The sequence below is a fragment of the Lissotriton vulgaris genome, chromosome 8, assembly GCF_964263255.1.
Source record: "Lissotriton vulgaris chromosome 8, aLisVul1.2, whole genome shotgun sequence".
NCBI classification, from domain to species: domain Eukaryota; kingdom Metazoa; phylum Chordata; class Amphibia; order Caudata; family Salamandridae; genus Lissotriton; species Lissotriton vulgaris.
Genome location: NC_141696.1, coordinates 21,976,652 through 22,048,740, shown reverse-complemented (window position 1 = coordinate 22,048,740; position 72,089 = coordinate 21,976,652). Strand labels below are relative to the sequence as shown.

At 42.4% G+C, this 72,089-nt stretch overlaps 1 protein-coding gene across 1 annotated transcript; it reads left to right on the top strand.

Moving 5' to 3' along the window:
• The first annotated feature begins 27,954 nt into the window (after positions 1 to 27,954).
• On the top strand, positions 27,955 to 65,539 carry LOC147693264 (pepsin A-5-like). Its single transcript, XM_086933206.1, has 9 exons — positions 27,955 to 28,081; positions 28,534 to 28,687; positions 35,794 to 35,911; positions 43,555 to 43,673; positions 47,020 to 47,216; positions 53,259 to 53,375; positions 57,326 to 57,470; positions 60,786 to 60,884; positions 65,286 to 65,539. The coding sequence occupies exons 1-9, from the start codon at positions 28,029 to 28,031 to the stop codon at positions 65,421 to 65,423; spliced, it is 1,140 nt and encodes a 379-aa protein (XP_086789332.1). The 5' UTR covers positions 27,955 to 28,028; the 3' UTR covers positions 65,424 to 65,539.
• Positions 65,540 to 72,089: the final 6,550 nt, after the last annotated feature.

Below are 72,089 nucleotides of genomic sequence, written 5' to 3'. Positions count from 1 at the left end.
CATATGTTGACTCTAGTATATCAGTGCCTGTATTTTACTATGGATTCTCTATATGCCAAGGTTTGTCCCTAGTATGTCAGTGACAGTACTTTACTATGGTGCCATTTATGCCAGGTGTTGACCCTTGTATGTCCATGCCAGTATTTTACTATGAGCGCACTTCGTGCCAGGTGTCACCTTCAGTATGGCAGTGCCAGTATTTTACTATGAGCGCCGTTCATTCCAGGTGTCACCTCTAGTATGCCAGTGCCAGTATTTTACTATGTTTGACCTTTATGCCATATGTTGCCCCTAGTATGCCACTGCCAGTATTTTACTAAGGTGCCCTTTATGCCAGGTGTTGACTCTAGTATGTCCATGCCTTTATTTTACTATGGGTGTCCTTTATATCAGGTGTCCCCTCTAGAATGCAGATACTATTATTTTATGCGATGTGTAGACCCTTGTGTTCCAGTGCCAGGATTTTACTTTGAGTTTCCATTATGCCAGACGTTGAAAATAGTATGTTAGTGCCAGTATTTTACCATGGGTGCCCAGTATACTAGGTGTCGCCTCTAGTATGCCAGCACCAGTCTTTTATGCCATGGGTTGACCCTAGTATGCCTGTGCCAGTATTTTACTATGTGTGACCTTTATGCTATGTGTTGACCACTAGGGTGAGTATTTTACTATGGGTGCCCTGTATGCCAGGTGTTGCCTCTAGCATGCCAGAGCCAGTATTTTACTATGGGTGTCTTTTATGCAAGATGTCATCTCTAGTATGCAGGTGCTAGCATGTTATGCCATGTGTAGACCCTATTGCTTCAGTACCAATATGTTACTGGGGGTGTTCTTTATGTCGATGTTTCCCCCAGTATGCCAGTGCCAGTATTTTAGTATGGCTGCCCTTTATGCCAGGTGTTGATCCTAGTATGCCTGTGCCAGTATTTGATGCCATGTGTTCAGCATAGTTTGCCAGGGTGAGTATTTTACTATGGGTGTTATTTCTGCGATGTTTTGACCCTAGTACACGAGTGCCAGTTTTTTACTATGGGTGCAATTTCTGCCATGTGTTGACCCTAGTACGCTAGTGCCAATATTTTACTATGGGTCCCCGTATGTCACGTGGTGACCCTAGTATTTCACTGCAAGTATTTTAATGAGGGAGCCCTTTATGCCGGGTGTTGCCCCTAGTATGTCAGTGCCACTATTTTACTATGGGTGCCCTTTGTGCTAGATGTCGCCTCTAGTATGCCAGGGCCAGTATTGTATGCCATGTGTTGACCCTAGTATACCAGGGTGAGTATTTTACTGTGGCTGCCCTGTTTGCCAGGTGTTCCCTCTAATTTGCCAGTGCCAGTATTTTATGTCATTTGTTGACCCTAGTATACCAGGCTGAGTATTTTACTTCGGGTGCCCTGTATGCCAGGTGCTCCCTCTAGTATGCCAGTGCCAGTATTTTATGCCATGTGTTGACCTTAGTATGCCAGTGCCAGTATTTTATGCTATGTGTAGACCCTTGTGTTCCAGTGCCAGTATTTTTCTATGGGTGCCCTTTATGCCGGGTGTTGCCCATAGTATGTAACTGCCAGTATTTTACTATGGGTGCCCTTTATGCCATGTTTCGAGCACTAGTGTGTCAGTGCCGGTATTTGATTACAGGTGCCCTTTATGCCAGGTGTTGAGCCTGGTATGCCAGTATTTTACTATGGGTGCCCTTTATGCCAGGTGTTGCCCATAGTATGTAACTGCCAGCATTTTACTATGGGTGCCCTTTATGCCATGTTTCGAGCACTAGTGTTCCAGTGCCAGTATTTGATTACAGGTGCCCTTTATGCCAGGTGTTGACCCTGGTATGCCAGTATTTTACTATGGGTGCCCTTTATGCCAGGTGTTGCCCATAGTATGTAACTGCCAGTATTGTACTATGGGTGCCCTTTATGCCATGTGTTGAGCACTAGTGTGTCAGTGTCAGTATTTGATTACAGGTGCACTTTATGCCAGGTGTTGACCCTGGTATGCCAGTGCCAGTACTTTACTGGGGGTGCCCTTTTTGCCATGTGTTGAAAGTAGGGCCAGTTTTCAAGTCAAAGAACTTTAACTGTCTTTGCTATAAACACACATTTCTCCCTTTGCTCTTGCCTCAGATGTTTGAATCAACTTCCCAATTGAATCAAAATCCTGTTTGTCTCTTGAATCAATTTAATGGGGAAACAAATACAGCAGCCTCACTTCTGAAGGGGCCAACGACATGCTGCAAGGGCCCGGGGTGTCACAGAGAGAGGTTGGCATGACCAGGGGTGTCATTACAATATACAAAACACAAGATTAACATTATAACACTTCCCATTACTGAGGACGAGGCACCAAATTGCACATGCTTGCATCCACTCCTGTGTGTGACGAATGGGAGAGAGTGAGATCTCTGCCTGTGAATAACAGACGCCTGACCTTATGCAGTCATGGTGATTTCGCTGCCCAAAACCATGTTGCTGACAACTTCACTGGCCTACAGTGGGTGCTACCATGGACAGCAATTTTTATTATTTATTTATTTTTTATTTGAAATGTTTTATATAGCGCTACTGTACCCGAGAGTATCAGAGCGCTTTACAGGGTACATAACACATCATGAAAAAGAAAGTCAATAACCGGCAATTGTTAACATAGTCTAGGCAATAAAGTCCTCCAAGTGTAAGAGGAAAAGAAAGAGTAAATTCAGAGAGCAAGTAAAGGAGAAGAGGGCTGTTGAAAAAGTAAACAGGGGGTGCTTTTATTCGGTTTGTGCAACACAACCATACAAGCAGACATTTTTAAATAATACAGGATGCAATTTTGTCTACATGAATACATTAATCCAAACAATTAAATAAAATCTTATTTTTCTTGCGCAAGGTTACATAAAGTGCAAAATCCTGCATAAAGTGCTATATGCAGCATATGCAAATTACTCAATAAAGTGCCATATTTCAACAGCATACATTTGTACAAAACTTGCAAAAGTGCAAGTGCAATTAACTAAGTAACTAAAATATCATAAAAGTTCATCTTTGATGAGCTTAGGAGGTATCATGTGCAAAGTCAGAGAATAATAGATTTCCAAGCTGCTATACATTTTAAAATATATGATGCGACATAAAAACAAACATCTGGACCTCCCAGAGATGATATTACCTTCATAGCATTTATAGTGCTACGAACATTATATTTTAAAAAGATAGGTTTCAGATAAAATGTCCTTAAAAAATATAAAACTTACAAAACAATAAAAAATGGCAACAGCTCTGCATAGATAAACCATCACATGGGCATGCGGAATTAGAACTCTTTTTCATATCAGGGAAAGCTACGATGTGACAGACAATTCCCAGCCAAAGGCATGCCAACACAAAGCGATGGGAGTTTCTTGTTACCTCAGTTAAATATAACTGGAAGCCACTTCTAAGATTTAATTCCAGATAAATTGTAACAATTGGTAGTTTCGCAATTAAACTCTCCCTGGATACCCTACTATGAGCCAAAAAAGTTGCTTTAAGATCTTTTTTTAGAAATTGAGGTTGCATATTCTGGTTCCAGAAAAATGTTACAATTGAACAGGAGTTTATACCAATGATAAATGGATTTGAGCCATGGGTTGCGGGAGCTATGTTTCAACTTCATACAGTCTCTTATAATAGACTGCGTAAACAGAGTTTCATCTTTTGCCCAAATCGAACGCCATAATAACAAAGGGCGTAGGGCAGCTAAATCTGCAATATAATTCAGTCCCACTTCTTGGTGTTGTATCTTGGCCTTCCGGATTTTCTCCTAACGCGCTTGCAAATTGTCCAAAACTCTGCCGCGCGTGCCATTTTTGGCCTCAATCGGAGAGCCAGTGCTAGTGACCTTCTTAAAACCCTCCACTGGCTCCCAATTAGAAAGCACGTTGTGTTCAAAGCGCTCACTGTGGCCTTTAAAGCACTTCATGGCACTGGAGCTGTGTACATCCGAAAGCGGATGGCGTTTTATCAGCCATCGAGATCACTTAGGTCTTCCACCTTGGCCTTGGCAGCTGTTCCAGTGATTCGGCATTCCCGGTGTGGGGGATGTTCGTTTAGACGTCTGTCTCCACAGCTGTGGAACACCCTGCCTCTGTCTTTGAGATCCAATTGTAATTTGCTAGCTTTCAGGAAGGACCTTAAAACTCTGCTCTTTGTTCAGTAGATGCCCTGCTCTGCCTCCACTGTCTGTACCGCCAAGGGTTTTGAAAGCGCCGGGACACTCCTAGGAGTAGCTGAGCGCTATATAAAACTCCCCCTAACTTTAACAACATTAACATTATTATTTGTGTTGAGGCCGAGGTTGGTACACATAATAATTGTTTGAGGAATATATTCTCATCTATCTGGAGTTGCTTTCCTTTTTGGTAGCCCCAAACTCCCGCCCCATATAGAGCAGATGACACGCACCTTGCATTATAAATCGCTACCATGTCTTTTATTCTTCGCTCTCCCAGTTTAGTAGAAAACCTAAAAATACTATTGATGCTCCTGTTCATTCTAAAATGTACATTTTCTTGTTCATGGAACCACTTCCCATTGCTTGCAAAAGTTATACCAAGGTAACAGAACATTTTAATTGATGCACTTTCGAATTATCTATGTAAAAGATTCTAGTTGATTTGATCTTCTTACCGCATGTCATAGTAAAAGTCTTAGTTTTATTAATTAAAAGTTTCCTCCCATTAATAAAAGCTGAAAAATTATCGATAAGTAACTGAAGGCCATTTTGTGTACGTGAGAGTAAAACAGCATCATCTGCATGAAGCAGAATTGGACCTGATTTCCGATTTACTAATGGGGCATCGGCAGGGATTTCTTTTAGTATTGCATCAATTTGGTTAATAAATAATGAAAATAAAAGTGGGGCCAAAACACAACCCTGGCGAATGCCTCTTTTCACAGTTAAAAACAGGGTGCATTCACCAGCCGGTCCATAACGTACTTTGCAGGATAACCTCTCGTATAATCTAGCTAAAAAATATATAATTTCCTTGGGGGCCCCACAATCAAGTAGTGTGGGCCATAAAATAGAGTGGTCTACAAGATCAAAAGCACTACTCAGATCTGCAAAACATAAAAACAAGTTCCCCCTTTTCGCAGTTGTGTATTTGTTAATGAGAAGATCCAAGTTGACACATTGCTCCAATGTCCCTATGCCCTTTCTGAACCCATATTGGGCTTGCAATAATATGTCATTTTCAGAAGCCCAAGTTTCTAGACGTTTTAATAAAAATCTGCTCATGATTTTAATCGATGAGTCCAGCAATGAAATCGGGCGATAGTTACGTGCCTCGGATCTTGAGCCTTTCTTGAACCTGGGGATCATGATTGATTGGCCCCAGGCAAGGGGAGGTCATTTTCTGTAGCTGCGTTAAAAATCCTTGATAAAATTGGAGCCCACAAATTCATTTCACATTTGTAGAAATCTACAGGTACGCCGCCAGGGCCCGGTGCTTTGCCTCCTTTGCTGCTTACTATCCCTTCATAAACTTCATCTAAATTTATTTGTAGAGGTAAAATGGGCCATATTGACTTATTATTCAAGGGAAGGAAATCTAAATCTAAAACCAACCTATCTGGATTAAAAATACCCGAAAAATGTTCGATCCAAGCACTACAGTTTACATGCGAAGTTAACTCAGGTACGCAATCATATTTTTAAGAGGGGCTATTTATAGTCTCCCAGAATAATTTACTATCTTTTGTATCTGCTGCTTGATTGAGTTTATTCCAAGCCTCTGTCTGTAGTTCTCTTTTCCGTGCTAATAACGTCATTTTATAGTTGTGACGCTGTTCTTGAATATGTCAAATATTTCGTGGTTTGATAAAAAGTGCCTGTTTTAATTTATGCAAAGCTTCGGAACATTGTTTATCAAACCATCCAGTAGTAGCTGGCTTGGTTTTCCCCTTATTCTTGGTTAGAAGACCCTCTACGTGTTTCATTTATTTTTACAAGCCTGGAGAGCAGTATACTAGGGTGGACCTCATTACTTAAGCAATAGTCTATCTCTTTACTGCATCTTATTGCCACATCCCTTTGTATCTTTTGGGGGTCCACACCAGCCCATTTAATTCTCACGCCATTGGATCTTACAGCGGCTATATCGGGGATACATGGGTTGGTGGGAAGATATTTGTTACCCCAACATAACATCATTATCGGGATACTGTTATGGTCGCTTAACGGCTCTTCCGTTATCCGGCACTAGACACATCAAGATAAGTGCACATTTGTCTCACACTTCTGTTAGTTGTGTGCTCTCTCACTACGTACAACTCACGCCTCCTGATTGCTGCAGTGGTGAAGGTGCATTGAGTTAAACATTGTACTTCATATTTGACCGTTCTGATGTCCAATCAAAGTCTTTCCCGAGTCCTACAGCTTTTGAAGGACTTATCTTTATTTGTGTTTGATGTAGTTGGCAAGGTGGGAATAATGTCAGCTCAAGCATCTTATCTCTATTTCCACATCTTGTTTTGTTTGTTTTGTATTTGTACAAGATATTAAGGATTATTGTAGTCTTTTCTTGGATCACCTAATTATTTTATCAGAAATGATAAAAGACACAAACAAGTGATTGCTCTTTTTGTATTCGAGCCCCTTTGAAGTAAAAAGACCAATGTGGTATCTTCTGTTTAGGGGGACCGAGATCCTCTGGCTGCACCCCTCCCCTCGGAACAGAGGGGCAGATTTACAATAACTGCTGATATGCAGGGATGCGCCAGTTATTGTGCGCCGCAGCTCCACCACCCTGGATGCGCCGCATTTACAATGCTGCACACCATGGGGCAAAAACGGCACAGATGCGTCACGAATCTGTGCCGTAAAAACGATCATTGTTGGAGTTGCATCGCAAGCGCGACACCCCCAGCAATGCTCTGGGGGCCCTATCTCCACAATTCTGTGTCAATCCTCAAAACCAGGTGCAGGGTTTTGATGCAGCATGGGCCCAGAAGTGACTGAGTGAAATCTTGTAGATTTCACTCAGCCACTTTTGGGAGGCGTTCCTGTGCTGGAACGCCCCCCCCCCCCCCTGCGATGGACGCTTCATCTGGTGCAGGGCTTTACAACGTGATGCATCTGGGAGATGTGCCACATTGTAAATACCCCACACCATGGCACATCTTTTGCGTCGCCGCTCCATCCTAAAAGTGACGCAACAGCAGTGTAAAAGAGGCGCAGGGGCTTGTAAATCTGCCCCAGAGTGTTCTCGCCCTTAGCGCAATCCTGTGGAATGTTGCCGCACTGAAGGTTCGATGTCAAGCTCCCTGCGTGGAGACGGCAGGCACCAGCGGTGTGAGCTGTGCCTGAGGTCCTCTTCTGTATTTACCTGAATAAAGTTCTCCTTTTAAGTAAACAATGTCTACCTGTGAATTACATGCCCTGGTGAATTCTACACTGGTGACTAAGGACAGGCACAGGAGCGGTGATGTGAAGGAGGAATTTGACCTCAACACGGGAGGAATTTATATCACTGGAGTATGGGAGCTTCGGTACTGTGAGCAATTATGGAGGACCAATGGTGGGGTTCATCTACGAGAGGCCGCCCCTGGGGGAGGCCCAGGGGATCAAGAACTCGGCTTTGGAACAGGGGAGCAGGCCGGGGGAGAAAACAAACTCACTTCCAACAGAACTCCCATGGGGATATCAATACGAGACTCCAGCAATACAAATGGTGAGAAATGTACCGGACAACCCCATAATCAATATATCTGATTATCAACTGTCCCCGATAGAACAACAGGTCCTGTCTAAGGGACTGTCTTTTGTCCCGACCACTATACCAAATGATTTCAACATCAGAATTGAATTACAACAATTTTTTCGAAAAATTCGTCTTAAACATTATTTTCAAAAGATCCCTTACAATCCAGTGTTTTCGGGTAGTGGCTTACGACCACCTTCTAGGTTTAACCCCCCGACACACTCAATTGATAGTAAGATATTGGCCTATGAACAAGTGGTTTTAAGGGATGTTGATGAGACACTGACTACCAGACAATATGTTCCATACAACATAAGTCGTGATGAAAAGACTGCCTTATAATCTTTATAGAATAACAGTAATATCGTTATAAAGCCCGCTGATAAAGGCGGAGCTATTGTTGTACAAAATCTGGAGAAATACAAATCTGAAATCCTTTCTCAATTGGAAAAACCAGGTAACTATGTACACCTGAAAAAAGATCCCACAAAAACCATCAGTGAATCAATTCAGAAATTGACTAAAGGAGCTTTAGAACAGGGAATCATCAATAAGCAGGAGTATGACTTTCTAAATAACAAGAACCCAAAAACACCGATAATATACACCCTCCCCAAGGTGCACAAAAGATTAGAAGACCCCCCGGGAAGACCAATAATTTCAGGGTGTGGGTCATTATTGGAACCCTTGTGTAAATATGTGGATGTATTTTTAAAGCCTATAGCCATTGCCACTCCAACATATGTACGAGACACCACACACACAATCCAATTAGTCAAAGGTTTCGAATATGATTGCGATACGTGTATATTAGCCGCGATGGACATCGCATCTTTATACACTAATATTCCTCAAAATGAGGCATTGATCTGCATAGAATGTGTACTCAAAATGAGAACTGCACCACATAGAGTACCGACAGAATTTATTATCCAACTTTTAAAAATTGCTATGACAAAAAAAATGTTGTATTCCAAAATGTATATTATATTCAAACAAATGGAGTAGCCATGGGGAAAAAGTTTTGCCCCAAATCTTGCTATAATTTACATGAGTGAATATGAGGACACGTATATTCTAAATCAATATAATCCCTACCGCAATAATATTTTATTGTGGGTAAGGTATATTGACGATGTTCTCTTGATTTGGCAAGGTACGCAGTCAGAACTCACAGACTTTCATACCTGGATTAATACCTGTTCTAATAATATACAATTTACTCTGGAATCAGACTCGATGTCCATTAATTTTTTGGATTTACAAATCAAGACAGAGGAAGGAAAACTATACACTACTTTGTACAGAAAGAGGAGCGAAAGAAACACCCTCCTCAGGTATACCAGCCATCATCCACGCAACCTCAGGGATAATTTGCCCTTTGGGCAATTCCTGAGGTTGCGACGGAACTGTTTTAAGAAGGAGGATTACATAGAGGAATCGGCAACTCTGATGTTGAGATTGGGTGAACGTGGGTACCCCATTCGACTTCTCAAAAAAGCTAGAAAACGGGCATGGCATAACCACCGGGAGCACTTACTTTGCATTAACCAAAAACCAAATGAAGAAAGGTTGGTTTGTGTGACGACATTTAATACAAAAAGCAATGCTATTAAAAAATGTGTGAACCGTCATTGGCATCTGATCAGTGGTGAGCTGGGGGGGATTTCACCACCATTACATGCATTCCGAAAAGGGATGAATATCCGTGATCATCTAGTCAAATCATTGTTGCCCAAAAAACAGTCTTTAAGTCAACCAACGTTGTGGGGTGCATCAACTGTGGACCGCCACAGAAAATGTGGATCTTGTAAAGCTTGTCCCCTCACAATAGAGGGCAATATGTTCAATCACAATGAGCAGACATATAAACTCACACAACATACCAACTGCAACACCTCATGGGTAATTTATGCAGTCTCATGCCCTTGTGGTTTTCTGTATGTGGGTCAGACCACACAGAAAATAAAATGCCGGATCTTGCAACACATGAGCCGTATACAGTGTAAAGTCCAAGGGGCCCCATTGGTAGATCATTTCAGTAGATTCGAAAACCCAGAAAACAGCTTGAGGTGGTGGGTCATCGAAAAAATAACAGCAAATCCACGAGGAGGTGATCTACATAACACCCTTAATAGAAGGGAGTGTAAATGGATATATACTCTAAATACGGTCAATAAGGGGCTCAATGAACTTGAGGAAATTAATAAACAAGTGGCACTGTTGGGAATATAAATATTCTGGATTAAACATATCAGTAATTCTCTGTGGTTAAGCTACTTGAAAAGAATTGTATTTTGTGATCATAACAATGCAATGAAAATTATATATCGAGCAATGTTTGTATTTATGGAAATTGATGCAATTGTATTACTGCGATGTGTATGCATGAAAGGATCAGTTGTATATAAGCAATTTTAAGCTAATTGCCATCATATTTATATTTGCGTATTTGTAGGACCATCCTAATGCATCTATACGTAATTTGTCTAAAATGTATATGAAAATACAATACATTATTGATGAGAATTATTCCTAACGTTTGTACAAGTATAACTGTGCTCCTTGTTTCACCCCATAATGAGATAACCCTAGATAAGTAGCTGATCACAATAACATGAGCTTTAAGTTTAGGGTGACCACTGTGTTAAGTTACACCAATTGGTAAACCCCAGACTTGGTTCATTGCGACTTTTAGAAGAGCTGGCACACTGATATAGTGTGAATGAATAAGCTTCAGAATTGTCCCTTGTTTATTTCTATTACGAAGTTATACATCGAACCCTTAGACAATCAATTTGCCATTAATCTAGGGCTTCGTTATCGAAGACAGTATTGAACGGATAATGTGTGAGACTCGGGAATTTGATCATCCTTATTTTTCTCCCCTTTTTTAATAAAATCGCCGAAATCCTATGTCGCGAAGAAATTCTTCAAATATAATAATAAATAGAACACGATCATTAACATGAGATAATTAAAGGAATTTGCACGTTTGTGTGTTTTTACACACTCCGTTACGCTATTCCAGAACCAGTCCTCTCTCTATGTCCATTGGAAGAGGGGTGCTGGGTACATTTGAATGCGGAAATGCGGGAGCGGGTACGGCGGCGTCCTAGTACACACTGAGGCTTGGCTGTTTACACGGGCAGAACTATTGGCATGACATGGTGTGTGGTTAATTGTAACACACAAGAATTTCGCGAATTGCATTTAAAAACGAGTAACACGCCTCGAATGAAATTTAGTGAAACTCCATTATCTTGTGTCTCCCTAACTACAGCCACTCGAATTCACGAGTAGGAGCCCATATTAAATCAAGGCCTGTTTTTCGGGCAGGATATTGGAAATAAGGTAAGCCCCGTTAAACAGTATGTGTGATTAATTGTAACACACAAGCTCCGGAAAATATCTTTTGCTTTTAATAATGAGCTACATGCATCAAGTGAGACCTTATCGATTTGTGTCTCCCTTAAAACAGCTACCGGTTTCACGATTTGGAGCCCATATAAAATCAAGGCCTGTCTACATATGTGCATCGTAATCACCTCAAGAAGGTAATTGTGATTAATTTTAACACGCAAATTTTGGCTAAAAATAGTTTCTAATGTATATTCTAAGTGAGACCTCATTGTGTCTCCTTATACAGCTACCTGATATTATCAACAGGAGCACCTCATACCAGAAATTGATAATAAGACAATTAGACCAAGGTAAATTCTTTGGAAATTATCCTTAACCTTTATGCCTTCCAGGGTGTGCGGTACACTGATACTATCAAAATTACTTGTAGGTATTAATTCGCCATGATGCATATATGAAGTATTGCCCTCCCAACATGTGTGAGGAGAGAATCTTACATTGAGGTAAATAATTCTTCCTTAAATAATGGTAATGGTTAGAGTATTGCCAATTATCAGACCTAGATAAATTCTAGGTATCATTTGTTCTTACAGGATAATTGATGGGAAGTTGTAACTTTGGACCACCTCCTATTGCTCTCTCATTATTTGAAGGGTAAGAAAAAAGACCATACCCATTCATGGGTTAAGGTTTCTTAACTTATTTCATCCACCACGGTTAGTAATGTCCTACTCTATTTTTTGTAGGGTTAATATTATTCCTTGGTTGCCCCGTCTGTTTTTCCAGTCCTGATGAAGACTCGCAATCCCCAGGTTCAAATCACCGTTTGGGCATAAGACGAGTCGAAACGTTGACGCTATTTTCATATAACCTTGGACCAATTATTAAAAAACCTGTGTATATAGTGCAAAAAATCTTAAGACATATGCTTGTATGTAATAACGTTTTGATTGCAATAAGTTTGAAAAAAGGTTTGGCCAGGTACTCAATACGGAAAATCATATGTCCGATATTGTTTGTCAAATAATGTGAATAATCTCTGTCCACTACTGTGAATTTTTCCTCTCTGTTCACTTGTTTCACACTTCTAATCACCCTTTTCCTTTGCAGGCTCTTTTTTGGGCAACCATCCTGTTTTTATCTATTTTGAAATGATATATTGTGTATAAAATGAACTATTAACAAAAAGAAAAAACAAGTCAAAAATAAAACAAAAAGTACTTTTCTTTAACCGTGGTGTAGGTTTATCTCATGGTACTAAGCAACTTGAGTACTATAGAGTAGACTGGGTGGGGTTGCTCTACATGAAAGAATTGACTAAGAATTGATTAAGTCAAGCATCACAATCAATAGGTTTAGGACCATTGTTTTTCTATATCAATTATGGAGGAGCACCTGCCGCTTGTGGTACTGCATGAGGCGGACATACTGTGAATAGCGACATACTCACTGCGGTGGAAGGCTGGCAGCGAGCATGTAGTACCTGAGGCTTTTGGGAAGTGCATTGTACCATTCCGCTGGCTGTCTGTGAGCTGAGGGGCTGTGGTTTTACATCACACTGCCTCTTGTTTGGTGAGACTGAACGTGTACTTTGTAGATCTGTAGAGAATGAAGGGACACAGATGAAAACACATTTCTAAATTGTTTCTCAGGAAGAAAAGTCCCTCTCTTACACATGCAGAAGGTTACTCCTCCACCATTCTTTTTGGGCACACAGGGGAGCCTCCTCTAAAATGGAACAAGTGGGGAAAAAGTGTTCCAAAACTATGCTGTGGTATGTGGTCCTAATCTAGGGTGGAAAGAAAAGTAGCTTTGTTGTTACACTTCTTAGGAGCTGAAGGGCAAAAGATCCTAGAACATCTAGCTGATTTGAATGCCAATGACGCCAGAGGTTTAACGAATATGAAATAAGCTTGAAAAAACTAGACATACATTTCTTGCGTAAGAGAAGCATCATCATGGAACGGTACCACTTTGGGAAAAGAGGACAAAAAAGGGAGAGACAGTGGAAGAATTTGTGTCTGAGGTTTTTTTTTTTTTTTCCAAAACCTTTATTGTCAGATTCAGCATAATCAAAATACACTTGTGCATCAGATCAAAGCCATTTGCGGAATACAATAGAAATAGTGAAATCTCAACCAAGCATAAGCATTATTCTGTACAACGCGACTATAGCACCATGAGCAACACATTGCAAAAAGAGGAGGTGACAGCATTGTAGGGATAGGAGCAGGCACGGATGGAGAGAGAGATGGGGACAGGGAGGAAGACGACTACTGACCAGTGCCGGCGACCGCTGCAGGCGGAGTGCCGGCAGGGAGCGCAGGAGAGGCAGTTCGCTCAGATGTGGTCGGGTTGTAAGTATGTCACTAAGAGGCACCATATGTCAGGTGGGCAGGGCCTCGTGGGAAGAAGGTCCCAGAATTCAGATCACAAGGTCTGGTATCTCGAAGCATCTTCAAGCCAGTGAGTGAACTTATGCGCTGGTCTGCAACCCCAACACATAGCCACCCTGCGCCGAGCGAGGATAAGCAGCATTGCAATCAGGTGGCGAGAAGCATCAGGGCAAAATTTAACAAAGCCAAGCGGGCACAATGGAGGATCGGGCTGAACCTGTGCGGAGTTAATCTCAGAGATGGGAGCACAAACCAACAGTCAGAAATCTGATACCTTAGGGCACAACCACACAAGATGAGTGAAATGTGCAACAGAGCAACGTATTAATCTATCGTTAGGAATGAATCCCAGTTTATGTAGCTGAACAGGAGTTTGATATTGCCTGTTTAGATTTTTGAAATGTATGAGACGAAGACGGTAGTTGGGAGATAGTTTCAACGTCTGGTTACAGCAATAGAGCCAGTCAGCTTGAGCAATGTCCATGCCCAAATCTTCGCCCCATGCAACATGTGCGCGGTCCGAGGAGATGGAGGTGGCCGATAGCGTAAGGGCATATTGTTTAGTTACCAACTTGCAGGGAGTAGAAGATGTATATATAAAGTCAAGAGCAGGCATTGAGGGTGGAGGTTGGGGGAACGTTGGATTCAGCTCCTTGCAGATAGCCCGCAGATGATAAAAGAGCAGTGTGTCCATCGGACTAGAAGAAACAGGAAGAGAATAAACGTATTTCCGGGGTACAGATCCACCAAGGTTGTCAGTCCCAAGCAAGCAGCATGTTTAGCCATGCCAGTTGGTTGGAGAGGAGGGAAAGCAGGATGATGTACAATCGGCATGGTATTAGCCGATAACGTCGGGACATTGAAAAGACGGCACAGTCACAACCCGGCCCAGCGCAGGGTATCGACCGTGTCCACCTCAGCACGTGGGTGACTCTCCGGGGCAAACAAGGCGGTGGTCAGCAGCCAAGGAGTTGCAATGTCGGCTTTGACTGCAACATGCGGCTTATAAGGAGTGGGGTGAATCCAGAAAGGTAAAAAACTGGCTTGGGCACTTAAGGCATAAAGTTTAAAATTGTGAGCCCCCATACCCCCAACCGACATAAGGAGAGTGAGGATGTCATATGCTATCCTGGGCTGTTTGCCAGCCCAGACCAGAGAAATGATAAGAAAATGAAGTTTATAAAAGAAATGGGCAGTGAGAGGAATCGGTAATGCAAGAAGAGATAAAGGAATTTTGGGAGGACCACCATCATGGTAATGGCTATGCTACCCACCAGGGACAGAGGGAGTCGGTTCCAGTGGGGTATTCTAGACTCGAGCCAGTCCACTGCGCGCCTAAAGTTGGTCCTCCAGAGGTCATCCAAGTCTCTGCTCAGCCAAATACCTAGGTAACGGGTGGGGCCAAAGGCCAATACAAAGGGAAAATCCGGTGTGAAAGGCTTGGTGGCATTAGTAAGAGGGAACAACACTGACTTGCTCCAGTTCACTTGTATGCCAGACAATCCACCAAATCATATTAACTCACGCACAAGGGGGCTGAGGTTGTCTTGGGGGTAGGGACATACAACATAATATCATCGGCATACATGGAGACCAGGAGAGCGCAGGCCGCGAAGCCGTCACCCCTCTGAGTATGGTGTTGCCGGAGCCTGGCCGCGAGAGGTTCCATCGCAATGGCGAAGAGCATAGGGGAGAGCGGGCACCCAAGTTCAATCAGAATGGGATCAGATACCTGACATAGATTGGTGCATTGTGAGTGATTTTCAAGTTCATCGATCTTGTTTTCCAGTAGTTGCTAAATCTTCTTGCTTCTGTAGTACGATCATCTGATCCTCGAGCTGCCATATCTTGTCCTCTGCCTCCTGCATTCTTGCCAGAAAGATGGCAACTGCTACCTCAATTTTCATCTGGCAATGGATGCAGAGATGCGTTCACAGAGGCTTGCGATGCTCTTAGAGCTCTTATTTCTTATAGTATAAGATTTAGCATAGTTTTTAGATCCCATTTTGCAATCATTGTCCAGTACTTGATTCGAAGGATCGATCTTAGAGGTATTTTCCATGATTGCGTGAGGTTGCTCTTGTGTAGTCTCCAGCCTCATTGCATCAATTATAAGGGGCTGAGATGGCAACTGCGAAAGCGTAGGAGTATCCTTTGAGAGAAGGACGACTGCATATTGGTTTCTTCTATACGAACAGCATGTACTACAGAGGAAGCAGCGAACGCCAAATTTGAAGATTGCTCGTTGATGGGCAGTCCCAACCACATAGCTACTGTCAGTTTAAGTTTAGTAAAAAGAGAGTAATCTTTCACCTTCTCTAGAGATGAGGACATGGAACCTTCAAATCATGTCTCAGATGAAGAGATCTCCTTTTTCCACCATGTTTTAAGTGCTTTTAATACCGCTTCCTTTTCTTCCCCAGGCCCTATGTCCCCATTGGATAAATTGACACAGTTCATCTTGTGCCAGGTTCTGCGAGATATTCAAGATTAGCGACATGGTTTTCCCAGCCGCCTGTCCCTGATCCAATGAATCTTCCTCGGAGCTTAAAGGGCTCGTTACTGCTGCTGAACCACGGCACGTTTTTTGACTGCACTGTGCTCTTGCAGCTGCCAATGCCATCTTCATTTGAGTAGTTTTCAAGCCAGAGGCTGTGTCTACATTCATCATAGGTTTGAGAACTTGAGATGTTTTCCCTTTATAGTAAATGGAGGAAGTCTTTTAATCCATCAGGCCAGTGCTAAGAGTTTTTTAAATTGGATGGGGACCTGCCACCGACCCGCTACCAAGGTGCCCTTCTAACTATGACACCCTTAGGAGGCTACCACTGGTGTGAAACCAGGTTGTTCCTTGAAGCAGACCTGGAAATCCTTAACTGAAGCCCAAAACAATAGAAAAGAAAGCCACCTTCAAGGTGCTTAATGAAATGACAGCCGTTAGGATAGAGACTGGCCGGCCGACTTCCTCAAGCCAGGAGCGGAAGGTGCCTAAAGACCTATTTCATTTTAGTCAGAAGTCGGGGGAGATTTAAGGACCAGGTCAGGGCAGGTTCCACTGAGGCACACATACAAGATAGAGAAAGCTAAGACGTTTGACCAGAATTAGGAGTGACTTTGCCCTGTTAGTGTGTTAGTGTATAATCTCGAGACCTCCCTGTAAAGGGACAACATTCTCATCACTCATAGAGCCAAGTCTTATGGGTTCATCAAATAAAGGATGATATCATCCCAGTAAGGCAGTATTCTGTCCTCCACTCCCCCTCACTAACGCCAGCCCTGTATCATAAAGGTGAAGAGCAACGATGATAAGGGGCAGCCCTGCCGAGTTCCTTTGCGGATGGGAAGAGTATAAAAGTTTAACTTATTGTGTGAACCTCGGCCTGAAATCAATGCATGGCAGTTCTTGATCTAGAAATCCCCAGTCAACAGAATTGAAGGCCTTCTCAAAATCGATAAGCAAGAGGGCGTGCAACTCTTTGATCTCGGTGTGTCCGTCCAGCACCATAGACAGCCGTCTAATGCAATGCCTCATGCTGCACTGTCGCATAAAGTTGCGCTGATCAGGGTGGATGAGGTCCATGAGAGCACTTTGGAGTCTGCAGGCAAGCAACTTTGCAAACATTTTACAGTTGTTATTAATAAGAGAAATCGGGCTACAGGAGGAACTGTGTTCTGGGGTACACATGGGTTTGTGTAAAACTACTATGGTGCCTAGACCCAATTCCTGAGGGATCCTGCTCTAGTCCTCTAACTCCAAATAGAGATCTAACAGCCGGGGCATGAGGACATCTCGCTGTTTACAAAAAAATTCCAACGGGAAGCTATCTAGAGTGGAGGTGTTATCAGGATTCAGCTTGACCATAGCTTTTCCTACCTCCTCCAGCATCAGAGTGGTGTCCAATTCCGCCCGCTGGAGCAGAGAAATCAAAGGACAGAGGATATCCGCCAACATTGAGGAAGCAGTTGGGAAGCATAGAAGGTCTGATAGTAGTCTGCAAAGGCCTTTGCAATGGCTACTAAAGTGTTGTGCTTCTCACACCTATTGTCCATGACTGCGCACACTATCCTAAAGGGCATATCACGGGTGCCAGGCCAATGACGTAATTTACTGGACATATCTCGAACTTCATAGACCTGATAGAGGGAGGCGTGCCAACATTGGTGAGCCTTTACCAAAACTAGGTGTCAAAGAAAAGACCTGGCTACCTACAACTGTCGAGAGTTGTGCATCCCTTCACAAGTTGTAGGATTTGTATTTCTAGAGCAATTATTTGGCAACATTTTTCATGTTCCTGATTACGGATAAGAGATTTCGCCCACCCCCGTATTGTGGCTTTGCCCACAGCTCATAGTATGCCTGCAGAGGAGATAGAACCCTGGTTGGATTCTAAATATGCCGTAACCTTCTCTCCAAGGCATTCAGAGTACTGGTTATCAGCTATAAACTAGGCATTGGCTGCCTAATTGGTCTTTGGTTTACTGATGGGTTGCCTATGTGAAGATGGACTTAAGAATGATCAGATATACCTCGCAGAAGACTCTCCACCACAGTGGTAAGAAGGACATTCACCACTGGAAGCAGCACCAGATCAGTACGAGTGAGGGTTTTGTCAGTTGCAGACATATATATACATTTCCTCTCCACTCCACATATCGAAGAGGCCAAATGAGGCCATCGAGGACACCAATAAATTTGAGCCTCTTATCCGCTGCACTGACAAACCGGTAGCGGAATCGTGCTCAGGATTCAGAACCACAAGTAAGTCACCCCTATGATGGTCACCTAGGGGAGAAGCCCCAGGAACAGTGCACAGCAGTCATCCAAACATCACTTGGGAGACTGTGGTGGGATAAACATACTGAGGAGATTTTAGTGGGATCCTATCAGGATCCCCTCCTGTCCAGATTAAGGCCCCACCTCTGGAGATGCGCCATGTTGCAAAGCCCTGCGTCTCATTATACCTGCGTCAGGTATAATCTATGCCAGGTAGGTATTTCAACGCAGGAAGGCTTCATAAAAGTGATGCGGTGAAATCTATAAGATTCCACTGCGTCACTTCTAGGATGCCACTGCGTCAAAACCTTAAGCCTGCTTGAAGCAGGCATATGGAGTGACACAGTGTAGTGGGAATATGCCTCAAAATGCCTTGCTGGAGTTGTGTTGTCCTTGCGACACAACTTCAGCAATGTGTGACTTTCTCCCCAACAGATGTATCAGAACTTCTGACGTATCGATCAATCCTTGCGCCATGGTGCGCCGTATTGTTATTACGGCCCATCCATAGTGGCACAAGGGGTTCTTAGGGTGGCGCATGGAAAGGGACGCATCTCTACAGATGCGCCACTTTCTTGTAAGTCAGCCCCCTATTTTGTAAATGCGGTGAGGGCAGGGGTCGAGGGTGCATCAGAGTGGATTGAGTTCACGATGGATGTGATGTCTTGAATCCACAGCTGTTTCCATACAGATAGCCGGTGGTGTCGGTGTGTGAGTGGAGGTGGTTGAGGTTGGTTGGGGGTCAAAGATCCTGTAGATGTCAGTGAGCTTTTGATTAAACTAGTCCGCTAGGGTGTTGCAAAGAGCTTGGGAGGGGTGAATCAATGTTTAGGTGGCAGATGGGCAGGAGAACTCTCTGACAATGGAGACGAGCTCTTTGGTGTGATTAGTGCTTACCTCATGCGGCTGGAGAGGGCATCCTTCTTGGCCTCCCTGAGGTGGCGGTGGTGATTGTTGAGGGCTTCTTGCTAGATCGCCAATGTCTCTTTAGATTCTTATTGTATATGTATGGTCTGTAGCTTGGGTGTAAACCAGCGACTGTGTTTCGCTGTTCTGATGCCTCTGGTGTCTTTCACTGGGGCAATGGTATCTGCTGCTGTGGCGATCCACTTCAAGAAGTTCTCGGCTTTGAGTTTGAGGTTGTCTGATGGGTCAAGCCTGGTTGCTTTGAGAGCAGAGATCCAGAACGGTTCTGTGACTCCATTTCATTTCTGGCAGGGTCGAGTGGGTGGGCTGGTTGGAGATTTTGAAAAGCCGGTGAGTGTGAAGTAAACAATGCTGTGGTCAGTCCAGGTCAGTTCTGTTGTGTGGGAGAACTTGATTCTGTTGCTGAGAAGAAGATAGTGGCCATGGGTGCCCTGTGACGTGTGTGGGGGCAGAGACCACCTGTGAGAGACAGAGGTTGCTCAAGCTCTCCAGAAGGATGGTGGATTTGGTGTTGATGGGGTCTTCGAGGTGGAAATTCAGGTCTCCAAGGAAGATGTAGTGTTCGGAGTCGGTAGCCAGGGTGGGGAGATGAAGTCAAGGATGGTGTTGCTGAAGCTTGGACGGAGGCCCGAGAGTCTGTAGGCGAGGGTTTCTTAGTTGTCCGTCTTTGCATCGAAACTGATCCGAAAGTTGAGGTGTTCCATGATCGGCATGGTGTTGTCTTCTGAGGGGGTGCATTGATGGGTGTCTTTGTGCATGATGGCGATGCCCCAGCCGTGTCTGCCAGTACGGTGTAGCAGCTTGTAGCTGGAGGTGACGATGTTGGATGCCTATGCAGGGCTGAGACAGGTTTTAGTGATGAACATAACATTGGGGGCGATGGTGGTTATGGTATCCCAAACATCTGTGGTGTGCTTGCCCAGGGATTGCACATTGAGTAGCGTGCAGTGGAGCTTCAGGTCAGCAGGATAGGCATCACTGGAGAGTTGGTTTTGCACATAAAGCTGCAGTTCTGGCATGTGAAGGGGCCTTCTGTGGTTCTGTGTGTTATGATGCAGCAGTTGGTGTCTTTCTTGGGGCTGAGGGACTGAAGTGCATTGGAGGTATATCGGAGGGAGAATCAGGGATACTGGCACTAGGTGCAGTCCAGCCATGGATGGGCACAGAAGGGTTTGCACCTGCTACCCGACCAAGTTGCGGACTCCATTAAGTAGTTCCTGGGGTGGGAGGGGCACTGGGAGGCAGCAAATAGGGAAAGGAAAACAGCGTGAGTGCCGGTGGTGAAATGGGGCACACTAACTATGCAGGAACAACAAAGCTGACTTGCTAGAGGGAGCAGGGGTCACACAAACTATTAAGAATAAAGGGCTGACTAGCGGGGAACGGGGGACACAACTATCCAAAAAGCAACTAACTGATGGGGTGATGGTGGTACACAAACAAAACAAAATAAGATAGACTCGGGGGCACTGACACACAGGGCAACATAACACAGATCAAGGCAGCAGGCAGAGAGCAACAGCGATGAGAGGGGTAGCTGGCACAGTTGAAACAGAGCAAGTGATCCTCTGCAGAGGAGGTTCAGCTGTGAAATCTGTGTGCGTGGTTATCTATGCTTTCATGTACAGGCAAAGCCATTCACGAATCCTCAGAAATCTTGGGTAGCACAGCCATGAAGGAGCAGCCTCCTCCTTCAGAGATGGAGATGGACTCTCAAGATCTGCCTCAGGGAAAGGGCTCAGGCCACTTTCTGAAGACTCAATCTGTGCCCACCATTTGTGCTAGTAAGGGGAACATATTAACCAATTCATTGCTATCACAATTGATGATATTGGCATCTGAATGTGGTCTGAGAAAGAGCCAAATATCCTTTCAAACCTGCCAAAGCACTTATCACAAGGTAAAGCTCTGCAAGAATCTCTTTCTCCATCAACTGCTGGACACGGGACTGGGACCATATCTCAATGGCTTTCTCCTTTCGGAAATGTTCCACATTTTGTAACAAAGCTGTGATTGCTGGAACACTAGCAGTGGAGCTATTGCCAAATCCTTTGGCAGAGGAAGAGATTTGGCCAGTGGCATGGAGTCCCAAGGGCTCTTGGGGCTCTCAGGTGCACCAGAGGAAGCTGGAGGATAAAAGAGCCATACCAGCCTGGGTGAAGACACCAAACTGAGCATTGTCATTGGCGTGCATGAAGCTGCACTTCTCACGTGACCCTGAGTTATGTTTGGGTACCAGAGGCAGATGTAACCTCATCTAGTGGCGTTCAGCGTCCTGCAGACCTAGCTCATCCAATCCTTGTTTTCACTTTGCGTTCTACCGCTTGTAGTCTTGTTGTATCACCATGACAGGATCAGCTAATCAGAATTACATGGGAAAATCTAAGCGCTCCGTTTAATGCTCTCTCGCACTATTCAAATAAAATGTACTCAATGATACCCACATTCGAGTTCTGGCATTTCTGTACCTGTCAGGAGGAACTGGTATGATCATGTTAGTGCCTGACTTAAATATGAATATTAAATGCAACTAAGATTTAGTTTAAATGCACCATTTCACAATTAATTTGCAGTGGCTGAAAATACTGACTTTGGTAGTTCATGCACTGTGATTGCTTGCATAATGAGTCTTTGCATGCCTTCGATGCATGCAGTCCTGGCTGCTGTGCCCAGAGAACCTTTTTTGCCAGACACAAAAGAAAAGATTTAGAGGGAATATTGATTCCTATTCGGTGAGCAAATTACAACCACTTCTACAGAATTCATTCTTCTGCAACACATTTAAAAAATCACAAACTCTAAAAAAATATATGTTTAAGTGATATAAAATTATCGCCGCTTTTGTGTCTGTTTTCGGCCAAAAATTGGTGATAATTTTATCGCCTTATCAGCAAAGACACGATATCGCGTGTTTTGCTGATTTTGCTCCCGTTTCCATCACGCCTTACTTCGCATCGCTAATGAGATGCAAAGTAGGCGTGTCTGTGGAAATAACATGGGTAAATATTGCAAAGGCAGCTTCGCGATATTTACAACGCGGGGAAGTGATTATTTTAATGGCGCTAAGTATGCCTTAAGGCAGGAATTTAACATCTGTTAAATTTCTGACTAATGCATACCTAACATGAGTGGTGGATTCATGTGATACGACCACAGGGTCATATTTTCAAGCATATCGCCGTTTTACATGGAACATTGCTGAAAAACCTGCAATGTTCCATGGAAAACGGCAATATCGCTGGAATATTCATCGCTATGGCGCTAAACGTTGTTAATAGTACGGTAGCCTGGTGAAATGTTCCAGCAATAGAAAATAATTCGGTATCCAAGGTCAGCGATAGTTATCGCTGCCTGTTGCAAATATGACCCTTAGTTTTCAATTTTTGAAATGAAATCTTTGTACATGAAGGCCCTGGCCCTTTGCCTGGTCTGGCAGCAGAAACCACGTACTCTGCACTTTGGAAGAAGTGTTGTGTGTAAGCACACAGCATTCGTAAACCTGGTGTTGACACCGCTCACTTGCCTCCACAGAGTACACCTTTTCTGAGTGCGTCTGTCCTCGTGGATTACCCTTTGCTTTTCTTTCAATTTTATTTCTACAAAGTAAACACAATTATTTTAACCACTTATCCTTATAAGTTTTCAATGCAGCTGCCAAGGCGAACAAACCTGCAAATTGAAGCACTAATCTGAGTTCTTTGGCCTTTCCCTGTTTTTTATCTGTAAATGGTATCAGAGTTTAAATAGTTTATTGTGACTTTGCTGTGGTATATTTTATTACAAATCGATAAGAAATACAAAAATCAGTTGCCTAAAGTTGTGATTCAACATACACTTGATTTTGAAAGATCAGTGGTTGGATTATTTACAGGGGGAAGCAAGTGTCCCCTTAAGTGAGACCATTGACGCCCCTGAGGACCAACCAGGGGCAAAGATGGCCTTTGTCTTCTTGAGGGATGCAGCAAGGAACCAACACACCCTCTTTGACATTAGGGCTGGGCGGAATGTTTCATTTCACCCACAGAATGGGTGGAATTTGATAACACCGCATTAGCCGTGTAATGCGGAGTTCTGGCCCAATCGGCGCGTGGCTGAAGAGCTTTCCTCTGGGTTCCAGAATTGTGAGTGATTTTTGCATAACGGGCGGTTGTAAGCGGTCACGGTCAGAGGGCTGTTTCTGCAGTAGAGTTGCTGCTACTCGAGTAGATTTGCTGCTTCTCAAGTAGATTTGCTGCCACTGGAGTAGATTTTCTACCCGAGCGGTAGCAAAATCAAATTGAATGGCCACGTGCTCCTGTGCACTTCATGATGCCATTCCCGCAGATGTGTTATCTGCTTCTCGAGCCACTGGGACTAAATTGCAGCATGACATGCATATTTACACCCATTTGTGGAGTTCCGCAGAATCTTGAGAAGTTTTTATGTAACTCAACAGAGTTCCACAGAGTAAAACTTTGCAAGTTCAGCCCACTCCCATTTGTCATTAAAAAAAGATTGTTTTTACGAAGGCAGGGTAGAAATGAGTATGGGGAAATATGCGGTACAATCGGAAATCGACGCACCATTTGTGAATTTTGTTAAATATGAAGTATACTAATCTGGTGGTGTTTCCTTTAGCATTAATTTTTCCCAATTATTTTTGGACGCGAATGACTGACTCGAGCAGAAGATATCTCACTGAGTAAAGTTTCTCCTCGCACCACTTTCAGACAACAAGTATGCCCTCATGTGCCTCTTTCATGGGAGGTGCCGGCCAATGATATTTTACATCAAGTTTTCATATATTTTGTACAAACCTTTGCAAACTGCGCAGACACCTGCGCAGGATCCTACAATGTACAATGCTCCAGCTCGAGCTTCTAAAGCTATAACTGCAGTGAAATGCAACAGACCACAAACTAGTTAGTCTGTTAAAATAACTGACTTCTTAAAGCACACTATGCACCCATATCTGCATTGTACATCAAATACTAATACTTTTCACCTGTCAAATTCTGGAATATTTGACCTGCAAACATTTAGTGAAAGGTGAGATATTTTACTCACCCAGTGATCACTGGGAATGTTAAATAACACTCAACTTGTAATTGCTACCCCTGTGCAAAGAAACAGGCTATTTCATAACTGAGTGATCTCTTGGTGTAAGGTACATCAATCTAGTAACTAACATGTGAAAAAAGAATATTGGGAGGGACTGATATCCATTTGCCAGGCCTCATGTTCTCAAAAAATATGTGTTGATCTGAGGCCAGAGGGTGTCCTTAGTTTTATTATTTTCCAAGACTCATCACCACAGAAGAGCCTCACACAGCAGAAGGGTCACCTACACACAAGCATTGGCAAAGGGAGATATTCGATAATCTGCACGATAAACTTGGACCGATTAAATTCACTGGCCTATTTCTGCCAGCCAGGGGCCCCCCTCTTTTGGTCAGGTCTTTTAGAAATGCAGCAGTTGGGACTCAACTTGCTCAACCTCAGGATTACCTTGGCAAGTATCATACATTGGAACACTTTCTGAGATATGTCTACCACTGATGTGCTGCTTGGACCTGAAGTTATTGATTGTCACTTGGAGATTTCCAAACCACACCCCAGATCACAGGGTAACATTAGTTCCTGTTCTAAATACTAATGTAGATATAGCATCTTTGAAGCTATGTGCGAAAGTAATTGTTTCGGTCCTTTCTCAGTTATGACCTTGTAAACTTAGCTAGCAACAACTACATCTGTTAAGAGTTTTATGTGTTCCACAAGCATTTCACTGACAGGACTTTCCATCTTTACTGGTTCCAGTTGGTTGTCAAAGTCTATCTGGACCCTAAGCATTACCCTTCCTTGAGTCAGTCTTTGCTTCTCGGCTGTGTTACCAGTGGAGACTCAAATGTACAAAGAAGCCTTGGCAAATTATAAAGAAAAGAGTTCACATGTATGTGAGACATGATTGGAAAACAAATACACCAACCAAGGAAATGGCCCAGTGACCAACAGCTGCTTCAAAACCTTGAGAATAGTCCTCAAAGTTATGATACAAGTGGCCTTATGCATTACGCATTTTTTAGGTCCTTAATGCCCCAATATTCTTTTTGTTATATGCAAATTTACAGCATCACAATTTAGGCTTGCAATATGGTCCTTGAATGGGCTGTGTTCGGGTGCTCTATCAGTCTTCTTTCTTTGTTATTTGTGTGTTTTTGGGACTGATGTGTAGAAATACATTGTTCAATACTTATTGAAACATCCTTGGCTTGTGGTGGTGTGCACTTTTGTTAAGGGTTGTCTGTTAGTGTGAAGGTGGCTAGGTATCTTATAACAAGGATTTAGATATTAAATGCAGTTAGTTGACTCCTTTGTTGTTTATTAGGATTCTAACTTTGCTTTGTAGCATGTCATTCATGCTACTGGATCGTTTACACCCTCTCGGGTGATTGGTGCACTATACTAATCAGCATAACATAACTTATTTAGGTTTAATGTGGGTTACTGAGTGCCCAAATCTTAGCTGTTGGTTGCTTTGTTCTATTTCTAGGGCTTTCATGATCTTGAGGGTAAGTTAGGTTCTTCCGAGGGTGGCTGGGAAAGCATACCTCCATTCATCTAATGTGTTGTTGCTTTTGACTTCTTGAGCCATGGCGCTTTCATAGACATTACACCATGACATTTGGAAGTTGGGTTGAGATCTGTGTCTGGAGCGGTGCAGGCTGCCAGCTCAAGATTCTGTAAATTAGTGAAATAGGGGACTTAGTTTGTGTTCTATCAGTGGACTCCGTATAAGAAAGTTGTAGTGAATAGCTACCTTTGTTTAGAGGCACATAGGCTGGTGTGATTAATTTCTTTAATACACAGGCAAACTCACTGAGGCATATGCTACAATTGATGCATATTGCTGGAGATGTCTCTAAGTGTTTTGATTAATAGGGTGGTAACCACCTTGAATGGCTGTCTAGGTATAGTTTTAGTATTGTTTGTACCACAGCTTGTTCAAAGTCTATTAATAGTTTGTAATATTGTATGTGGGGAGTAGTTGTTTGTTTTAATTTTCATGTAGTTTAGTAGTTTGTAATATGTGCCACTTTGTTTATTAGGCAGCAAGGTGTATATGAGGGGTATATTAGTGACTTGATATCTACCATGCATGATATACATCGGAGTGAGTGGTTTAGGACATATTTTGGGCATAACATTAAAAACGTTGAATGTTATGCCCAACATCTATTTTTTGATATTGGTTTAGGCTTAATAGGTTATTTGCTGAAGCAAATATAATAATGCATTTGTCATTATTTAGGTTCTCATGTGGATTAAGGGTTTATCATTATGAGTTGCCGTTAAGTGTTCAGGAATTTGGATGTCATCATGTTTTTACAGGACAGCAGGAGTGTCACTTTTGCCTTTTTTTAGTTATTATGCATTTTAAAATTGATATATCTGGTAGCTCTCCTGTGATTTGTAGAGATACTTTATGGATATATTTTTGAGCATATTTTTTAGAATTTTGATTGTGGGCTCTTGGCAACTAGTGTTTGCCTGTTTTAAATCTTAAAACACTAACCTTACTTCAATTTGGGTGACATTTAGGGGTGGTTGAGTTCTCTCATGTCAATACCATCCTTGTTTGTAGAAGCCCTCCCATAACATGAATTGGCATAGTATTCTGTACATATCCAATTACCATTTTCGGTGCTTGTGCCATCTTGGCTATATGGGAGCCCAATTGTTTTTGGTGTGGTAGGTGTTAAACTATTCTGCTCCTTTTATATTGTATATTAATTAAGTTCCTATTGTTCTTGAATATTTACTTTATTGTTGTTTTAACTGGTTAATGTTCTTTTAGTTGCATTGTTTTGCATCATTTATTACCTTTTATGGCTGATGATAATTAGTGTATATGGTGAAGGCTGATTTATATTTTTGTGTTCTTGTGCTATTTTGGGTGCATTTTTTTGTTTAATGTTATTTAATAATGTTTATGCTTCATATTACATTAATTGTTGAAAGCATTTTTGTTTTTTAAGTATTTGGTCGTTTGAAATGTATTTTATTGTTTAATTTAAATAATGAAGTTAGATGATTTATTGACTTATGTAGAATTTAATTGTAAGTGTTGTGTTAATAGAATAGCGTTACTGTATTATTTTGTAATTGTTTGTGCTATTAGTGTAGGCGATATTGTGTTTATCGATATTTGAGCTGTTTTAAATATTTATTTATAGGTAAGAATATTTTTGTTTAGGATATTTGTGCTTTCGATATTAGTAGAAATTGATATTTTTAGCTGCTTTATTTTAGTCATTGATATATGTGTTGTTGGTAATAAAGCGTAGGATAGCAAGAGGTTTGTAAATAATATATTTTGGGGGATTTTTTGTGAATCAATATTGTTTTCATCTATATCATTGATCCTACATTCGTCACCTACATAATTGTAAGTTTCTAAGTAGTTCCTTATCACATTCTGCAAGGTGTCTTAGTTCTGACAATGTGACATAATGTAAAAATGTTCCATTGGAAATGTGCATTTATGTATTGATAGATTAGACTGCCCTTGAAAGTATGTTCACGTTCTTCCTAAACTTTATCTGACCTATGCTACTGACAAAAGTGTGCTTGCGTCACTAACATTACTTAAAGTTACAGAGATTAGAAGTGTTGAAAATGGTCTCTTATCTGGGCTTTAGATAAGATTTGTATCTCATATCTCACTCAAACCTTCTTATCAGGCTGTGAAGGTTGTGTGAGGGGCACCTGCAGCAGTATATTAGGGACCCTCTTGACTTTGCCCTTCACAGCTGAAAACCTGAGTCTTAGATTCATTCTGATACTTTGGGCAGAAGTGAGAACCATGAAGTGGCTGCTGCTCCTGGGGCTGGTGGCCCTCTCTGAGTGTGTAGTCAGGTGAGTAGTTACCAAAAAGCTTATTTTAGCAGAGGGTTCTGAAGGAGAAAGATTGAGGTATTCAGTCCTAAAGCACAGACTGACAACTGTGTCACAAAGACTGAAGGACTGACATAGACGCCGCTCTCAGAAGTTGTTTAACTAAGGGCACATTAAAAGGGAGTTTGGCCATGGCTGTACTGTGACATTCCTGTATTGCTGTTCAGATTTCCATGAAATATGTAGGATGAGAACATTTATGTTGTATACATGAGATACTTTCTGTATAGCATTCATGACATTTCTTTTGCAGCTATCTGAAGTCACTTGAAAACCTTGATGGAAAATAACCCTGTTATCTAGAGAGATCCTTACACCTATATAGGCCCTTCACTTCTTAAAGGGAATCCTTGAGTGCGTGTGATGCTCCCACCCTCTCTGTCTTTTACTTATTGTGTTTTCCTTTCCCTCAGGATCTCTCTGACGAAAGGGAAATCCCTCCGGGATCATCTGAGGGAAGAGGGAAAGCTGAGGGATTACTTGAAAACATACGAAGAAGTGGCCAGTAAATTCTCACAGACCGAGGACGCTGTAGTCACCTATGAGTCAATGTGGAATTACTTGGATGTGAGTAAAATCGACTATTTCAGCCATAAAAACCCTTTCTTATAAGGGCTGTCTGGAACCTGCCATGATTGCATGCATGCATCTTTTTCTTGTGGACCCTATGAGCTGTAGTGTCTGCCCATAGACAATGAAAGGCCCAGAGGTGTCTCAGAACTTTGGGTAAGAGATGAGTGTAGAGGTGATTTACTTGTCGGTCCATTGTACCCTTGTGTTTATAGGAGGCAGTAAAGATGATCAGAAGGAGCAGATGGGTATGTGGTGGTGGGGGTGGGCCTGTGTGGGATGGGGGTGAGTGTGCGGTGAGTGTGTGGTGTGGTGGTGTGTGTGTGTGTGTTTGTGGTGGGTTGTCAATGAAGGTGCAGGATACACTTATAATACATCTGCATGAAAAGTGACATTAACTCCATGTGTGGCTGTTCAGTGATCATTTAGAACACTTTTGGATCATAACACTCTGTACTTCCATGAATATAGGGTATCTGTCTGGTGTTCTTGCAGAAAGAAGAGCAAAGAGGCTAAAAGGTGTTTTGGCAGACTATATGATGCAAACCAAAGTCTGCTTCGAATTTGGGTGCAGTCAAAGTCAGTAGAGACCCACAGGAATGGGGAGAGCAAAAGGCAGCATGTCCACCCTAATGTAGAGGTGATAATATAAAACAGTGTAGCATGCCTTGTAGCCTGAAGCTGGGGTGGCATGAAACAACTTGATCGGATAGTAGTGGGTTGCTGCCACAATGAGCCACTGGCACAGCTCTCTGATGAAGAACAGCGTTTGAGATCCCTGGATCTGAAAACATGCTCCATGGTGTTCCACAAGCTGTGTGTGCACAGCACTGCTCAGGTGTTCCACCAGGTGTGCGCACAGCACTGCTCATGTGTTCCACTAGGTGTGGGCGAAAATGAAGGCACACAGCACTGCTCTTTTGTTCAAAGAAGTGTGCTTGCACATCACTCCTCATGTGTTCCAGCAGGTGTGTGCACACAGCGCTGCTCATGTGTTCCAACAGGTGTTGGCGCAGGTGAGGGATGCAGAGCACTGCTCGTGTGTTCGACCAGGTGTGTGCGCACAGCACTTTCATGTGTTCTACCAGGTGTATGCACACAGCACTGCTCATGTGCTCCACCAGATGTGGGTACACAACACTGCTCATGTGTTCCAGCAGGAGTGGGAGCATGTGAGGGTGCACAGGTATGGGTGCAAAGCTCTGCTCATATGTTCCACCATGTGTGGGCACATAGCACAACTCATGTGTTCCACCAGGTGTGGGCACACAGCACTGTTCACGTGTTCAACCAGGAGTGAGTGCAAAGCACTGCTCATGTGTTCCACCAGGTGTGGTCAGACAGCAATGCTCATGTGTTCTATAAGGTGAGGGAACATAGCACTGCTAATGTGTACCCACCAGTTATGGGCACAGAGCACTGCTCATGAGTTCCACTAGGTGTGGGTGCACAGCACTGCTCATGTGTGCCACCAGGAGTGGGCACACAGCATGGTCATGAGTTCTACCAAATGTGGACACACAGCACTGCTCATGAGTTCCACCAGGAGTGCATGCATGGCACTGCTCATGTGGTCCACCAGGTATGGGCACACAACACTGCTCATGCATTCCCTTAGGTGTGGGCAAATGGCACTGCTCATGTGTTCCACCAGGTGTGGGCACACAGCACTGTTCACATGTTCAACCAGGTGTGGGTGCAAAGCACTGCTCATGTGTTCCACCAGGTGTGGGCAGACAGCAATACTCATGTGTTCTATAAGGTGAGGGAACATGGCACTGCTAATGTGTACCCACCAGTTGTGGGCACAGAGCACTGCTCATGAGTTCCACCAGGAGTGGGTGAAAGACACGGCTCATGTGTTCCACCAGGAGTGGGCACACAACAAGGTTATGAGTTCCATCCAATGTGGGCACACAGCACTGCTCATGAGGTCCACCAGGAGTGCATGCATGGCACTGTTCATGTGGTCCACCAGGTGTGAGCACCCAGAACTGCTCATGGGTTCCACCAGGTATGGGCACACAGCACGGCTCATGTGTTCCATCAGGTGTGGGGAAGCAGCACTGCTAATTTGTTCCACCAGGTGTGGGGAAGCAGTACTGCTCATGTGTTTCACCAAGTGAGGGCACCACGCACTGCTCATGAGTTCCACCAGGTTTGGGAACACAGCATTGATCATGTCATCCACCAGGAGTGGGGAAGCAGCACTGCTCATGTGTTCCACAAGGTGTGGGCACACCGCACCGCTCATGAGTTCCACTGGGTATTGGTGCAGATGAAGGTGCACATCACTGCTCATGTGTGCAACCAGGTGTGTGCACAGAGCACTGCTAATCTGTTCCACCAGGTGTGGGCACACAGCACTGCTCATGTGTTCCAGCAGGTGTGGGCATGCAGCACTGCTTAATAGTTCCAGAAGGTGTGGGCGCATGGCACTGTTCTTGAGTTCCACCAGGTGTGGGCACAAAGCACTGCTCATGTGTTCCCCCAGGTGTGGGGATGCAGCACTGCTCATCTGTTCCAACAGGTGTGGGCACGCAGCACTGCTTATGAGTTCTAGAAGGTGTGGGCGCACAGCACTGTTCATGAGTTCCACCAGGTGTGGGCACACAGCACAGCTCATGTTTTTCACAACGTGTGGTCGCAGAGCACTGCTGATGTGTTCCATCAGGAGTGGGCACACAGCACTGCTCATGTGTTCCATCAGGTGTGGGCACAAAGCACTGTCCAGTCACCAGAATCTCCTTTAACAGAGTGTTTTCCTGTTTGGGAGCACTGCTTCCGTGTTGACATGTTGCATTCTAAGAATGTGGTAGTTCCTCTTTCTTATTGGTAGCATTGATCAAGTTCCCCCCTCCTCTTTACTTATTGTGTCTTGCATTGGCACCAAACTGTGAAATAGGCTTTATGGAAGAGTGTGTGCATGGAATGTTATTGTCTCAAAGAGCATACCATGCTGCCATAGGTGGTCGGTGGTGTCTTCAGGCTTCAGTATACTCCATACAAAGATTTAGGGGCTCATTTATGGGAATGTCAGGCAGTGAATGGCAGCAAGTGACCTTTCAGCAGTGTCAGAGAGGGGAGGAATGTGCCATATTTAGGACAATGCTGCACATTCCTGTCCTATCCATTGTGCTTGCACCCTTTTGGCAGCCCGGTGGCAATGCAGGATAGTTTTGGGGCACAAAGGGACACTTTCCTCCTTAAAAACAATCCTTGGAGGCATATTCCCTTTTCTGTGTGTGCTGCAGAATGAAGCCTGCATAGAAAGAGGGGGAAACAAGGAGAAATAGATTGGTTTCTCCTTGTCATGGCTCCCCTGGAAAGATTTGAGACGTTGGCACATCCCAAAGTTTACAAGTTCTTGGAAATCCACGGAAGCATGGGGACAAGCGCAACACTCATGGAAAGCCTCGCCAAGGCAGAGTAATTCAATGCAGCGACTTGCGCTGTGTTGCATTACTCCAGATGTTTCGATCCACTGAGTAATGACATCACCTCTACTTACATGCCGTCCAAATTCTGTCTTAAAATTTGCTTCGCTCTTGCACCACGTTACATGGTGCCAGAGCGATGCAAGCAGTTTCATAAATAGGCCCCGTGTATTAATTTAATTTGGTGTTTTTGGTAGGAGCGGCTGCTCCGCCTCAATTTGTATGGACACTTTATATTTATGTCATGTGTCTCTTGTCCAATAGTGGCTGCCACTCATAAAGGGTGGTAGGGTGGGAAGGCAGCGCGCTGGGGGAGGGCAAGAGGGGATGATGGGTTATTAATCATTTTTAGAACTTATCTGAAGCTGCAGGCCACCTTCGTCGTCGCTCCTGAAGGCCTTTCCTTGAGGTGCCTCAAAGCACAGGGTTTGGTCTGAGTGGGCTGAAAATATGTCTTGCTCAGACCAGGGAGAATGTGGGGATTTCTCCAGTCCGGCTGCTGAATGCAGCCATGCTGGAGAAACCTAAGTGCGCATGTTTGTTTTTGTTGGCCTGAGACAGATGCCCACACACAAATGAGCACTTTGGGAGTGTTGAAGATCTCCTTCTTCACACTCCCATGCCCCGCCCCTCCATGCACAAGCTAGCAAACTTAAAATAAAACCATGCCAGAGCATTGTTTTATCTTTCTTTTGCTGGCTCTGCGCCAGACAGTTGGGCTACCCTCCTGCGCCATTGCAGAGGAGCCGCCACTGCTCTTCTCTGCAGTGACCCTCCCTAGCGATCCTTCGAAAATCAGTATTGAGTATAATTCTCTTTGTGATGGGGCTATTACTCAAAGATGTATTTAAACATAATTTAAGCCTGAGTAATGACATCACCTCTACTTACAGTTCAGCACGACTGACGTTAAGATTAAAAACCCTGGCCACTGTTCCAACCTTTTTTCTTTACAAGAATTTGAAAATAAGCAAAATATAATATCCTTTGGTTGGAAAGAGCACATTCTAAATGACAGACTCAGGTCTGTGGATACGTCAACTTGCACAGGGCACTTGCCTCAATGCTACATCTTGCAATATTAGGTTGGGGTGCAGAGTGCAGACACAGATATTCCAAGGAGAACAGCGACCTGGGCCATCAGGATGTTAGTAAACCCCCTGGCATTGGTCACTCTCAGGGGGTGCAGGCAGGTACAGAGTGCCTCCGCCAGGAAGAACAGTATCCCTGAGAAGAAGCAGTTTTATGCACTAATACCTGTTTGCGCTGACCTTACACCTGCGCATTGTCCGTCGTGGAATATGAGGCGCAGGGACATCCGACGAAAATGCACTATTTGCCAGAATTATGTGAATAATGATGGGGGATGTTGTGAACGTCAGAATGTTGTGACTTTACTTAAAGATAGAAGGAAACCTCATTGAGAATATTTACAAGTTTTAGAACAAAGGGGCACATGCATCATTCTAAATACCGATCGCAAAGGGGCAGATTCACATAATCTGCCCCTTTGCAGCCGTTTTTTTTTTGCTTTTGGGATGCATCAACCCAAATACAAATTTGCAATTTAAATAATCGCAAAATTTGCGATTACCTAAATTGCAAATGCATTTAGGGAATCGCAAATTGAGCTTCCCTAAATGCAATGCATCATGCAATTTTAAATCACGATTTCGCAATTAGGGGCCACTCATTATTTTATTTTATTTATTTATTTGATTTGTATAGCGCGTTATAACCCAGGGGTCTCTAAGCGCTTTGTCAGGATCCACACAGACGAATAAAGAAGATGCAGCTGGTCAAAAATTACAGGCAACCCCACGCTTGCTGAAAGAGCACTGTTTTTAATCTCTTTCGGAAGGTCAGCAACTTGGTTTCCTTCCGCAGTTCCATTGACAGTTTGTTCCAGAAAGCTGGGAGAGTATGGGAAAAGGCACGACCTCCAACGGTAGCCAGTCTGCAATGTGGTTGAGTGAGGAGGGTAGCTTCTGCAGATCTTAGCGCCCTACCCAGCCTGTAGAGGGTCAGGCGTGATTTCATATAACTTGGTGCCCTACCATGAAGGGCTTTGTGGACAATGCACAACCCTTTGAATATTCTCCCCTCCTTGACTGGCAGCCAATGCAGTTCTCGCAGAAGGGGGGATGCATGTGTGTTCCTCAGCTTTTTAAAAATGAGTCTAGCAGCGTCATTTATGACAACCTGCATCTTGTTCAGAAGTTTTTGCGGCAGCCCTATATACAACGAGTTGCCGTAGTCCAGCCTGGCTAGGATCGTAGCGGAGACCGCACTCCTCAAGGTGGAGAAGGACAGCAACGAGGAAACTTTCCTAAGTTATCGAAGAAGGCCGACACAGGTATCCACCACAGCCATAACCTGTTTTTGCATGGACAGCTTACCATCCACATGGATGCCCAGGCTTTTGACAACAGCCGCTTGTTCCGGGGGTGTCCCTAGCTCCCTTGGCCAGAATTGATCATTCCATGGGTTGCCAGCGATGGTAAGTGGCAACACCTCGGTCTTATCCGGATTGATATTTAAAGAGTTCATGGACATCCAGTTGGCTATGCACTTCAAGATGTTTTGCAGTCTTGCGAAAGCATCCTGGCCATCATCCAATTTGATGATGGTCTGGGTGTTGTCCGCGTAGTTGTACACCTGGCAGTCCATTTGGTTGAGCAACAGAATCAAAGGCTGTAGATAAATGTTGAACAAAAGGGGTGACAGGGCAGACCCTTGCGGTACTCCACAGGTGATCGATGTTGTGGTGGAAAACAGGTCACCAAGTTGCACTCTCTGCGTCCTCCCTTGGAGGAAAGAGGTGAACCATGCTTGTGCTGTGCCGTGAATGCCGAAATCCCTCATCCGCGACAATAGTTATTTGTGACACACGGTGTCAAATGCCGCGGAGATGTCCTACAGCACCAGGGCACCCAGAGTTTTCTTATCTGCTCTGTTCCTCAGTTCATCCACAATCGACAGCATGACGAGCTCCGTGCTCTGGTTCGCACGGAACCCAGCCTGATTCGGCTCTAGCAGGACGTTGCTTTCCAGGTGTTCCGACAGGGTGGTGAGTACGTGTTGCTCCACCACCTTTGCCAGGAACGGAAGTTGGGAAATTGGCCTGAAATTTTTCAGACATTTCACGTCCGCCCCCGTTTTCAGGTTGAAGTTGATGGTAATTTGCGAAAACTTTGAAAAATGCACTGAAGGTCAATTTTCAAGGTTCCATGTTACACACACACATGCCCTTGGGAAATGTGTGTGCGCAAAACATGTGATCACATGGCAATTTCAGGGTTGCATCAGGGTGTCCTTTTGGCACCCTTGAAATTTCATGCGCAATTTGGAAGTAGATATTTGGTGCACATGCAATTCTCATTTATTCCTATGGGTATCTAGGCCCATAGGAATGAATGGGAAGCTATTCCCTAAATGTGATTCGCAATTTGCAAGTTGCAATTTAAGAATGTGTAGGAATCACAATTTTTGTTTGCGATTCCTACATGCATAGGAATTGTGATTCCTTAAAAACCGCAAATTAGGAATCACAATTCCTCACTTTGATGCATGTATGTGATTTGCGGTTGTGAGAGTAGAATATAAACTCATGAAAGAGTCGCTGTTCTGCAAATTGTAATTTATTTTCCCTTCATTCTCCTTCAGGTGGTCTATTATGGCACAATCTCTATTGGGACCCCACCTCAGGCCTTTAGGGTGATGTTTGACACAGGCTCCTCCAATCTCTGGGTACCGTCCACAGACTGCAAGAGTCCTGCCTGCAGTAAGTATGTGTATGAACATTGAATTGACAATGGTGAGCTGCAACATCGCTCACAAAGCCTGCTGTGCCGTGAATCCCTCACTTTATGTCACTCTTTATCATTGCGACTCCTTGAAAATAGAGACACAATCACACACACGCACGCACACACCCACAAACACCCACACATGCACACACACACATACAAGTGTACACAAACACACACACACCGAAGCACACACACATGCACACTCACACGTATAAGCACACACACCCACGCAGACACACACATAGACACAAAAGAGCACACATGTACACACCCACACATGCACACACATGCGCACACACATTCACACATGCATGCACACACACACAAGTTCACACACACGTGCACACCCATGCATGCACACACACATGCACACCAACAAATGCACAAAAATGCGTGCACACACTCACATATGCATGCACACACACACAAGTTCACTCACACATGCACACTCATGCATGCACACACCTACATGCACACCCACACATGCACACTCACACATATAAGCACACACACTCACACAGACACACACAGACATACAAGCACTCACATGCACACACCCACACTTGCACACTCACATATATAAGCACACACACCCACGCAGACCCACACACACACACAAGCACACACATGCACACACCCACACATGCACACACATGCACGCACAAACTTACACATGCATGACTCACACACAAGTTCACACACACATGCACACCCATGCATGCACACACACATGCACACCCTCACACACACACATGCACAGACACATGTACATACACACACACACACATACATCTCCTGTAGCGGAATTAGAAACAATTCACTATAGAAGCACCATAAATTACATCTGCGAATGTACAAAAGCAGCCCCAACTTCACTAAAACATGTAATATACCAAGTACTGGATAAATCTATATACAAGTATATGGATTTGCACATGTTACTGGTGGGTTTAGAATCTGATGACCTACTTGAACTACAAACACTAGGGCAAATGAATCGATCACTCTGGAAATTCCTCCCCAGTGATACCTTTACTACTAAACAGCCAAAACATACAAGCATGTGGACCTAGTTTCCAATATGTACTCTATTAAGAGGCAGGAATATTCAGGGATGGTAAGGATTTTGTACCGGATGAAGGTCCTGTTGGTGTTGTTCTTTCATAGTGTTCTTGTGAATGGTGAGGTCTTCCGTGGTTTTGTTGTTTCTCCATTGTTTCTCGAAACGTCTGTAGGAGCGTCTGGCTTCTTGGAGGTCGGTGGTTAACCAGGTGGCCTTAGGGGGGCGCTGACTGAATCCCTTTTGCATATCAAATGTAACTGTCCTAAATTTATGTAGTTATGGAAAAATACTTTTATGCATTTTAGAAATTGTATTTAAGAAACAACACTTTTTGATGGAAATTTTAAGATCAGATGCACTAATTAAGTATGTCCTAAATATAAACCACATTCTTGAAATTGTGGTCTCGGAGTTAAGATGCATTGAAAGTGTCTACCTGCATGTAACAGTTTAGAATCCTATCACTTTAGAAGCTTCTTTACACTATGTCTAATGTTTTATATCAATATTGGAATATTTGGCTGATAGTGTTTGGCTATGACCCAGACCTTGCTCTTTCAGACAAAATGATCAAATTACTATGTATTGCAATGGCTGTCCCCAGATCTCTTTAGCTTCAGAGATGGTGAATGGCTCTTATACCATATAAAAATAAATTGGTCCGGAAAATAAAGCAGGTTAAAAAAGAAATTGGAGGACTTAAGAAGTTTGAGAGGGTCTGGGCACCTTATTTTGATTAAGACTTCAAAATCTAGTTCATCTCTCAGGAGATCTGTTCAGCAAGTTCAACTCCCATGTATTGTAATCAGAATTTTAATTCATTATATGACATTTCATATTGTCTTGTAATATAGTTATATTAATCAACACAGGATGAATTGATATTTTGGCCATTCTAGCTGATGTCTCTGTATATGCTTAAGGTTTCTAAGGTCTAATCTTTGTTTAGTTTGTGTTAAATATTTGGCAGTCGATGCTATTCCAAGATATTATGCATTTCATTTTTCGAATTCCAACTTAAATGTTTATATTGTCTATCTTTTATTGATTTTAGTATTTAATGTTCTCCGGCTAATCAGTGCTATTTAACAATTCTGTATTATTTTACATATTTAATGAATTTTATGGATATATGTATGGATAAAAAACTTTTTGTTATATGGATTTCAATAAAATAAAATATATTGTAATATTTGAATAATTCTATAAACTCTGCTTACTACTACACTGTGGTTAGTGCAAAATCAGGAGACTAGCTTCCACAGCTATGGTGATCAAGCTCTGTACAAGGTTGTAGGCACAGCCAGGAAAAAGGCATTACCCAGATTGGTTATTTTAAGCACCATTTGGTGCCTTTCTCAAAGCTGTCTGTTACCCCATGTCCCATCCCTAAAGTTTGGAGAGGGTTAGTTTATGGCTGCAAAGCTCTCTTGCCACTTTCTGGTGCATTCAAGATATCTTGTGGCTTCAATTCCTTCTACATCAAACACACCTTTATTTGTCAGTAGAGACAGAGAGATGCTTCAGCGTAGGCTTAGAGCCTGTGTTCACAGCTGGAGTTCAAGAGATGGCGGATGCTTTGTATGTATTTATATAATATTTGTAATTCACGACTATCACTCCAAGGGAGCATCATGGCGGTAATTGGGATACTATAGAATGCTGAGAAAGATAATGCAGAGCTCAGATAAGTGAAAGGCACAGGGAGTCTGAGGCTCCAAAACTCTATGTTTTAGGGATTTCCTGAAGATTAGTTCTTAATAAATGAATCGCGGGGTGGCCAGGGAGTAGATTCCAGGCTTTGGCACCGAGAATGGCTATCAATTCCTCCCCTTTGTTTTGCATCTGGAAGGTGCAGGTTTACGAAGATTTGCTGATGAGGATCTGAGGAGGCGTGTTGTCACATAAGCCATAAACCTACTCGTTAGGTATTTAGGTCCTGATGCTCTATATTACCAAGATCTTAAATAGCACTTGTTTATGAATGGGTAACCAGTGAAGTAACTTTAGAGCTACTGAGGCAGAGGAGCGGCTTGGTAAGGCATGCTGCTGCATGTTCGACTGTCTGAAGTTTTTTTAGGATGTACTTGTTTGTGTCTACAGGCTATTACAGTAGTCCAGTCTAGAAGTAATTAGGGCCACTGCCCCAGTCTTTCTTGCCATACACGGTAGCAAGTCAAAGAACCTCTTCCTAGGTTCTTGAATACATCTATTGTGTTAGAGGGGGGAGGAGTATCCTTGGGCCACCATAAGCTAGGAAGGAAAATGTTGGACTTTCCTAGTAGCATGATCTCAGTCTTTGGGTATTACATCTCAGTTGATTACATTGCATCCAGCGAAATACTTTTCTGAGACACAGTTGGAAATTCCCTTCTACATTGGTAGTGAGTTTGTCTAACACTAGAATTAATTGAGTATTATCAGCATGTGAGATGTTTTCAATATTAAAAGATGACTCCTTGCCTCTGGTTGGTAAGGAATGACTTCAGCCAGGCTAGGGCCAGGTGGAAAATTATTAATATTATTATTATTATTGCATTTATTGAGCGCACAGCTACCCGGAGGTTTCCCGGCGCTTGCCTTGGGAAACCGTCCTGGCTTTTTTCCCTGTGAGATAGCCCCTACAGGGCATCTCCAAGGTGAAAGCCAGGCATCCCGCCGCAGGGGGGCCGTTGTGGAGATTAAGCAAGCTTAATGCCAAGAGTTGCAGAGTGAGAACCCATGATTAGAGCAGGCACCGAAGCGAGAATTATCGAGTCCGTGGACATTTGAGCTCAAGACCCTGCTGCGTCGGGAATTGAACCCTGGTCCCGGGTCTGACCTCAGCTTCCGGGTCTGCCTGCTCTACACCGTGAGCCACACTTCTCCACAAAATGCTGCAGGTCTTCAGACGGTACACCAGCATGTCATGGGAGACGGTATGACATGCGGATAATAAATCTAATAAAATCAGCACTGCATTTTTCCCTCGTCCAAGGCAAATTTGATGGTCTCCATAGTGTGTAATAGTGCATATTCCATAGAATGTTTGGGCCTAAAACCCAATTGGCTCAGATACAGAATATTAGCCTTTTCTAAGAAAGAAGTCGGGTGATTATCAACTAATTTCTCAGTCACTTTACTGAGGCAAGGAATTAGGAAAATGGGCCGGAGGTCAGAGAGGGTAGTAGGATTGGTCACTTGTTTTTCTTTAAGGGGTTTGATTGCCGCAATTTTCCAGTCCAAGGGTACTTCCGCAAAGGAGAGTGAGGAATTAATTATTTGGTTAATGACTGAGTTGGTGATCTCTATAATAGTGTGTAGTACCTCCACGGGGCAGTGGTCAAAGGGGAATCCTGACTTGCAAGCGAGAATTGCTTGGCGTGAGTGTTCCACGTTAATGGTGTAAACTGATTGAAGAATCGGTCTATCATTCTGGGATTCTGAAGGGGATATCATCCTAAAATCAGTTTTTACATTTTGTATTTGCTTAGAAAAAAAAATTGCAATTTGATTACAGCGGGTCAGTGATGGGGGATATCACGTTCAAGTATTTGAGGGTGGGTAAATGATTTTACAATTTTCAAAGCAGTTTTTGAGTCTGAGTCTGCAAGCGTAAGTAGTTAGTATAGGGGACATTCTTTTCTACTTTAATTTGTAGATGGTAGGCATTGAGAGCCATTCTGCATTGTATTAGCTCCTCTAATTTACAACCTCTTCGCCATCTACACTCTAGCTGTCTACAATATAGATTTAACTCTGTCAGCTTTTGTGTATACAAAGGGGCTGAGACTTTGGTAGTTAATTTCTGTTTTGAAGATCCTGGAGGGACAAAGGTATGATTAAGAGTAGACATCCAAGAGTGAAAGTGCTGGGTGTCTAATGTTGGAGTCCTTGATAGGATGGGCCTCAGAGCAAGTGCATCAGTGCTGAGGAACGGATCAGGTTGCATTTCATTCCATTTATGCACAGTTTTGGGGATGACCGAATTGGGTCCCAAATGGGTATTAGTGCTCAATTCCAGAGGGGATATAACTGTGGTATGGCCATGATAAGGTAACTGGAGAGTTTACCATAAGAGTACCAAGGTTTGAGAAAATACCATTGAGGGTTTGTCCAGCACAAGGTGGGGAGGGAGGTAGTCAAGTCAAGTCAAGTCATAAAATTTGTATAGCGCACTACATACCCAGAGGGTTTCAAGGCGCTTAGGAGGGGAGGAGGATTATTTGTCAAATATCCACGTTTTAAGCTGTTTTCTGAACGCTAGGTGGTTCTGGGTGAGGCGAAGGTAAGCGGGGAGTGAGTTCCATGTCTTAGCGGCCAGGTAGGAAAAGGATCTGCCTCCCATGGTGGTCTTGTTGATGCGAGGTACTGTGGCGAGGGCTTGGCCGGAAGAACGTAGTTGGCGGGAGGGGGTGTAGAAGGACAGTCGAGAGTTGAGGCAATCTGGTCCGATGTCGTAGAGTGATTTGTGTGCGTGGGTAAGCAGACGGAAAGTGATCCTCTTATTGACGGGTAGCCAGTGGAGGTCTTTAAGGTGACCAGAGATGTGTTCGTTGCGTGGGATGTCTAATATGAGCCTGGCTGAGGCGTTTTGGATTCGTTGGAGTTTCTTCTGGAGTTTAGCGGTGGTGCCTGCGTAGAGGGTGTTTCCGTAGTCCAGTCGGCTCGTGACCAGAGCGTGGGTGACTGTTTTCCTTGTTTCGGAGGGGATCCAGCGAAATGTTTTTATGAGCATGCGAAGAATGTTGAAGCAGGAAGAGGATACGGCGCTGACTTGTCTGTTCATTGAGAGTGAGGAGTCCAGGATGACGCCAAGGTTCCGTGCGTGGTCTGTCGGGATGGGTGCTTTTCCAAGGGCTTCCGGCCACCAAGAGTCGTCCCATGCAGAGGGGGATGTACCTAAGATGAGGACTTCTGTTTTGTCTGAGTTCAGTTTCAGACGGCTTTGTTTCATCCATTCAGCAACTTCTTTCATTCCTTCGTGTAGGTTAGTTTTGGCGGTGCTGGGGTCCTTGGTGAGAGAAAGGATCAGTTGGGTGTCGTCCGCGTAAGAGATGATGTTGAGGTTGTGTTGGCGTGCGATGGCCGCGAGGGGGCTCATGTATACGTTAAAGAGGGTGGGACTGAGTGAGGATCCTTGGGGTACGCCGCAAATGACTTCAGAGGCCTCGGACTTGAATGGAGGAAGGCGGACTCTCTGGGTTCTTCCGGTGAGGAACGAGGTGATCCATTCAAGTGCTTTTCCTTGAATTCCGATGTTATTGAGGCGTTGTAGAAGGGTGCTGTGGCAGACTGTATCGAATGCTGCCGAGAGGTCGAGGAGGATGAGGGCGACTGTGTCTCCATTGTCCAGTAGAGTTCGAATGTCGTCTGTTGCTGCGATGAGGGCGGTCTCAGTGCTGTGTTTTGCTCGGAAGCCAGATTGTGAGGGGTCGAGGGATTTGTTGGTTTCGAGGAAGGCGGCGAGCTGGTTGTTGACGGCTTTCTCGATGACTTTGGCCGGGAATGGAAGAAGCGAGATGGGGCGGTAATTTTTGAGTTCGGTGGGGTCCGCTGTTGGTTTTTTCAGAAGGGCGGTGGGTTCAGCGTGTTTCCAGTCTTCAGGGAAGGTAGCGGAGTTGAAGGAGCAGTTGATGACGTCTCGGAGGTGCGGTGCTAGGCGGCGGCGGCTTCGTTGGCGTTAGAAGAGAGGGCTGGGGAGTTTCGAAGGAGCGAAGCGGAGATTTGGTACCCACTGATCTAGGCCCAGGGTCTCTAAGGTATCTAAGAAATGTATAACTCCGGGTTCGGTATTAGTCTAAGTGAAGGGTAAGAACCCTGAGTAGGGTGAAGTTCAAATATCTAAGAGTTAGAGGGCTTAGGTGTCTAAGAAGCGTAGATTTGGAACTGGTGGGTGATAGATCAAAGATCCAGAGAAGGAGGCTGAACATTCAACTTGGGAGCAGAAACAAAGACTTTCCGCATCTTTAGGACATGTAAGTTTGAATGTAGAGCATTTGAGCCTAATGCTATATTTTATAGTGACCCTTCTCCCATGATTCAAGTCTATCTTGTGTATGTATCAGATATCCAGGGAGGAGGGCATGGACGATGCCCAGACGGCTTCTTAAGCCATGTTTCCATGACAAAAAGGCAGTCTAGGTTGAGATCTAAGACCATATCATAGATGTTTTGGACGTGCTTACACGAAGACTTTCAGGTGATCAATATTGATAAAAAAACAAATGGTGCTTCTTTGTAGATTCCATCATTTCTAATGTTTGTCGGTCCACTCTCTTGTTACCAGCACAGTTTCACTAGGGGTAAGGGTTGAGCTTTTCACAATGGCGCACTAGAGCTGGAGAACAAAAACAGATCTCAGCCATCGGTTCAATCAGGGACTCTGTCAAGGTTTCACAAAAGACAAATAAGACCACCAATGGGAGGCATGAGCTGGAGTGAGAGCCCCAGCACCTTTCCATTGAAAGAGAGAGTGGCAAATGGTCAATTGTGATATCATTCAAATGTTCTTAGCTGATACGTGATCTTATCTTCCATGCCGTTAAGCATTAAACACTTTTGTATCCACAGACAATCACTGGCGTTTCAATCCTGCCAGTTCTTCAACATTCAAGTCTAACAATATCCAGAGTGTCCTTCCTTATGGCATGGGAACCGTGTCCGGAGTCCTGGCCAATGACACTGTCCAGGTAAGTGGACTGGAGAATGTGCATGAGTTTTGCAGAATATGACCATGTTTGAGATACACATGAGACAGAGAACAGAAACCAGGGTATCACTAGGGCTGATTGTTTTTTATTAAGGAAGGTGTCCCTTCCTACACAAAAACAATCATCCTTGCAACGCAGGCACACTTTGACCATGGTGCAAAGTTGTCTGGGTTGGCGCATGGCATCCAATTGTGCGCCAGTGCAGGGGAGAGCTCAGAGATATGTCAAATTGAGAATATGACGCATCCCTGTTCTTTGGAAGTAACACAGAACAGCACAGCCAAATGGCTTGCGGCACAGTGCTGTGTTACTTCCTTGTAAATATGGCCCCTAGTCCCTGCTTTACAAGGTCAGTAAACTAACTGCTATTGCCTGATAAATCGATGCGATCTACTTGATGATAGCGGCTACTTTGAAAAAATGTCCACTAGGAAGATGAAAGCCAGGGAACACTGACTCTTTTGCCTGCCATATTTGGTAACTCTCCTGCTACAGTGCTTCAGAGTCCAATGTGAAGATAAAGGGATGCACCTGGTTTGGCTCTTCAAAGGGCCACCTTCAAAATGAACCTGTATGCTGGTTGGAGAGGTGACTGAACGCCATCGGGGTAATCTTAGAGTGCACAAGCTGAGGCATATACCTAAATTGGGTGCCAATATGTTCTAACGGAAGAGAACAGAGACAAAAAAAACATTCGGCTGAAGGTGTGGTGGCTCAAGCCGGATAATGCAGATTTAATGATCTTAACACGATCCCTCTAGCAACTGTTTGTATAAGTTCCACCAGGGCATAGATCCCAGAAATCAAACGGTAGCACAGACAAACATACGTGTTCGGCTTAAAATATGCGGCCAATTTAAAACACAAGGTATTTAGGGAGATGAGTCAAGTTGTAATGCCCTGCGTCACATTATAACTGCACCTTGTATAATATATGCAGGGTGGGCGTTCCCATGCTGGAAAGCTTCGTAAAAATGACGCAGTGAAATCTACAAGATTCCAGTGCGTCACTTCTAGGATGCCACCGCGTCAAAATCTTACTCTGGCTTGAAACAGGCATAAGGAGAGATGCAGTGTAGTGGTGCAAAGGTTTCTCAAGATGGCGCAGGGAAAGTGACGCATCTCTACAGATGCGTTACTTTCTTGAAAATCTGCCCCTCAATATTGGGTATTATTAACAAACACCTTGCGCCACCTGTATGTCGCTTTTCCAGTGTTAACAATGAGGCAAAAGTGGCGCAAGAGGCTTGTATATCAGCCTCATTGTGTTTAATAACAAGCATATATCATATTTACCTATATTAAAATTAGAAGCAGGGTTTGGTGCCTGCTTAGGGTTTTTGTGCCCCCAAGCGGCAGAGGTATTGAAATTGAGGCAGAATTTACATGAGTGTAGAAGTCTGCAGCAGCTAATCATAGTCCATGAAAAAAGTGCTGGGATCACTCCTCAACCAGGACACACTAGGACATCATCACTAGAACCCCCAGAGGGGGATGTGAAGCACTCGCAAATCATGATACACTTTAGTTTTATAATTTATCAGTTCCATTGACACTGAATTCCTAATTTCTACTGAATTGTTGCAATCCTATGTTGTAATCCATAATAACTGCCTCCATTGCATCTTCATTTTTATTGTAAGTTGATGCTTCAACAAGATTCTTTCTGCTGGTGTCAGAGTAGGGAAGTTCCTTCCATTGCAAATTAATTATCTCCACCATAAATTTCACGCCTCAGGTGTTTGCAGATGGGTGTAATACCTGCGATGCCTTTACTTGTCCTCACCTCTGTAATCCATGAAACCGATCCTCCTCGCCATTGTCTATTACATGCCTCTCCAAAGCACCTGGGTCATTCAGGAGTCACCCACCGCTGTTTCCTTCCTTTGTCCGCATGAATTATTAGCCAATTTTCTTGAAAAAATTTTTATTCTGAAATAGACAATAGACAATGGAGACCTCACTGAGAATATGTTTACCCTTTAATGTTCTAGAAGGAGACTCTTAATCTAAAAACCTGACCCTTGGCATCATCTACCTTTCTGCCGTCTTATGCCTGACACAAGTTAGCAAAGGGGATGGGATCAAGGATTCCTGTTTTCAATGACTGGATGGCCCATGGCTGGGGGTTTCATCAACCACTCAAACAAGGGGGCCCCTGAGGCGGATATGAGGCAGAGAGAGCAGGGGAGCCATCAAAGAGCAATCAAAAGAGACACTCTGCTGAATCTTCATGAAGAGAGATGCATAACGCTGAGCATGGTTCTAAGTGATATGAGGCGTAAAGGGAATGCCCAATGCCCATATGCTTTAATACTTGAGAGGTGGATCAGACGCTTTAAAAAACATCCGAGCAGGATCGCGGCTTGTACACATCCGAGACACCAAGCATTTTTCCTTTATGCCTCATATCGCTTAGAACTTTGTTCCGCATCATGCATCTCTCTTCATGAACATTCGGCTGTGCCCATTTTCCTCTGGACAAAGTCACATGCTGGCCTTATTTTGGAGTCCTTCATGCATTATGTATTAATTTGCGTAATCACTCTGTCTGCCCTTCAAAGACATGGGTAGTCGCTCTGGATATCTAACCCAGGTGCTTCATATTTCCTTTGCTTGCACACAAACCTGTCGCCCTGAAGAAGGTGTGACCCAAATGTGGGTCTGACACCGAAACGCGCATCGGCGCTGGAGCCCTTGTGCCTCCCTTGTTGGCATCTCCCCCTTGGATAAAAAATCTGACTATTTACTGTATCAGTACTTTACAAAGACAAACAACTGATCTTGGATTTTCCTTATCACCTTAGATTATCTGATTTGTCTATTGTTGTGAATCTTTTCTTGGAATAATTGATTGTGTAATGCACCAATTATTGCATTGTTATCTGATGGAACGTTTGAGTATGTTTGAGTCAGTGTTTGAGTGTTTTTTTTAAATATTGTGTGTGTGTGGCGTAGGATGGTTGTAGAGTTTGTGGAAATGTATTGTCTTTTATGTTTTTCTTACTATGTTGACCATAAAATCTAAATAAAGATGATATCCTTAACTCACAAGTATTCCTTATTATAATTGGGATGGGAACCCTGTTCAGGACTCTTTTTATCTATATCAGTGACGTATAGCACTTTATAACGAATTTTCAGGCAGAGTGTCTCTTTTGATTGCTCTTTGGGTGTTTGTCAAGCGGTGTGATAGAAGGGATGTCCTGTCTTACTCAATAGGTTACATTTCATGTACCTGCTTTTTCTTTTCTTTAATGAAGGTATTCACATAATAAATTACAAGGATAACTCTGAACATTTTCTGATTTCTTTCTCCTTTGAGGTTGGAACTCTTGTGGTCACCAACCAGGCCTTTACTTTGACCTCTGCTGAAGACAACGTCTTTGCCAATTTTCCTTTTGATGGCATCCTGGGACTGTCATATCCTGATATGTTTGGTGATGGAACGACCACAGTATACGACAACATGTGGAAGCAGGGTTTAATCCCCGATAACCTTTTCTCCATCTACCTGAGCAGGTAGGTGAAGTTTCCTCTGGTAATAGGAAAAGGTTGAACAGAGTAAGATGTCAATCAAAAAGAAGGATTCCCATTTAGAAGGTGAGAACATAGTGAAGTTTTTTGCTTGAAAACCAGAATCCTGTCAAATAATATGACTAACAGGAAGTATATTACTGACTAACACTCGGCAGGCACCACATTTTCTGCAATGCGGTGGCAAGCAGAAAACAGTGCATTTCATTTTCAGAAGCTGCACATGTACAAAAAATACTCTAATTAAAATCACATGACAGGTGCAAAACAAAAGGGATATATACAACTGGAAAATACTTAAAGCATTGTTAATTTTGCTTTGAACCCGCATCTCTTGGAAATGACCATCATTTGCACAGTATTTCCTCAGATTTGATCCCTACCTGTTTTTTTTGGCTGTAGAACTCTGTGCATTTTACCCCTGCTACCCTGAGGTAAAGTGTTATGCTCCACTCCCCCTAAACATTAAGAAATTGGCATCCCCCGATTAGTATGTTTAACTACCTATAAGTCCTTAGTATTAAAAACCAGGATGCAACCGGGGCCTGTAAGATAAATATCACCGGTGGACTGCAGCACCTATTGTGCCAGTCACTACAGTGAAAATATAAACATGACCGCAAACCTCTCACACATGGGCTGGCCGTCCAGGTTTTAACTGCCTGCAAATTCAACATGCCAAAATAACCCCTTTCGAAAGGCCTACACAATGCATATCAATATTAATGAGTTATTACTAAGTAGGCCTTACTTTCCGTAAGGCATGTTGCATGGTATTTGAAAGTAGGAACATGTCCTTACAGTGAAAAAGCCCGAAAGGCTATTTTCACTGTGGCAGGGTTGGCTGTTCCACAGGAAAGCATTTGGATACAGTATTAAATGTAGTAATGTTATCTCTGTCTAGGAAAGGGCAACAAGGTTCATGTTTTTACAATTATGTATTACAAGCCCAATTCATAGGTGAAGTCTGACTTATAATAAATATTTTAAAACTTTAGAAAGTTAGCATTTACCTTCCTAAAGTCTCTAGACACCCATTTGCTTGGTCTTTCCGCTATCACCCATGGGCTGGATGAAGGATGAACATGGTCCCAGGGCTCAGAAAAAAGCCTTTGGTGTGTGGAGGTGTTCTGTTTCTCTGGTTGACCATCTGGGCTGTGCAAAGGTACTTAATTACCTTCAAAGAAGCGAGCTCTGTCACAGGGAGAAGTAGTTAACATTTGGGCCTGTCATCTTCCTCAATCCCACTAGCCAGTCGAGCACAAGTCCCAATGGGTGAAAAGCTGCTCTCAGAACTGGTTTGGACTGACCACAGGGTAGGGGTTGCTCTTTTCCCTGCACATACCTCTGAGGCAGGCAAAAGAGCTCTGCACAGGGAGGAATGTTTCTTTGATATTGGTTTTGTGAAGAGCGAGGCACACGGGACGTGTCGCAAAGCTGGGTAGGGCAAGCTTAGCAAACCTTTTCGCCATTGGATCGGGAATGGACAGGAGTTTTCCCAACCCACAGGCCGGCCGGTTTGTAGAATAAATGGGGCATCTCCTGTAACCTCCACAGAACACATTTTTGGACTGAGGAAAAACAAAAGAGGACTTTACCTGCAGTCTGTGACCTGAGAAGAACCAAGAAGACTGGACCAGCTCTCAGTCTTGTACCCAAGGCCAGACTTCAAAGGTTCATATTGCTGAACTTATGTTTCTGCTACAGGGACCCAACAAGCTACAAGAAGCCTAATTTGCAATTTTCTAGCTGACCAGTTCAACCTGGATCTGTCAGTGACCCTGCTGCTTGAATCATGAACCTCAATTGCTTTCCCAAGGTCCTGGACCCTTGGCTGGTGTCGAAGTATACCACTTCTAACAAATCCTGAAACATTTTGGAACCACAGCTCTCCAGAGGATCTGGACAAGTCTGACAAGCTGATCTGACGAAGGTGCCTTTTTGCTGGACCAAAGATTTATGTTGCTTCTACTCCGCAACAGGAAATATGATTAAGGAGGTCGTCGCTGAGAAGGTATCCAGCCTTTTTAAGCAGTCTCGGGCTACACGCTGAACATTACCGGATGGGAAGAATCTGAACTCCAAAAAAGAAACTGAGGTCCTATTTCATAGTTTGGCGGATGGCCCATTTTTACACTAGGCCATTGAATCAATAACACTGTTGCCCAGACGTAGATGCCATCCTTCAAATTTAGAAATCACTGCCAAGCTAGAGGTATTTTCTTTAGCACTGCTAGGAACCGATGTCAAGGCAATTCCTGTCCATGCATTTTACAGTTTGATGTGGGGCTCAGTTGTAATGATGGAGCCTTGCACCAAACTGTTTTCTTTAAAAAAAAAAAAAATTCTGTTGGGATTTTCTGTTTGAAAATAGAAAAATGCCCTCTCAGTGGGCGTCATCTCCCCTGGCTAGGGAGGCATCTCGTCTTTTTTACTATTCCCTCCACCTGGGTTTGCCTGCCAGTGATGGACAATAAAAAACAGTTATATGCCTGCCCAACCTAATAGCATCCTAATTCACTACAGTGGTATTGGATTATTCAGGACGTTGTCAAACTACAGTCTGTCCTCATTTAAATCAGGTGGGAGGACCAAAATATAAATTAGGCTCTAAGTCCAAAGGAAGAAATCTTGGCTGAGTCCAGGGACAAAAATATCTGGACAGCAAGCAACCTTCCCTGCACATGAAATTCAAATTTCTCCCACTCAGAGCTCTTTTGCCGGATCACTGACAGAATATCGACAACAGAAATATCGAGGTACACAAATATCGTACACTGAATATCGATGTCAAGGAAGTACAAAAATATAGAAAACAAAATATCATTGTTTAAAATATTGTTGTTCAAAATATCGTTTTTTTTAAATGTCTTAAAAATAATATAAAATACATTTAATAAATAGAATGAATAAAAACATAGTTAAAATGATTAAAAAATATAACTAATAAATGTAAATTATAAAATGTTACAAAAATAATAAAAATTCTAACTACTTATATATATATATATATATATATATATATATATATATATATATATATATATATATATGGCAGATAAATGAATTTTCAAACAGTATTTTTCATTGAGGGGCCCACTTAAGGGACTACGAATTCCAGCATGCCTTGTGAGAACGAATGAACTGGAGAGGCCCACCAGAGGGCAGTTATTTATTTAGCATGCATAGCTGAGTGAAGTCCTACAGTGTTTCCAGATCCATTCAGAAATGCCTGTGAACAAGAATCATGCGATTCGAAACGCATAAGGCGAATGAATTATTTCTGAAATGCAAAATGCTGTTTGCCTCAAATAAAGGGCTCTGCTGAGTTTGTCTGCCTTGAGAGTGTGTCTTCAATGAGGGCAACCTTGTGATGATATATTTATATATATATATATATGTATATATACACACCTGTAGCATAAATATAAAAATACAATTTATATATAATAAATTAAAATATTAAAAAAACTATTTCATTTTAAAGCAACATTTTACACTACATTACTAAAACAGTAGGGGAATAGTTGGATAGCGTAGAGGATACAATTACTAATCCCACCTCAGGGAATGTAAAAGTATGGAAAGTGTTGGATAGCGGAGTGGAATAATTTACTACTCCTGCTCCAGGGAGTGAGCAGTAAGCAAAGTGTTGGTTTGCAGAGGGGAATAATTTAGTATTCCCACTCCAGCAAGTGCAACAGTAGGGAAAGTGTTGGATAGCGGAGAGGATAAAATTACTATCCCCACTCCAGCAAGTGCAACACTAGGAACGTGTTGGATAGCGGAGGGGAATAACTTACAATTCCTACTCCAGCAAATGCAACAGTACGGAAAGTGTTGGATAGCGGAGGGGATAAAATTACTATTCCCACTCCAAAGAGTGCAACAGTAGAGAAAGTGTTGAATAGCGGAGGGGAATATTTGTATATTCCCACTCAAACAAGTGCAACAATAGTGAAAGTGCTGGATAGCTGAGGGTAATAATTTACTATTAACACTCCAGCAAGTGCAACAGTAGGGAAAGTGTTGGATAGAGGAGAGGAATAATTTACTATTTCCACTTCAGCAAGTGCAACAGTAGTTAAAGTGTTGGTTAGCGGAGGGGATAACATTACTATTCCCACTCCAGCAAGTGCAACAATTGGAAAGTGTTGGATAGTGGAGGGGAATAATTTAATATTCCCACTCCAGTAAGTGCAACAGTAGGGAAAGTGTTAGACAGTGGAGGGGATAACATTACTATTCCCACTCAAGGGAGTGCAGGAATAGGGAATGTGTTGGATAGCGGAGAGGATAACATTATTATTCCCACTCCAGAGTGCAATAGTAGGGAATGTGTTGGATAGCGGAGACAAACATTTTACTATTCCCACTCCAACATGTTTTGGTGGATGTAAGCTCTGTCTCCAGTTGGGGAGCTGCTTGTCCACAAGTAGTTACTGGAGGGTTCTCTCATGTCAGATAGAACTGGTTTAAATGCCAATCACAAGTCTGCGGTGGGGGTGGTTTCAATGAAAAATCCGCATTGCACCCTGGGTACTCTAATGACTTGTGCTTGTTTTATGTAGGATAAATAAATATACTAGGCCTGGGCGGTAAAATCCGCTCCGGTGATGAAATTTGTGGAATGTTGGCAATTCAGCATTCTGTAGAGAATGCAGAATTGCTTAAAATTCCGCGATCCGCGGCGTAGCGGATTTTTTCCTTGTTCGCGCTTTCAAAATGTATGTTCGCGCATGAGGTTTTCCTATCCGTTCGCGTGCACCATGAGATTTTGGTAGCTGGCCGTACGATTTCCGCTAGAGTGTGAGATCGTGAACACGGCATTTTGATGCGCCATCAGACATCCGCTTTCGAGAAAAGTAAACACACATCGCAAACGGGTGGGACAAGTGAAACAATATGGCTGCGCCAATTGGCGACCACATGGGCAAGTTCGCCAGATATTTCCCCCGAGCACGCAAACAGTGTCTCCGAACAGGAAAACCGCATCGCGAATGGGCAGAACAATGCCGCATGCTCACAGAGATTTTTTACATCTTTGCGGAACTTTGCGTAACACAACTACGCAAATTCCGCCCAGGCCTAAAATATACCATAGCTGATTTATAGTGAGGAATGAACATTTATATTTATAATAAATGTCTATTTTTGGGAACTAATTTTAGGTGTATCTATTGAAGTGCAAGGGCAAACACAGTCACTTAAAGCGAAAACATCCCCCTGCTGGAGAGGGCTGGTCTTTTGATTTATATCCTCTGCTTGAGTGGGAGGGAGTATAATGTGAGAGATATGACAACAGAATACTTGTGAAAGAGTATTGATTGGGAACCCCTTTATATTGTTTCATATATTTTTAGAAAACATGAGGCCGGCAAAACAGTTAAAGCTGCCTTTAGGCCAGACTTAGAAATAGGGAGGCAGGTCCATCTGAGTTGAGGGTCCAAAACCCTGGCACTCACTGAGCCTGGTCTTGTGTTCAGAGCTTGATGAAGCTGCTGACATCTATTTAGAAGAGGCTTAGACCATGCCACAGGAATGTTGGCATTGTGTGAGAAATACCTGATGGAGGCCATGCCTTTTAGATGATAAGTCTCCTGGTATTCCACAATTCTGGAGCACTCTGAAGTCTCCCTGAGGTGATGTGCAGCACAGTATAAAACATGGTTTAGTAGCAGAGGGGGGTGATAGCAATGGCAGACTTGTGGAGCACGGTGAGATGTCTCCTATGCGTTGCATAAGTAGCTGATTTATGAATTGTGTTTATCAAAGATGGTGCTGATGTGCTTACAGGGGTGATATGTCTGAGATTAATCATGCCCCAAGTTTTGAGTGTTGATTAGGTCTCTTTGAAGGAATAGTGGGACCGGAGGTGCAGTTGTGATGATTTTCGGTTCTTCCCGTGGTGGTGTGGATGTGCACATGTGAGCTACATGAAATCACCATATCTACATGAAAGCTAACTCTAGAAACGTCATCAGTTGATTGTCTTATTGAGAAATGTTCTCTAATTTATCTTCACAGCTATGGAGAAAGTGGAAGTATGCTGACCTTTGGTGCAATTGACCCCTCATATTACCTTGGAAATATCTACTGGGTGCCAGTCTCCAAGGAGCGATACTGGCAGATTAATATGGACAGGTACTCAAATGAAATCATGAATGAATGAATGGATGCTTTATCCTGCTGTTAGTTATAAATACAAAATAAATCAAATTGCAAAAAAGTTAATTTTTGAAATTAGGAAATACAAACAGCGGGATCTCAAGAAAATTTTAACTCAGGGCCCGATTCACACAACTAACTTAAGACAAAATCCTAAACTTACTACTTTTGGTATTCACAGTAGGCATTTACTAGTCTTAAATTTGGATTTTGTCTTAAGTTAGGATTTTGTCCTAAATTAGGATTTTGTCTTTGTCTTAAGTTAGTATTTTGTCCTAAATTAGGATATAGTCCTAAATTAGGATTTTGTCTTCAGTTAGGATTTTGTCCTAAATTAGGATTTTGTCTTACATTAGGATATTGTCGTAAGTTAGGATTGTGTCTTAAATTAGGATTTTTTGTTCTAATTTAGGATTTTGTCTTAAATTTGGATTTTGCCTTCAGTTAAACTGAAGTTTAATTTAAGACGAAATCCTCCTAATTTAAGACAAAGGCCTAATTTAAGAGAAAATCCGAATTTAGGACAACATTTTAATTTCAGACAAAATCCTAATTTAGGACAAAATCCTAATTTAGGACAAAATCCTAACCTGAGACAAAATCCTAACTTAAGACAAAATCGCATAAAAACTTTGGAGGAAAATAGCAATATGCTTGGGCCAGCATATTACCAGCCTCACACGGCTGCAGTAGACGTGGATCTGTGGCAGTCTGACTGCCTTATTCAGAATAAGCAGGTGGACAGTCCCCATAAGTAGGGTGGGCCAATGGACAGCCGTAGTCATAATAAGGCCGAATATATTTTTTTTAAGTAGACCAAATCTTCAATTCAGCAAGGGGTCATTTGTGTAGATCCTGGAAGATTTTCTCAAAGGAACTACATGTTGAAATAAAAGAATAATGAAAATGAGTGGGAAAAAACAGCTATTTGTGACTGCATTTCCATCTGTAAGTTCTTGTCACAATGGCCTATTTTCAAAAACAATTCACCGTTATGTCCATCAGACACTTCTGGACTCAGCGATATATAGGCTTTGTAGGTTACCCAAAAACCTTACAATGCTTTTTCATTGTGTACCGACTATAAAAAGAATGAACATTGAGTGTTGTAAGAAAGTCGATTATTAGTTGTGGTGTTTGCGAAACCTCACCACGGAATAAATTCACTATCTTGTTTCAGGTTCAGTTAGGTTACTTTAATTTAAACTGTAGCTCTGTCCTGAGTAGCTGCGGCACTGAGCAGTCAGCCTTAATTGAAAGGACATCAGAGTAAACAGTTATCAGCACTTAAATGTCAATAAGTAAGAGACACAGCACAATAAACAACCCACTCCAAATTCATAAAACTAGTATATATTTTTATCTTTAAACAGACATCAAAAAGATGAACCTCAATTGAAGGGAGCCGGAGTTAAGATTTTTTAAAACTGTTTATAAGACACTGTCAAAGTTCATGCTGACTCTCACAATTAGAAACTTTTCTGGTTCTTTTCCTTGTCTATGGATTAGTTGACTGAGTCATCTGCAACTTCAGTGTGCAGCTTGAAGTAGGTGAATGAGTGAAGTCCAGTGGAATGGTACAAACCTTTGGTCTTGCCAGAACTGAAGGCTATCGACAAACCTGCAACACTCTGCAGTGATAGCAATCTGAAGTCTGTGTCCCGGGGCTTTGACAATGATAGTGTGCTGATTGGCAGTAGCATATGAACATCTGGTTCTTTAAAAAAACATTATCCTTGAGCTCTAGACACAAAAGTTGCAATTCCTACAGGAGGTAGAGTAAATTATAACACCAGCCATGGGTCCTGGAACTTTTAGGCACCTTGCGGGGACTAAAACTCTATCACCAAGAGCACACGAGTGGGGTCTTGGGCAATTCCAGTTTTTTACAGGTCAGCTGGGCTCTGCCGATACAGGACTTCTTAAGCATTGTAGGTCCTGGAACTTTAAGAGAAGGCTAGTCAATGAGCCCTTGGAGTCCATTTTCTGGTCATTGGCATAAGTGAAAAAAGATTCAGCCCTTGAGGTCTCTCAACAAAGTCAACAGCAGGATAACAAACCTTTCCCTCTGAAGTTCTGTCTTTGGTTCAGCAGATGCAGCCTTCTTTTCTGAGGAAGACAGGTACAGCAGGAGCAGCCATTCCTCTGTCCTTCTTAGGTCCAGAAGTGATCAGAGGAAATGATCCAGGGGTTTCACCTTTAACCTATCTCAGGTTTGTGAATTGGAAGAACTCCCTAACCAATCGGGCCAAAATTCCTAAGGGCAGCCCTAACCATTGTTACATCACTTCCTTGTGGAATGGCATGAAACAATCGCACAGTGCGTATCTCTGCCCAAATCCAAAATATCAGAACGCGTCTTCCCTGGGACGGAGCTATTGCTAACCCCTTGTGGTGCGTTTCCAGTTTTATTGTCATATTCCTCCTGGAAAAACAGTTCTAAAAGTGGTTTTCTCTCTCCAGGTATCAAAGCCAATCTATCTACCTTGTCAAAGGAAAGGGCAGGCTACAATGCGACTCACATTTGTCAATCAAAGACAGCTGCCATTTTGAAGTTGGGGCATCTCTGGCAATATTTGATAGTTTGTTGTTCACCCAAGCTCGGGGCATGTGCTGTCAGCTCATCTAACTTTGTTGAGAGATCTGCAATATACAAGAGGCATTCTAACACACAGTATCCATACAGCTAACTGCAGATTTTTGGCCCTAACTCAGCCACCACCTGGGAAAACCTACTAAACCCAGACATTTCTGGAATTTAGATACAAGGGGTTGTCCGGTATGGTTCTCATGTGGTGTTCCTACCCACACGAGCTTGAAAACATCAAATCTTGGCTAAAAACACACATTTTCCTCAACATTTCTGGGAGGGAATATTCTGGCATCTGAAGGAATCCACAGATTTCTTACATTTATCATTCCTCCAAGTCTCCCAATTCAAATCATACCTCCTTGTGTGGCTAGGCTTAGTGCTCACGGCAGGATACTACCCAAAATGGCCACTTCCAATTCTCCAGTGAAAAGTAAAACCAACCCATTTTATTTTACAATTTGGGTGGGTGTAGGTTTTTGGCCCTAGCTCAGCCGGCACCTAGTGAAACCAGCCGAAGCAGTCTGGAAACAAGACACCCATGGAAGTCCACCTTGGCATGACTTGCGTGGCTCGCCCCAGGTTTTCCTACCCAGAAGCATTTTGGCTAAAAATAAATATTTTCCCCAAATTTCTGTAACCGAAACTACAGAATGTGCAGGGATTCAAAGATTATGCTCCCATCCGGTGTCCCCCCACATCACCCGATACAAAATGTACCACACATTTCTGTGGGTGGGTCTAGCGCCCACATTGGGAAAGGGCCCAAAGCACAATTTGGACACCACTTTTTTCAATGAAAACCAACCAACCCTCTTTTGCAATCTGGGCAGCTGTGGATTCTGGGAAGTAGGAGTTTGTCTCTGCATCCAATTAGTAGGGAATGCAGTGCAGGGAAAGGGTTAACATTCTCAAATATGAATTGTAGGATTTAGCCCTGTTCATCAGATCTCCATTTCTACAGAAGATTACATGTTTGAGGTTAGGATATACAACACATCTGGAGATAGTCTAAGGCAGAATGAATTCATAACAAAGTAATACAACTAGAAAACAAAAAAGGATATAACAGGTTCTGCCTGGGCATGTGTTCCTGGATGAGTTGTCGATATATATGATACTGTTTGAAATGTGTATGTACATGAGATGTTTTATTATGTGACTTTTTTCTCCAATGAGGTGCCCAGATCAGGTGATGGTACTTCCCTTACCAGGATGAGAAACTCTAAAGATGCTAGATCTATTTCTCAGAATTGATGATTGTAAGGACTTACTTAATTTTTTATTTGCCTCATGAGAGCTTCCATTGATATTAGTATCTTCCTTCCAAACTCAGCGTCTCCATGAATGGAAACATTATCGCCTGCGACGGAGGATGTCAAGCTATTGTGGACTCGGGAACAACTATGATTTCTGGTCCCAAATCTGGAATTGCAAATATCCTCAATGTTATTGGAGCAACTCTTGACTCTAATCTGGAGGTAAGTGTCTATAGCTTCCCATTTCTGGTGTGTGATAGTAGAATTAACAGACATTTCAGCTGGAAGCAATTGCTTTCTGTAAATGCCGACAGTTTAACAATCCATTGGTCAATGAAAAATTATTATTTCGATCAGAAAACATCACTATAACATTGATTGTTCAATACATTTAAACTGACAGTTACAAACCATATTCCATCTATATGTGCAGCGTTTATTTCTCCTAGATAGCAAAGCTAATCTAGTGATTTATTGATCAACTATATTGTTGAGATATAGTCCCTAATGTCCATAATACATGACATTTGTATCAATCAGGCTGCACAGGTATAATAGTTCTCAATCTGTTTGTTACTCTATAATGCGCAACCTTTTGTGACCCCACCGCTTAGAAGTCACAATAAAAAGAAATGATTTTTCCAAAGAATCAACCAATGAAAAAGAGCATACCATTATACACAATTAGTTTGTGAAATAAATCAATATCTCAAAATCCACAAAATCTAAAAAATATTGAACATGGAGTCTTGAAGTGTCTTTTTTTCAATATTCTTTATTTGCAGTCTTATGCGATATGCATACATCAGCCCAGCCAACGTGTTTCTTCCAACATGGACTTACTCAGGGTTGTGTATACATGTCAAAAATAGCTGAAACGATCTCCTTTATATTCCGATGTTAACATACGCTGGGATTACCCGTGGCGTCTAGATTATCATAGGTTTAAAGGATAATTGCCTTCAAATACAATCTGCTGTGTTGTTTGTTCAAGTTCGAATGCTGTCTCAGACTTCTTTATGGTTTAAAACCTTCAGCCTTTCAAAAATCATTGTAATATATCCTGAACTGACCTCCATTGTACAGAGAGGTCTGTCTCTAAACCTTCCCTGCTGCACCCAAACACCTGCTACCAGCACAGTGCTGTTAAAAGCACTTGTTGCATTTTTTTGGCCATGCCAGCATAACACAATACAATGCCACACTCACTATGCAGTACACTTCTGCACCTCACAAAGTGCAGGAAAAGTGGAAGATAATAAAGGTAGCTTTACAACACTGTCTTTTTGGTTACTCTGCTGTCTTTTCTTGTTTCTTGACACATTGCCAGCTACCTTGGCTTTTTTAATCTTTCCAGTTCCTCCCTGTTATTTTCCAAACTTATTTATTAATACATAGTTAAATAAATTCCAATTGCACTTAAGTTGAATTGAATTGAATTGAATTGAAGGTAAATTTGTAGAGCGCAAATTGCTGCCCAAGGGCGTCCAAGCGCCGTCCAAGTTGAAAAGCACAAATTAAACTACACTGGGGGGCTAACAATCCCCTCGCGCTGCAGGCGTGTCACTTATTCCCGTGTTAAAAGTGACGCGCCGGCAGCGAGAGGGGCTTGTAATCAAGCCTTTGGATCTGTTCCATTCACTGAATAGTAAATCCTCAGTCAACTAAAAATGGCATTGTTTAGCATCAACTGCGGGCTGTGGTTCAAAGCATTTCGAATTATGAGCACCTTGATGTCATGATGATTTTGGCATTCCTCCGAGACTATTGCATAGGGTTAATCTGCCACAGTAACATCCGCTTTGACATGCCTGATACCTGCAGAAGAGGCAAAGTGTATCTGACAGCAGAAGGGAATGTTTTTTTTAACAGATTAAAGGAATTGTGGTGTCTGTGTATTATATGTTGGTGCACTGTTATTATATACTTATGTTGGAATCCTAATTTGTACTTGGGCAACTATTCCATGTATTACTTGCAACAGAATGTTTGGGCAATGCCTTGGAACACTCCTGCAGTCAGTTGGAGTGACCATCCTGAGTCCTCAATTCATGTATTCCTGTTTCTCCTGTTATCATAATAAATCTGAGGAAAGACTGAAGATTGAGGGTCCTCTGTGTTACTCTCTACATCTAGACGATTGCACACTTCAGGAATGTATCCTGTTCTACCAATTAGTGTGAACAATGCACTATGAACAAAAAGGCTCTTGCCAGAGCCATGTCATTCTCACAAGTATACATCTTATTTTTATTCAAAATTGTTCCACAAAGATTTTTGGGTATTGCATTACTCTTATAGTACTGTTAAAGTACCCATTTACCATATTTTCTGGGATAGTACTATAACTGGTACTGCCAGGGTGGCATAAACCCTAAGTACAACCCTGCCCCTGCTTGAGCACCATCTCTTGCTGTGCATAGTGAGGGGGTTGACCCAGGGCCTGACCTACAACAAGACTCTATTCCCAATCCCCGAGTGACACCACGGCAGAGTTTCTTTGGCTGTGCACAGCTGGGGTGCTGACCTCAGGGCCTGCCCAACCCAGTCATGAGTGCCCAACACATTAGCAACTGGATACCCATGCACACAATGAATAAAAATTCAAGAGGGATGTGGGTATTGACACATGTACATTCCAACACAAAGCCTAAATGAATATAAAACAAATTGTGTCTTGTACAGTCCGTCAGTGTTTCGTTTTTTTTAATGCTTTCATAGACAAACCAGCCGACACGTGTTTCGTCACATGTGGGATAGTATTCCTGCGACTCATCAGGGCTAAAATGGAGTAGGCGTATTTAGGGTAGTCGCTCCGCCGGTTACAATTCCGACCTGCGTTATAGGGCTTATCCCCTCACCCTTTTGCACCACATCCAAACCATTCCGGCCCTAATTAATAGCGTGCACATTTGGAAGAGCACCCTTTTCAATTCCCTGAACCTAAAAACCCTTCTGTTAATACTACATGAGTGCCCAACACCCAACTGTGCATAAGGGGAGTACTTATAAAAGAGACCCCAATCCAGCTTTCCTAATTGTGACACAATCTGACAGCATGTCAGCACAGAAGATGTAACCAACTTGCTGTCACTGGTACAGATCCTATTTATGTCTAACAGTTTCCCACTGGTACAGATTGATGAATTCAGAAACCACTACTTTTCACTCAAGCCAGACAGAGCTCCATGTGTTTTCACCAGTGTGAGACTACTCCCAGGCCCCCGGGGCCTGATGGAACCACCAGATCACTATAGCAACTGAATTTGAATCTAGAATTTAAAAGCAAAGAGGCTATCATACTAGAAACCGCCCCTTGTTTCGTGATGGCCAGCGGCTGGGCTCTGCAGGGGTCATTTGCCACACATTTCTCAATTCCATGTTTGATACCAGCAGTACTATACATTTTTTGAGCGTCTGACTTGCCATTTCTAAACAACTTCAAATTATTAACATTACCTTTCTGTTGCCAGAAGATATCTATGATATTTCCATCTTACTTATGATAACATGTTCTCTCTTCTTCTTAAACTTTAGTATAGTGTTGACTGTTACACTATTAGTGATTTACCGGACTTGTATTTCACTTTCAACGGGAAGGCGTTCAACGTGCCTGCCACAGCCTACATCAACCAGGTAGGTGATAGTCAAGCTCTTTCCATCCTTTCAATCTCCTTACACCACTCTTCTCTCAGAAGGGTGGTCCACAACTCACATAACATGGCTGCTTGAGCTGGAGTTTTCTCTAACTTTACCCCAAATCTATCCAAAGTTGTTACCATCTTTGTCCCCTTACATTGCTCTTTGGTTAATCCCCACTCACATTCCTGTTCTTTCTCCTGCTTGCTATTTTCTGTTTCTCCTTTTTCACATATCGTTCGATCTGTGGGGTCTCATCTTACCTCTCTGTTCTGTATAGTAAATCTGTGTTCTGTGTCGTCTTACAACTGTGCTGCGTCTCCTCCATCTCTTTCCATTCTGCCCTTTCCCACTCCTTTGTTCTCTGTTAATTCTCCTATCTCACTCTTCGGTTTTGGTTTTTCCCATGTCTTTCTGTGCTGTCCCCTCCAATCTCTGTTTGTGTCTCTCCTTCCTCCTTTTATCTTAATGCTCTATTTTTCCCATATCTATATTCCTCCTCCTTAAGTTTCAGTTTTTCATCTCATCCCTCTATTCTTTCAACTCTTTCTCTCTTTTCTGCTCTTCCTATATCTTTCTTTGTCTGTTTCCTTCCATATCTCTGTTCTTTCACTATTCTCAGTGCTTCATTACTGAAATTTCTCTGTATCTGCACCCTAGTCTCCTATCTCTCTGGTCTGTCTCAATAAATATTCCTGTTTTCTCTGCTATATGTCTCTGTTGACGTCATCCTGTGTTCAATATCATCCTATCTCTGTGTTCATTTAGTTACCATCTCTGCACTGTCATCTTCCATTGCTCTCTGGTTTGCCCCATCCTACATCTTAGTTCTTTCTTCTCTTTTATGTCTTCTGTACCATTGCATATCTCTGTTTTATCTCGACACTCTGTTTTGTCTCCTCTCTTAACTGTGCTGTCTCCCGCCATTGTCCTCTGTTCTGTATGTTTTTATCTTTATGGTTTGATCAAGCTTGCTCCAAGGCCCGGCAAAATCTGCATAGGTCGGTTAGGAAGGATAGGGAAAAGGCACTAAGAGAAGAGGCATTGGATAACTTAGAGTTAGCAGCAGCCTCCAAAAATTGTCAACATTTATGGAAAGTGATTAACGCTCCTCATTTTAAAAGTATGACTGATCCTTCTCTAGATTCTCAGGTTAGTGAGGATCAATGTGTGGCCCATTTGGAACACATTTTTGACTCAAATATTATCTCAGGAACAGAATGCGCAATTGAAGAATCACCTCCGAGGGAGCCCTTGACTTTTTCAATCCAGGAGGTTAGTAGGGGATTGGCAAAGGGCTGTAATAGAAAGGCACCGGGTCCTGATGTGGTCCCCATTGTTATTATCTTTGGGTACCAAGACTTATGGATCCCATTACTAACTAATATTTGTAATGCAATTGTAGAATCTAACCCACTGACCTCATGGAGAACTAGTATTATTGTTCCCATATTCAAAAAGGGTGACAAAGAAAAGTCCCAAAACTATAGACCAATTTCATTGCTGGATACCACGGCAAAACTAATGGGCCGCCTACTTCTAAAGAGCCTGGAAGAATGGGAACAAGGAAAAAGGTATTCTGATGCAGGCCCAATATGGAGTCCAGAGTGGGAGAGGCAACACAGATCAGGGTTGATCTAACCATGATGATTGATAAATATACGAGAGCCAGAACAGGTCAGGGTCTTTCTGGCTTTCATGGATCTCAGCGCAGCATTTGACTGGCAGATCCACTCCCAACTCTGAAAAAGAATGGCTGAATTGGGGCTGGAGCCTTCAATCATTAGTTTTATCCGGCAACTCTTTCTGATGCCACTGGGAGAGTAAGATTTGGGAAACAGGGGGAATGCACTTCCCCATTTAAGATCTGAAGGCGTGTCAGACAAGGGTGTGTCCTGCCTCATTCTTATTTTCTTTATATACGAATGGTATCAAAGCCGCACTCTGAGGAGCAACAAGAGATGTTCCCATATTTGACTTCCTGACGGTACCTATTCTCGCATATGCTGATGATGTGGTGTTATTTGCATGGACAGGGGTGGTCTACAGCGGTTAACAAATGCCTTTGCATCCTTCATGACATCCTTGGGCTTAAGGGTAAATGAAGACAAGTTTTTTGAAGTAGGGAGGCCTGTGGTAAAGAGAGCATATAAGTTTATGATAGGCGAAAGGGAAACTAGAGGTGGTAGATTCCTTCTCGTACCTAGGGGTTCCTTCGACAACAAACAGAACTGGGAAAATATGGTGAAGAATAGAGCACTGATGATGGAGAGGAGTTTGGGAGCTATAATGGGTTTCACAAAAAAGCAGTGTTCAAAACCACTTCATCCTACAAATAAGATCTATCAGGCAAAGTCACTTTCATTTGCTACTTAGCTCTCTCTTTCTTTCTCTCTCGCTCTTTCTCGTCCTCTCTCGCTCTCTCTCTTTCTCTCGCTCTCTCTTTTTCTCTCACTCTCTCTTTCTTTCTCTTTCGCTCTCTTTCTCTATCGCTCTCTCTCTCTTTCTCTCTCTCTTTTTCTCTCTCTCTCTCTCTTTCGCTCTCACTCTCTTTCTCTTCCCCTTTCTCTTTCTCTCTCTCTTCCTCTCTCGCTCTCTCTCTCTTTCTCTTTCTCTCTTTTCTCTCTCTCTCACTTTTGCTCTCGCTCTCTCTCTCTCTTTCTCTCTCTCTCTCTTTTTCTCTCTCTCTCTCTCTCTCTCTCTCACGTTTCTCTCTCTTTCTCTTCCTCTCTCGCTCTCCCTTTCTCTCTTTTCTCTCTCTTTCTCTTCCTCTCTCTCTCTCTCTCTCTCTCTCTCACGTTTCTCTCTATTTCTCTTCCTCTCTCGCTCTCTCTCTCTTTCTCTCTCTCTTTTTCTCACGCTCTCTCTCTTTCGCTCTCACTCTCTCTCTTTATCTCTATCTCTTCCCCTTTCTCTTTCTCTCTCTCTCCCTCTCTCGCTCTCTCTCTCTTTCTCTTTCTCTCTTTTCTCTCTCTCACTTTTGCTCTCGCTCACTCTCTCTCTCTCTCTCTTTCTCTCGCTCTCTCTTTTTCTCTCTCTCTCTCTCTCTCTCTCTCTCACGTTTCTCTCTATTTCTCTTCCTCTCTCGCTCTCTCTCTCTTTCTCTCTCTCTTTCTCTCTCGCTCTCTCTCTCTCTTGATCTTTCTCTCTCTCGCTTTCTCTCTTGCTCTCTCTTTCTTTCTCTCTCGCTCTCTTTCTCTCTCGCTCTCTCTCTCTTTCTCTCTCTCTTTTTCTCTCGCTCTCTCTCTTTTTCGCTCTCACTCTCTCTCTTCCCATTCTCTCTCTCTCTCTTCCTCTCTCGCTCTCTCTCTCTTTCTCTCTCTCTCTTTCTTTCTCTCTTTTCTCTCTCTCTCACTTTTGCTCGCGCTCTTTCTCTCTTTTCTCTCTCTTTCTAGTCCTCTCTTGCTCTCTCTCTCTTTTTCGCTCTCACTCTCTCTCTTCCCATTCTCTCTCTCTCTCTTCCTCTCTCGCTCTCTCTCTCTTTCTCTCTCTCTCTTTCTTTCTCTCTTTTCTCTCTCTCTCACTTTTGCTCGCGCTCTTTCTCTCTTTTCTCTCTCTTTCTAGTCCTCTCTTGCTCTCTCTCTCTTTTCTCTCTCTTTCTCGTCCTCTCTTGCTCTCTCTCTCTCTCTTTCTCTCGCTCTCTCTTTTTCTCTCGCTCTCTCTTTCTTTCTCTTTTGCTCTCTTTCTCTATCGCTCTCTCTCTCTTTTTCTCTCTCTTTTTCTCTCGCTCTCTCTCTCTTTCGCTCTCACTCTCTCTCTTTCTCTCTCTCTCTTCCCCTTTCTCTTTCTCTCTCTCTTCCCCTCGCTCTCTCTCTCTCTTTTTCTCTTTCTCTCTTTTCTCTCTCTCTCTCACTTTTGCTCTCGCTCTCTCTCTCTCTTTCTCTTTCTCTCTTTTCTCTCTCTCTCACTTTTGCTTTCGCTCTCTCTCTCTCTCTTTCTCTCTCTCTCTCTCTCTCTCTCTCTCTTCCACTCTCTCTCTCTCTCACGTTTCTCTCTCTTTCTCTTCCTCTCTCGCTCTCTCTCTCTTTCTCTCTCTTTCTCTTTCTCTTTCTCTCTCGCTCGCTCTCTCTTCCACAGTCTGAACCAAACGAGCATTAGAAAGACAATTTTGCAGCTTTTTTGGACAATGGTCGCTATATCTTGGCAATATTGTGTACAGAGCACCCTGCTTGAATCAATGTGAAATTGCCCACTTAAGGAGCTCTAAACAAATGCTTGACCCCACACTGACCCATTCATGAAAAGACACAGTGCATGTGGATGGAAAAGTACATTTCATTTTATATCCTGCAGGGCAGCAACACACATGACAAGGAGTAAATCAGTTGTACATAATCAATTGATCGAATCATGAAGTCGATCTTACTAATAGATTATGTTATTTCTGTCCTTCGATAGAACACCTGCACCGCCAAATTCATATTGTCCCCTTCCAACCTGCCGGATACCTGGATCCTTGGAGATGTCTTCATGAGGGGGTACTACACCGTCTTCGACAGAGCTAACAACAATATTGGCTTTGCCACCGCCGCCTAATATAGCACCTTGGCACGCCCTGAGACTATGGAGTAGGCAACATTGTAATTTGAAAAAGTGTGACTGTGTATACTCAATATGGTCTCAAGTGAATAAACAGCCATTCTGAAGCATAAGTTCCTTCTTGATTTGTTGTGTCTGTCGAAAGATGGTGGTTGAACTTAACCCAGAAATGCAGAAAGATGCAGCAATGAAACCCCAGTCTCTACAGTGCTTAAGATGCCCACAATATGACATGTTTGATCATCATCAGGTCAGGCCAGCATCATGTCACAACTGCCTGCAGTATGACAAACATGTACAGAGGTTTACATGGATCTGCTACAGACCTCCACTGTGTGACTACAGACGTCCACAGTATGACTACAGATTACTACAGACATTCACAGTATGATTACAGATGTCAGAAGTATGACTACAGATTACTACAGACATTCACAGTATGACTACAGATGTCAACAGTATCACTACAGACGTTCACAGTATCACTACAGATGTTGACAGTATGACTTCAGATTAATAAAGACGGTCACAGTATGACTAAAGATGTCGACAGTAGGACTACAGATGACTGCAGATGTCCAGAGTATCACTACAGATTTCTACAAATGTCCAATATATGATTACAGATGTCCACAGTATGACTAAAGATGAGTACAGACATCCACAGTCTGACAACAGACATCCACAGCATTACTACAGATGTCCAGAGTATGACTACAGATGTCCATATTATGACTTCATATTTCTACAGCTGTTTACAGTATGTCCCTACAGATGTCCAGAGTATGGCTACAGACCTCCACAGTATCACTACAGAAATCCAAACCATGACTACAGATGTCCACAATATTACTACAGTGGACTACAGATGTCTACAGTATGAATGCAGATGTCTTTGGTATGACTACTGACATCCACAGTATGTCTACAGATATATCAACACTATTACTACAGATGTCCACAGTATGACTACAGATGTCCACAGTATCACTACAGAAATCCAAACCATGACTACAGATGTCCACAATATTACTACAGTGGACTACAGATGTCTACAGTATGAATGCAGATGTCTTTGGTATGACTACTGACATCCACAGTATGTCTACAGATGTTCAGAGTAGGACCACAGATTTCTACAGACGCCCACAGTATGACTACAGATGTCCACGTTATGACTACAGATTACTTCAGGAATCACTGACAGAATATCGAGGAGCTAAATATCGACCTACAAAAATATCGGTGACAAAATATCGACTACCAGAATATAGAATTCCTATCTACAAACAGATAAGTACAACAATATCGATTCCTAAATATCATTGTAAATAATATAGTTTGCTAAAATATCAAATTTTTTAAATGTCTTAAAAATAATGTAAAATTAATGTAATAATACATATAATTAAGTAAAACTTACTTAAAAATACTTAAACAACCTTAACATTAACAAATACAAATTGTAAGTTAATAAAAAAAATTAACATGAATTTTTATTTTCACTACTTATATAGTAAATAAATAATATTATAAAAAACAATATTTTTAATAATTAAATGTTAAAAACGTATTTTTAAATATAATTATATATATATATATATATATATATACTATAAATATAAAAATACATTATATATAATAAGTTTTTTTAGAATATTTGACACTACATTAAATATAACAATACTTAAAAGATTTCATAGCGTAAAAGATAAAATTACTATTTTCACTCCAACAAGTGGTACATTAGTGAACATGTTGGATAGCGTGTGGGTAAAACTTACTATTCCCATTCCAGTGAGTGCAACAGTAGAGAAACGGTTGGATAGAGGATGGTTAAAAATTACTATTCCCACTCCAGTGATTACAACAGTAGGGAAAGCATTGGAAAATGGGAGGGTAAAAATGACTATTCCCACTCCAGTGAGTGCAACAGTAGGGAAAGCGTTGAATAGCGGGGGGTAAAAATTGCTATTCCCACTCCAGTGAGTGCAACAGTAGGGAAAGCGTTGGATAGTGGGAGGGTAAAAATTACTATTCCCACTCCAGTAAGTGGAACAGTATGGAAAGTGTTGGATAGCGTAAGGGAATAACTTATTATACCCACTCCTGCAATATACATAAATTAATAACTTTTTTAAATGAATTTACCTCCCACCATTTTCCCCTATAAACATTGTCTACAATATTGTAACATATTAATACATTAACATAATTAACAATTAATGAATTAACTTATTACAATTAACAATTAATAACAATCAAATCTAAATTAGTTCACACAATTAACACTATAAAATAACTTAAACAAATTATAATGTGACAAATAATAAAAATTAGATAAAAATAAAGTACTTCCTATCCCACTCCCCTATCAACCCTCAACCCACTGATAAAAAAGTACACAATTAACATATTCACTAATTGTCAATAATTAATATCTAATGAATTACTTATTATTAAATAAAAAAATACACAATTCACATAATTACCAACCAATTATTAATTGTTATCAATCAATTTATATTTATTCAGTAATACAATAATAAACTTAAAAACATAAATTATTAAATATTAAATTATTAAGTAATACAACATTACATTAATTAATGTCAGATACATTACTTCCCACCCTATTTCCCTATAAACCCACAGACCGCTACAGACTTAAATTACACAAAAATGTATTTAACATATAATTAATTCTGAATAATGCTAAAAATATATATTATAAATAAATTACTTCCCACCCTATTCCCCTATAAACCTGCAACCCGCTACAGAATTAAATTACACAAGCATTTATTAACATAAACTTCATTACTTTTACAAAATTCAAACATACCTGACAAAAATAAAACATACTTTTAACACATATACTAACACTTAAAACACAAAAAAAATCGATATTACTAACTTTGATATTATGGAAACCGATATTTTTTACCTGCATTTTGATATTCTGCACAACTATATTTTTGCAATTCGATATTCTGTCCATTCTATATTAAAAAACTCAATATTCTGTCCAGTCAATATTTTTTTTTCGATATTGGGACTAGTTACCTTACTACAGATATCCACAGTATGACTATAGATGTACAGAGTATGACATCATATTCATACAGCTGTTCACAGTATGTCCCGACAGATGTCCACATTATGACCACAGACATCCACTGTGCGACTAAAGATGTCCACATTATGACTACAGATTAATACAGACGTCCACAGTATGACTACACATGCCCACAGTATGACTGCACATGCCCACAGTATGACTGCACATGCCCACAGTATGACGCAAGATCACTAAAGACGCACACAGTATGACTGTACAAGTCCAATGTATGACTACAGATGTCCACAGTATGCCTAAAGATGACTACAGATATCAACAATGTGATTAGAGAGATCCACAGCATTACTGCAAGTTTCCAGAGAATTTGTACATGTGTCATAGTATCACTACAGACATCCACAGTATGACTACGGATGTCCATAATATGACCAGAGATCACAAGAGATGTCCACAGTATGACTAAAGACATCCACAGCATTACTACTAATGTCCAAAGTATGACTACATATGTCCACAGTATGAGTACAGATCACTACAGATGCCCACAGTATGGCTACAGGTGTGCACAGTATGACTACATATTTCTACAAACGTGATTACAGATGTCCAGAGTATGAATACAGATTACTACAGATGTCCACGGTATGACTTGATATGTCGACAGCATTACTACAGATGTCCACATTATGACTACAGATGACTACAGATATGTCAACATTATTACTACAGATGTCCACAGTATGATTACAGATGTCCACTGTATCATACAAACATCCACAGTATTAGTACAGACGTTCCCAGTATCACTAAGGATGTCCACAGTATCACTACAGACATCCAAACCATGACTACAGACCTCCACAGTATGGCTACAGGTGTCCACAGTATGACTACAGATTACTACAGATGTCCACGCTATGACTTGATATGTCCACAACATTACTACATATGGCCACAGTATCACTACAGACATCCACAATATGAGTACAGATGTCCACAGCATGACTACAGAAGACTACAGATATATCAACAGTATTACTACAAATGTCCACAATATTACTAAGGATGTCCACAGATTCACTACAGACATCCAAACCATGATACAGATTTCCAAAGTATGACTAAAGTGGACTAAATGTGCCCACAGTATGAGTACAGATGTCTTCAGTAGGGCTACTGACATCCATAGTATGTCTTTAAAGGAGAGGATGTGGCCTTGCGGCTAGAGTGGTTCAACCTCAATGCTGGGAAACCACGTTTGAGTCTCTGCAGGATGCTCAACATCTTGTGATGTTGACAAATCACTTAATCTTCCCAAGCCTAACAAATAAAAGTGTCCATCTGTAACACAACAGGTACTCATGTAAAGCACTTTGATATCTTCGGGTCATGTTTGCGCTATATAAAACTCAAAGAAAAAAAGAAATGTCCAGAGTATGACCACAGATATCTACAGACGTCCATAGTATGACAGCAGAAGTCCACAGTGTGACTACAGATGTCCACAGTATGAGTAGAGACAAGTACGCATGTCCACAAATGCCCACAGTATGACTACAGATGTCCACAGTATGACTACAGATGTCCACAGTATGACTACAGATGTCCACAGTATGACTATAGATGTCCTCAGTGTGACTACAGATGTCCACAGTGTGAATAAAGATCTCTACAGACACCCACAGTATGACTACAGATGTCCACAGTATTAGTAGAGACTAGTACGCATGTCCACAAATGCCCACAGTATGACTACAGATGTCCACAGTATGACTACAGATGTCCACAGTATGACTACAGATGCCCACAGTATGACTACAGATGTCCACAGTATGACTACAGATGTCCACAGTATGACTACAGATGTCCACAGTATGACTACAGAGGCCCACAGTATGACTACAGATGTACACAGTGTGAATACAGATCTCTACAGACACCCACAGTATGACTATAGAAGTCCACAGTATGACTTCAGATGTCCACAGTATGACTACAGATGTCCACAGTATGACTACAGATGTCCACAGTATGACTACAGATGCCCACAGTATGACTACAGATGTCCACAGTATCACTACAGATGCCCACAGTATGACTACAGATGTCCACAGTATGACTACAGATGTCCACAGTATGACTACAGATGTCCACAGTATGACTACAGACACCCACAGTATGACTATAGAAGTCCACAGTATGACTTCAGATGTCCACAGTATGACTTCAGATGTCCACAGTATGACTACAGATGTCCACAGTATGACTACAGATGTCCACAGTATGACTACAGATGCCCACAGTATGACTACAGATGTCCACAGTATGACTACAGTTGTCCACAGTATAACTACAGATGTCCACAGTGTGAATACAGATCTCTACAGACACCCACAGTATGACTATAGATGTCCACAGTATGACTATAGATGTCCACAGTGTGAATACAGATCTCTACAGACACCCACAGTATGACTATAGAAGTCCACAGTATGACTTTAGATGTCCACAGTATGACTTTAGATGTCCACAGTATGACTTTAGAAGTCCACAGTATGCCAGAAATGTCACTACTGTGCCAGGTTGACCCGCATCATATCAAGGAATCCTCCAAAAGGTCAAAAGTGACCACCTTATGCCACAGCCTACATTTTGCAGAGTGGGCCCCATTATGCTTCTTAAAGATGTTGTGACATATAATTTGGCCCCTCTGTTTCTGACTTTCAATATCATCTCTTAAGCCACCGGACCCTCTTGCTGGCTGACCATGGGCTTGACAATGTGTGCAAACTGCCCTCCAATTCATATCTTCAGCCACCAGAGCTTTGAATCGACGCCGAGTTATTTTCACATTGATAGGAGATGTGTGTTGAAAACCATTTGTAGAGGTGAGAAACAGACCAAAAGATATGTAATTTGCCCAAAATTCTTCTATATCTAAAGTATTGCATGCACGGAAGTGGTTTTGATTAGAAAACTGTATCACAGATAATAGTTCAACCAGATCTGTGCTCGTTAGGTTTGGGTCCAGGAGATATACTAGTAAATGTCTGATTCTCGATAACGTTGGACTTAAATCTGGACCACAAACCCAACAGCAGACCAGTCACAGATTGAAGCAAGACCGAGAACCCTCTGGGATTCACAACAATTGCCTATAACTCTGTACAGTTTGTGTGACATAGCCTTGACTTATCTCATAAGACAGAACACGCAGCAACAACAGACCTACCATACTGTACTCTGTCTCTCTACATCTCAAAATCTATGGTATGTCATCATAGAAAAGTTGAGCAAAGACATACCCTTTTTTGCCAACTCAGAGAACTTAACTAGGTAGAACTTCACTTTCATAACATAACAGAAGAGACCCTATCCTCAGCACTTCTTAGCTTTGACATGCATTCCACGTCACATCTACGAGACCAGAATAAGGCATATTTGCTCATGTATGCAGACAATATGCAAAAATATGACCTCTTGGGAAAAGTCTCAGAATCTTGTAAAAAAAATACTAAGTGTCTTGATGACATCTAGAATTACAACACAGCTCTCTAATCCGAGGCTCCGGGAGGAAATAA

Coding starts and splice junctions, on each gene's coding strand:
- LOC147693264 (XM_086933206.1), top strand. CDS start 28,029: ATGAAGTGGCTGCTGCTCCTGGGGCTGGTGGCCCTCTCTGAGTGTGTA. Junction 53,376..57,325: donor TGGCAGATTAATATGGACAG/GTACTCAAATGA, acceptor TTCCAAACTCAG/CGTCTCCATGAATGGAAACA. Junction 60,885..65,285: donor CCACAGCCTACATCAACCAG/GTAGGTGATAGT, acceptor GTCCTTCGATAG/AACACCTGCACCGCCAAATT.